The following is a 72,089-nucleotide window of genomic DNA, read 5'->3' as shown; positions in this document are numbered from 1 at the left end:
TTAGTTCGAATGTATTGGTTAAACCAATCATTCATCACGCTATAGAATGCTTGTCTAGCTTCATCATTCGGATTACTAGCATTAGGTTGAGAGTCTGCCGGCACTGTCCCTGTGCGGGAGCAGGCGCTACACTCTCAAGATCATCAGCTACCTCTCGGTCACGATCGGGATCCATTACTATAAATAAACACATTTACAATTGTCAGAAATCACCACACTATCAAGTAATCACATAAAATGGCATGTATAGCTAGACCCAAAACATTACGGTAGTCCTAGAATCGACTAAACCGTAGCTCTAATACCAATAAAATGTAACACCCCGAACCCGAGACCGACACCGGAGTCGGACACGAGATGTTAACAAACTTTGAAAAAAATTTTCCAGACACTGCCCAGTCTGAGTACTAGTCGCTTCAAAAATCATATCTTGAGTTTCACAACTCGAAATTCAGTTTTGTGATTTTTCCCTGAAACTAAACTCATGTCCCCACCTATGTATTTTTTTCTAGAATTTTTGGTCAGGCCAATTAGTACAGTTTATTAGTCAAAGTCTCCCATGTTACAGGGGTCGACTACACTGACCTTTTCCCATTACGACTTGGATATCTCTCTGCACAGAGCTTCAATACTGATGCCGTTTGTTTCTATGGAAACTAGACTCAGAGAGGAATCCATACATATATGGTATGACCCCTAATTATCTCTGGTCAATTTATAGTGAATTTCCAAAGGCGGAACAGGGAATCCAGAAACTGTTCTGGCCCTGTTCCACAAGAACCCGAATATCTCTTACTGTACTGTTCCTATGATTGTTTCGTTACTTCCATATGAAAGTAGATTCATCAAGGTTCGATTACATAATTTAATCACTATTTAATTCCACTCCTACGAATTCTTGTGATTTTTCCAATCCACACCACTGCTGCTATCAGCTTCTGTTTTCAAAGTAAACCTTACCTAATTTGGGGTTTCATGGACCAACTAGGGCCTTGTCAAACATAAGCCCACATATGATCATACTTAGCCATTCCAGTGGCTGATCATTTGCTCAACACTTCCATTCCAACTATAGTTACATCATGAAACCATTTATACATTCATAAACACGAATGGTCTAATGCCATACTCCACTTCTACAAGCCATTTTCGCATGGCTGTACACTTATACATTTCATAAAGTACTCGAAAGACAACAATGGGTAGTCCTATACATGCCATATCAAAATTCAACCAAAATAGTACCCAAAAGAGCCTTTGATAGTGTGGGCGACTTCGACGTCAAGATCCCGAGTCCGATAGCTGGAGAACCAAAAAATCTATAAAACAGAGGAGCAATGGAACGAAGTAAGCAATTTATGCTTAGTAAGTTTTGAGCAAGAAATTCCAGCATAAACAAAGAATAACAGACATTTAGCTAAATGGAATATTTCATAATACGCAATTTACCGATATCAAACTTGCTTCACAACATTAACAGCCCTTATGTACATACACAATAGACTAACTTAGCCGAAGGCCGGTAGCTCGTTTGTCAACTGAGCGAACATTTATTTGTAAGGGCTCGATTAAATTCAACACATACGTAACATATCCCCATATTGGGATGTTTTTCGAGTATTCGCTGGAATTTTACAGCAAGCTCATTCATTATCAAATCACGTACCTTCGGGATTTAACCGGATATAGCTCCTCGTTCAAATGCCTTCGGGACATAGCCCGGTTTTAGTAACTCACACAATGCCTTCGGGACATAACCCGGATTTAACAACTCGCACGAATGCCTTCGGGACTTAACCCGGATTTAATAACTCGCACGAATGCCTTTGGGACTTAACCCGGATTTAGTATCTCGCACAAAGGCCTTCGGATCTTAGTCCGGATATATTCACTTAGCACAAAGCCTTCGGGACTTAGCCCGGACAGCATTCAATTAATCATGCACATCTAACAATAATTCATGGCACATTCATATTTCATTTTCATTTGCGAAACTCAAACACAAGGCACATATCATCCTTGCACATTCGGCTCAATAGCCTCACATAGAGCATGATTTAATCACATCGTAATTTAAGCTCTCTTACTCAAGAACTTACCTCGGGTGTTGTCGAACGATTCCGCTAGCTATTCAACCACTTTTTCCTTCCCTTTATCGGATTTATTTCCCCTTTGCTCTTGAGCTTAATCAAACAAATAAATTGATTTCATCATTTAGGCATCAAAAAGATGAACACAAGGCACTTAGCCCATATTTATACATTTGACATTAAAGTCTCAAACATGCAAAAATCATGCATCAACACAACATATTAGCTAATTTCTTTCCCCTTGGCCGAATATGCATGTCTATTTTTGGGGTCGATTTCAACACTTAATACACACATATACACACTAGTAAAGCATCCTCCCCCTTTTCATCAATTTAACACATGCATTGCTCATTAACATGCAAAGTTACATTCGGCCTTAGCACACATCTTGCTAGCCGATTCTTCTCCATTTAGCAACCAATGCACATATGTGCTCACACAAAAATGCTAAAAAGGAGGTTCAAGAATCATCAAGCCATCATCACATGCATCATTAACAAGCTTCATATTTTGCATGCAATGGCATTAACACAACCTCCACCTAGGCCGAATCTTAACTCATCCTCAAGCCTCATCACCACAACATCAAACATCAACCAAGAATGATGCATCCATGGTCAAGTGCCATTTCCATCACATAGCAAGATTTAGACCATGGGCTAGGTAGAACTCAAGCTAACAACTAAAACATGCATGCATCTCATGGAACATCATCAAACATACCTTAGCCTAGCTACATGCATGGCCGAATCTCTTCACCTTTCTTCTTCTTTCCTCCTTAAAATTTTTGGCCAAGGATGAACCAAAGGATGAGAAATTTTTTTCTTTGTTTTTCTTTCTAATTTAGGCTAAATGAAGGTGAGAAAGGATGAACACAAATTTTTCTCCTTTCTTCTCTTTAGCTCACGGCAATGGGGGGCAACCACACATTTTTTTTCTTTTGTTTCCATTTCTTTATTACCCATACTCCTTATTTTATTCTTCCATTAACAAAACATGTTTCATGACATGTTTTGCCCATCATTCCTTGTCATGGCCGGCCACTACTCATTAGGGGGGGAATTTGACATGCAAGTCCCCCCTTTGTCCACATGCACTAATAGGTCCTCACACATTGACCTATCACATTTTAGAATTTTCTCACATAAGTCCTATTGACTAAATTCACATGAAATCAACCAAATTGAAGCTTGAAATTTTCACACATTCATAATTACATATTCTAGACAATAAGTATCACATTCAAACATTTCGGTGACTCGGTTTAGCGGTCCCGAAACCACTTCCCGACTAGGGTCAACTTTGGGCTGTCACAGGAGGAGGAGGAAAATAAATATATGTGAAATACATGGAAACTATGGTATATGAAATATTGATATAATGAAATAAATGATATGTGTTTATAGGAAAACAGAAAGAGAATGATATGTATCATGACATGTGTACATATATATATGACTAGTCTCAATGTAATGCTTGTTGGGTATGGAGTTGAATTGAAATGTTTTAGGCAAACATGTTATTTTGTGTATCTGAATTATGGTATTTTATAAAGATATGATCTAGTTTTAAATATGAATGCTTGATGATTAAGCTGAAGATATTTTGTAAGATGATAATCTTGGTATAAATGTATAAGTGGTACTATAATAAACAAAGTAAAATGAGTATGAGAGACACATGTATGATGATATACAAATGCTATGTTTTTGGTTTAATTGAGAATATTTAATCATTAAATGAATACCATGTTATATGCTTTTGCTTTTTTATAAGTGTGTAAGAGATTAAGGTTGACCAAAGCTTGGAAAATAGGCTAGGTATATTCCATACAAGCAGAGACACGACCATGTGTCTCAGCCGTGTATGGAACACGACTTGGGACACAGGCGTGTGGAGCCTTAAAGCATGAAATTTCCAAGATTTCTGTAAGTTCTCGATTTAGTCCTAAACCCTTTTTAAAGTATGTTTTGGGCTTCGTAGACTCAAATAAGGGACTATGTGTAAGTAAATGAATGTTTTAAAATTGAATGAAATTTTATGGCCCGTATTTTAGTTTAATGTTTGTATGTTTGTCCAGTAACGCCTTGTACCTTATCCCGGCCTCAGGTACGGGTATAGGGTGTTACACTTGGGCTCGATAGGGACACGGCCGTGTGGCATGCCCATGTATAGATGCTCAGGCCATGTCCAATTCTGACTTGGTTTAGTGTCGACAAAGACATGACACACGGGCGTGTGGTCTACCCGTGTGTAACACACGGGTATGTGGATCACCCGTATGGTAGTGCCTAGGCCGTGTGAAACACTAAATTAGGCCCAATTTGTCTATTTTTTGGCCCATTTCTTAGTCTTGTTTCCTTCCTATGCTCGCCTAAGTATAAAACATGAATTTAAGGGATTAGGAGCATCGAATTCAATGAAACTAAGGAAAATCATCCATAAATATGTTAAACATGGGGTAAAAAATATGTATATATTATGGTTTATCAGAAGTGCTAAGGATTTGTATTTATCTTTACCATAAGGCACTATTAAAAGCTTCGTGTGGCTAGGTCAGTTATTTTTGGAAAGATTCCGGACCTACAGAATAATCATGAGTACTCTAATGGGTTTAATGTTGGTCAAGTAGAAGGAATAAGAGTCTTTGTAGGAGTATATAATGCAATTTCATATGGCGACCTTAAATATAAAAACTTGGAAGATCAATGGGCCATTGATGCTTTCATCGTGGGGGTGTTGAGTGAGCATGTTCAGTATTTGTTCACAAGTAACAAACTACAAAACACAGCAGACCTTTATAAAAAAGCTCACAAGTTCATAGAAGTGGGGGAAATTAAAAGGTTAACCCATTCTTTTCACTGGGAAGATAATCAAGCTAGGAAGTGGCCGAATACTAGTGGGCAACCAAGGTATGCCTCGTAGAGTTTGCAGAGATATAGTGGGGGACCACACAAGAACTATTTGTAAGGTGGTTCTCCACTAAGCTTTCAAAGTCCCCAACATGAGTCCACGTGAAGGTATGTCTCCATAATTTAATTTGATATATCAAGATTGTTCCAATTGATTATTATAATTCCATATTTTTTAGTAAACATTATCCTCACACGTTATAGGTTAGAATGCGAAATGGTTAGTTAGCAAGGAGAAATGATGAACTAGTGAGGTGAAGTGGTGAATACTGAAAAGGTGTGTTAGTGAGGGGTGTTAACAAGTAGCGAGGAGAGTTAACGAAGCAGATAACATAGCTTAAATAAAACGATACGCTCTAGGAACCAATGGTCTAGTCTACCAATTAACAAACTTTGAACCACTTTGGGGTTTTTTCCCCTCTATTCGCCATTTCCTTGTTTGTTACATGGTCAACACTCGCCATCTTCCTGTCCGTTGGTTAGCTGCATTCAGTTCACCATCCCATTGTTAGCTGGACAATCAACTTGTTGTCTCTATGTTCGTACAACCTGCAAGGATACCTCTTCGATGAGAACCTATAAAGATATATGTTAGGTCAAAGAGAAAATACACCTACAAGATTTTTAAAATCTTACAATTCATTGATTTAAGATCATGGTTGGTCATTATAGCTCATGGATTTAAGATCACAGCTTTGTTTTACAATTCATCGATTTAAGATTGCAACTGATTCTCATAGTCTGCTGATTTAAGATCACGGATGATCATTATAGCTTGCAAATTTAAGCTTGCAGCTTTGCTTACCAGTACTTTGATTGAAGATCGTAACTTTGTTTTATAGTTTGCTGAATTAATATCACAATTGATTTCAATGGAACGTTGATTTATGATTGTGACTTTACTTTACAATTCACCAACTTAAGATCACAGTTGATTCTCACAATCCATTTATTTAAAATCATGGTTACTTCATAGTTCATATATCTAACATCGCAATCACTGCCTAAAACAAGCCTATTCAATCCACTTAAGCATGTAACAAAATATTTGCTTTTAATTTGGGCAGGTAATTTTAAGTTTTTTCGGGGACCACAAGAGCATAGCGTATTTAGCACGTATAAGCGTCTAAGAAGGGCGACTTTATAACCTTTCTTAGACCAGCTTAGGGAACAAATTGCCATCATTCTATGTTCCGTGACCTAGTTCGAGACCCGCCAAATGGACTCCACCATCCTCATGCCCACTAGATAAAGCTTCCCAGCTTCGTATTCACCTCAGAACACAACATGTCATTTGTCGTGTCTGCTAGATGTCCACAGTACGAATCTTAAAAGATGTTAAGGAAGAATTGTATCCTGGGATAAAGAAAATTTTTAAACTATCTTTTATTATTAAACTTCTTCAATTAAAATGTTTGTATCATGCTACTGATATGTACTGTAATGCTTTGCTCAAGGTCTTAAGGGCAGTAATTCCTAATAGAGATACTTTTCCTTTTTCATATTATGAGGCAAAAAAATACATAGCAAAATTAGACCTTGACTATGTCAATTAGATGTATGTTGCAATGATTGTGTAATTTATTAGGGTGAAAATGAAAATGCTCAAGAATGTCTTGTTTGTGCCTCATCTAGATGGAAGTCGATTGAGATAAGTAATCATATTCCTCATAAATTATAACGATACTTTCGTTTAAAATCACAGTTGTAAAGGTTTTATATGCCATATAAGATTGCATCTTCTATGTGATGGCATAAAGAGGTATAGGTAGATAATGACAGATTGAGTCATCCTGCTAATTCCATAGCTTGGAAGAAAAGCATCCTAATTCTCAAAATAAATATTATTTATTAAATTAATTTAAATGAATTATTTTTTCAATTAAATAATTTTCTCAACTCAATTTTAATTTTGTTAAAATCATGATAACTGTAACATCTCAAAGTAAGGCTTAGAAGTTTGAGCCCGACAAACTGTGTTTGCCAATAGGTTTGGCTAGCTAGTGTATGCTAGTAGGTCTGGTAAGTTGGTGTATGCCAGAAGGTCTGATGAGTTGGTGTTTACCAATAGGTTTGGCAAACTGGGGTCGCTAGTAGGTTTGGTAAACCGGGTCGCCAATCGGCTTGGCGAATTGGGGTCGCCAATGGGCCTAATGAGCTATGATCACTTTTTTGGGCCAAGAGTCAAAAGTAAGGGTAGAATAGGGTAATTATACCAAATTTAAAAGTCAACTTACTCTTCTCTTCATAAACTATTCAAACACATAACTATTTCCTACTAATGTGACTAGGGATTCCTAAGAACACTAAAACACTAAGTGCCTATAAATTAAGCCATTTCCATTAGCAATTTCATATTCTGTTAAACAATAAAGCTCTCACAAATTCTTTGTCAATTATTTTGTCATCAAGTTAATCGAGGCACTCTTCATTCGGCACTCTCCAAAGTGAAATTTATTGCAGCTTTTACACTTCAGCTTCTGGTTATCTACACTCCCCACACTTGTCACTATCGGGGAAGAAGACTTTTAGTTACGCCATTTGGAGCTTCTCGCTCTACCCGAATATCCTACCGATGAAATGGAGTGTTCATGTTGGCTCCTTGGTTTCTTTGTGGGAAATGAGAGTGACTTCCGTTGGATCTCTTTCTTAAGACTCAAGCTTTTCTCTTAGCTTGCTTCGTTTCATTATTGAGCTCCTCGGCCTTCTTGGCCTGATTACCTAATGCAATAAACTCTCGTATCTCAAGGATCCCAATTAATAGCTTTATTTCCTCATTCAGACCTTTCTCGAAGCGTTTACACATTTCTAACTCTGTTTGAACCCATTCAGTTGCATACTGACTTAGTCTCATGAATTCCCTTTCGTATATTGATACCGTCTTATTTCCTTGTTTGAGTTCTAGGAACTCATTTCGCTTTGAGTCTAAGAATCTTTGACTGATGTATTTCTTCTTAAACTCCGCTTGGAAAAATACTCAAGTAATGTTTTCCCTTGGTACCACTGAAGATACGGTCTTCCACCAGTGGTATGCAGTATCCTTTAGGAGAGACACAACACACTTTAAACACTCTTCAGGTGTGCGCGATAATTCGTCCAACACTCGTGTAATATTCTAGAGCCAGAACTCAGCTCGTTCAGCATCATCATCAATCTTAACCCTAAATTTTTTAGCCCCATACTTTCTAAGCTTGTCTACAGGGGCTTTACCAATTCTTACAGGTGTCATACCTCGTGGCACTTCCTCATCAGGTTGGTTAGGGGGCAAGGGAGGCCATGGTATGTTGGGGCGATTCCTCAAATAATCACCAGACCACTCATCCATCATGTTAAAGAAGGCAGCTCTAGCCTCTTCCCAGCCTTCAAACATAGGCCTTCTACTATTATAAATAGCTCGTTGTATGGAAGCTGGAGCATGGCTTTTGGCTCCCTCAGACTCATCTTGTGCTTGATTAGAAGACATTTAATATATTCAAAGACGATTAAATAGTTAGGAGATGTCACACTATCAATATTCATATAATGACATGTATAACTAAACTCGATGCACTCTACGGTAGTCCTAGAACCGACTAAACTGTAGCTCTGATACGACAAATGTAACACCCTTTACCCGTACCCGAGACCGAGACCAGGTACAAGGCGTTACCAGGCATGTACTTAAACATTTTTAGGAAATACAGGTTATAAAATTTCGTTCCAAGTTGAAACCAATCCGACTACAACTTGGTGTCCCTATTATGGGCCTACGAGACCCTAAACATACATTGAGAAAGGTCTGGGATTAAACCGAGAACTTAAGAAAGTTCCTGGAAAATTTTCTAGGTTAAGCCTTACACGCTCGTGTAGAGGCAATGCACACGCTCGTATGCTTTGGGACACGCCTGTGTGCTTTGGGACACGCCCGTGTCCCTGGCCTGTGTCCTTCACATGGCCTGGACACGTCTGTGTGGTCGCTCGTGTCCAAAAACTCGAGCATTCTATTTATGACATCAGCATGCATTTCAAGGCACACGGCCAAGACATACGCCCGTGTGCTAGGCTGTGCCCTCCACACGGTTGAGACACACGGTCGTCTCTCTACCCCTGCATTTACTAACATGCATTCTAACTTAAACATTTTAGGTGCAGGGGACACACAGATGATCTACACACCCATGGGGCTATCTGTGTGTCACACACGATGTGTGTCTACCAGTGTGGACCTTGTTGGGCTATTTTCCAAGCCTTATGTCACCCTCTAATGTTCCTACCCACTTATAGTTTTCATTAACACTTAACATAGTCTAATTATACTCTGAAATGACATTAATATACCTCATTGTATGTAAACTTCATCTCATCAGTTTTATACATGCTCTGTTATCCTCTTTATATTAAGGATTTCTATAACTGGTAACTTAATTAAGCTTGGCTCATTGTCTTAACTCATTGCCAAATTGTGGCCTAACCACCCTATGTGATTTGGTCATATTACATGTGATTAATTGTAACACACCATTTTTAATCATCACAAGAACATTGAACATAATCATGCACAATTTGGTAGGTCGTAACCTACACCAAAATGAGCTAATTCCCAAGATCATATACAAGTGAATAAGTATACTTTTATAAGCCTTCATATTGGCTAATCAAATGACACATATAACAAAATAACAAAATCCCTATACATGCTATTGAACAAAACAAAAGTATCTATATACCAAAGCTAGATAAGATGATAGTGTGTTGATTCTCCAATAGTCTCCCAACCTCTAAGAGTCCTTGAGCTCTGTAAGACAGGGAAAAGAGAGGGGTAAGCATTTTCATGCTTAGTAAGCCCAAATAACTGGAAAGTAAATTTACCGATTAATTAGCATACATCCATATTAGGCAATAAAACCAACAAGCGTGAAATAGTTTCCCTATCACATGCACTCAATCAACAAGTTGGTCCCATAACAATACACCATGTAATTTGTCTTAGATGAGCTCATCATCTAACATTTTCATTTTCATATCTCATGTTAATCCTGTTGAGTCTCTTGGAAATATCTATGGATTATCCATTTACCGTCATTTCGTAAGAGCGATCGTCTCAAGTACGCACTCCTGCGAACCTCACATCTTACGGTGGGATTACCAGTCCAGGCTAAATCCCCTGTAATATCAACTCATAGGGTGATGTTGGGATCACCAGTCCAGGATAAAACCCTTGTAGCGACAAACACCCATAATGAGCTCAGATCTGAATTATCAGTCTAGGCTAAATTCAGACCCTAGTCGGATTACTCTTCCGGGCTAAATCCATTATGCACACATTTTCTTTAAGAGGCTCGATCACTCAAGGAACACCTTTCCGGGCTAGATCCTTTCTATGTTTAAGATCAACAGATTACCCATCCGGGCTAAATCCTTTTTCTGATTTTTGGCTTATTTTCCCATTTTATTTCATTAATTAGCCAAATGACCAAAATGCCCTTAAGCCCTTTCTTTCAAATTTTATCCATACATGCCCATTTCTGTCCAAAAACATAGAAATTGGGAAAATTTATCTTTAAGGACTTCTAATTAATAATCTAAAGCAATTTCATGCAAATTGCTTCTAGAATCCAAGTTTTGCATTTTATTCAATTTGGTCCCTATTTTCCAATTGGACACCTTGCTCATAGAATTTCTTCATGAAACTTTAACACATGCATATTCTCATATTCTAAACCTCATAATAATCACAAAATAAATATTTTAACATCGGATTTGTGGTCCCAAAACCACTGTTCCGACTAGGCCCTATTTTGGGATGTTATAGGAAAAATTACCATTTTGCCCTTATACTTTTAATTCTTTGTAATTTAGTCCCTAGCTCATAAAAATGGAAATTTATGCAATTTTACTACAACCGACTATGGTAGAATATCAACTAGGTCCCTAGAATGCCCTATACTTTATTTATTTCACAATTTCACAATTTATAATTTTTTATTTTTCAATTTAGTCTTTATTTAACAATTTCACCAAAAATCCCTTTACAAAAGTTGTTTATCTAACAATAACCATTCATTTTCTATCACCAAACTTCAAAACACATGTACATGCATCAATAGCAAAACCCTAAGAGTTTAACAATTTCACAAATTAGTCCCTAGGCTAGCTAGATTAAGTTACAATGGTCACGAACATATAGAAGTCACAAAAAACGTAACAAAATGCATACCTAATTGAGCAAACAAGGATGACCGATTGTTAAGCTTCCATGGTTCTCTTTCTATTTGAACTTTTGGTTGAACAAAGGTTAAATATGATAACTTTAACTTTTTTATTTAATATTAACATTATTTACTAATTACTTAATTAACCTTTAAAATCATTGCTAATTACACAATTGCCAAGCCATTAAAATCCATTCTCAACACTAATGGTCTAATTACCATATAACGACTTCCACTTTAAATTTCTATTGTTATTTAATACCTTTAGGTATTAGAACTCAACTTTTGCACTTTACGCGCTTTAGTCCTTTTTATCAAATTGAACATGGAAACGGTAAAATTTCTTAACGAAATTTTTATACGGTATTACTATCATACTGTAGGTAATACAATAATCATAAAGTAATTTTTTTTACTTTAGATTTGTGGTCTCGAAACCACTATTCTGATTTTACTGAAAATGGGTTGTTACATAGGTTTCGTGTAAGTATGGTGAACCCAATTCGCAAGTTTTGTGACCTCACCAAAGATTTTATTTAACTTATGTTTTGTACATGTTTTTTGGTTATTCTTTCCTGCATATTCATTGAGTTCGTAAGAACTCACACACTCCTTCCTATTCACTGTAGATAGTTAGATCGCAAGGTAAGCAGTAGCAAGGCAAGTGATCCAAGCGAAGCATGAATATTGAAAAAGTGATACAAGAAAACTCTGGATAAAAGACAATGTGGTAATATTGTTTGGGCTTAGAATGTAATTCTGTTGACTTCGCAGATTTTTTGAGGACTTAGATACTCACATGCTTTCTTATGTTTTTATTTGCGAACCAACAATGCTTAGTAAACACATTTGAATTTTAAATATATAAATGTAAACCAAAGTTGATTGATGTTCTCTTAAATTTACAAGTTTACTCTTAAGTATTAATCTATAACATAGTGTTCACCATAAACAATAACATGAATTATTCAATCTGGCAAAACTATACGGAGTTCACCAAAGTTGCTATGAAGTGACAAAGTTACGAACTGTGTGAAATGTGAACCCCAATTATTGATGATATGCTAACTGCGAACCTTTAATGGATTTTGATATGTGCTATAAGAGAAACCCTGTGAACTGTCTTCGTAGTATCCAAACACATAGGGGTAGGTCGCAAGACTTACCTTGTTTAAAGAAATTTACCCATGGAAGTCTTAGATCGTGCAAGGTATGCAGGGGTACGAACCCCTATGTCAAATAGATGAACAGTTGTATCCTGTAAGGTACATTATTTTACAAAACTTAGGGTTCACATGTTCTTTATTTCTTTCTTTCGATAAATATTTCTGTCTTCAAGTAGTAAGCTAAATTCCTCCTTGTGAAATAGGTTAGTAAGAAATTATCACTGCATATCATGAAATAAGCAAAATGTGTTCGAAAGCTTGTATTTTCGTAAATCTTCACATGTTTCTATGTTTTAACTTGTGGTGTGTTGGAGTATAGGTTAGGTATTAATGGAGAGTCACCTAGGTGGCTAATGTTGTGTTCCATAGCTCGGGTACGGCAATTAGACTAAGTATGGGGTGTTACAATAACTTTACCGTAAAAAAATTTCAAAGAAAATATATTTAATTTCTATTCAACGGATTTCATAATTTCATAATAACAAATTAATTTCATTTCATTTTCAAACTTCAATAATAATTTGAAAAACTTAAATTAACTCTCAGGTCATTTCCATACTCAATGAGAAACCTTGTTCATTAGCGAATGTAACCCATTTCATTAACTTCATCATTTCTATCCATTTTTGTTCATTTGATTCAGCATGCAATTAATTTATGTTTCAATGTGCTAGAGGAGAGACCGATTGGACATATGTAATTAGGGTTCAAATGATTTATAATTAAATTCTAGCATTTCGCTTATTAATTATAAACTCATTTAGTCATGAAGTCATTCCACCACAATATCGTGACCGAGCTTTCCCCAGTTACATACCATTACGAAAGCTACTCGATCAATGCTCATGCAATAACCTTATCATGAGTGTGTTACGCTCATAGGATCTCTTTAATCTCTTTGGGATAAATCCGTTCTCCCAATATGATCATATTTTATCTCATGGTAACCATTACATCTTCCTTCATGAAATATCAATTACTATCAAATAGTAATGAAGTCATTTATCACAAAGACAAATCACCCGTGACCACATTTACTTTTCATCAATCATGTAATGTTAATGGGAGGATATCATTTACCCATGTCTTGGGCTATGAATTCCAATATTGTGAATGATGCTACAAATTGTGGAAGTCGTATACCCAACGCACCAACTTTCGATTCCTAATCTATTCAAACTCAAGCTTTTACTTACATCAAAGTATACGAGTCACGTATACATAGTCCATCATCCACTCAGGATTAAGGTATCCCACACTATGAATGTCATAAGTGAATAAATCCATAAACGGATTAAGGATCTATTCCACATGGGTTCTATCTGATATATTGTCAGTCCAATCAATCACATTTATGCCTATATTTTCTCGGATTCAACTGCTCCGATGCCCAAGACAAAGTATCTCCTCAATTGGACTTGGTTGACGACATATTAGTATTTCAATCGATTTTCTCATTTTCAATTAGACTAAGGACATGCTGTAACGCCCCAAAAATTTTAAGAATTTAATTGTGAGACTCTGCAGTAATTAATTTATGTATCTATGGTTCTGTGTTCTACGATTGAGTTAAGGTCTGGAGTTCGAGTCGCATCACTAAAAGTTTTTTTGTTTTTGAAATCAACCCATAAGCACATGTTACCCACTTAAGTTCGATTCAGTGTGAAATTGTGACAAGAATGGGCCTGTTGGTTCACTAGTTAAGCATCTGTCTGTATTCTGTCTGGTTTTGAGTTCGAATCCCATCGTATACATTAGGAAAATATTTTTGTCAAATGCTAGAAATCTGTTTGGAAGTTAGGAAATTAATTAACGATAGTTTTAATTTCCTTTCTTCTTTTTCTTTTTTTATTTTCTTTCTTTTGTCATTTCTAACTTTTTTCTTTTTTTCGTTTGATTATTGTGTTAATCAAAAGAGGTGAGGGAACACAGATTAACGAAAATTTCGTTGTTGGTCACTAGTCAGAAAGGGTTGTCAGTAAGTAACTATTAATGCGAGCATCTTCGCAATTTTCCTTCGCCTTGTAAATTGCTCGAAATGGAGTACTTTTGTGAGTCTTAAGAATCTCTTACTAACGGTGGTGTATTTACCTAGGAAGCGAGGCTGTTAACAACAATGAATAGCAACAAGACAATCTCTGTGATTATTGTTGAAGTTTCAGTAAATTTGGGTTGTTTGAAGGTTTCATGTTGAAAATTTCAATGTGGGTATTAAATGAGTAATCGAGAAGTTCTATTGATTAATTGGCTAAATTGTGTTATTGGATGCTTGTTTTAGGTTTCAAGAATCTTTAGAGTTATTGTCTCTTTGAAATATCTTCAGGTGCATACCAGAAACCTTAATTTTGCAAGTTTCGGGTAGTCAAAAATGATAAGTAGTCGATTCTACATGGCCAGGCACACGAGTGTGTGATTAGGCCGTGTGATCGACTGTGTAACTCACTATTTATTGAATTGGGGCCACACGGGCGGACACACGTGCGTGTGTCCAGGCTGTGTGTGGCCATATTTATTGCAGAGTCTACACGGCTAGGGACACGGACATGTGCCCAGGCCTTGAAACTCACTGTTTGTAGTATAAAAGCCACACGGCCAAGGACACGGGCATGTGTCAGGCCGCGTGAGTCACACGGGCAAGGGCACGAGCGTGTGTCCGGGCCATATATCTTACTATTTATGCTTAAAAACCACACAGCCAAGGTACACGGGCAGGATGTTAGGCCGAGAACTGTCCTTTTGAGGGCGAGACTGTACTTAATTTTGATATTGCCTTTCTTAATGTACGGATAATTGACTTTGATTATATGAGAACTGTCTGAGATGCTGAACTGATCTGTGAGTAACATAATTATATATGCACTATGATACCTACTCTATTATAGAGCTGTCTTGGTTAATTGTATAATAAGTTGGAAAGACTGAACAAATGTTACAGGTATTTGTATTTTGTATTGGCATGTGATGAGATGTCGTGAAGGGAGAAGGAGTCTGTTTCGAAATCGTGGCTATGCCATAATGAGTATTACTTTGATTCTGGCACTTGTCGCATATTAATCTAGTAGCTAAGCTGCGTTTCTATGAAAGTGTCAATGAACATTATAAAGGTGTGCAAGGATGGATGGGCATTCAATGTCCATAGTGGTGTGTTGGGATGGCTGAAGATGGTGTGTAGTGAACAGAAATAGGAATATTGCATTTAGTTCTGATCTGAACCATGTTTGAACTGAACTAAATATGTATACCTAAGTAACACAGTTGAACTAAATCTGGACAGAATATACTTCTATATCAAACCAAATCTCTAAATTTGGAATTTCTTTATAATCAAGCATTGTTGAATTAAATTCCTTTAACGCACTGAGTTCACAACTCACTCTGTTATTAATTGGATTTTAGGTGGTCCCCAATCTTAATCGGTCAGTGTCGTGAAAGCTCGATCAAACTTTTATCTTTCCTTTTAAGCATTACTATTAAGGATTGATGTTCTATGATATTATGGAATTTATGAAGATTATATGTTTAAATCATCATTGTGATGGACGTTATGTAATGACTTGTTCAGTTTGACTGTGTTATGAAAGTAGGAGTTTTAGTATGGATGACCTAACTCTCAAAATTCGGTCTAGACGTCTAGGCTAGGTTTAGGGTGTTACACATGTTTAGGTTCATCTACTAATATAAGTTGTCTTTTCGAATTTTGATCTGACCACATACTATCATTTAGTATCAATTAAACATTAGACAACCAGTGAGCTCATATTTGCTTCCGTTTTACTTTGCATGAAAAAAATTAAGGAAAATATAATAAGGGTATTAATGTGATTCATGAATAATTTTATCAAACTAATCTGTTAGAAAAAAAATACAAGTGTACATAGATGAAAACACTACATAAAGGGCACCAGATCGAATAGTCACCCACTTAACTTAGTGAAGTAGATGAGTCATGTTTCGCATTCTTATTTACCACATCCATTATTCTGTCAATCACTACAATCACTCTTATTATACTTTCTATTACTGTGTTTTGTCTTCATATGGTTTCTTTATGGTTTAGCTATATCTGCACTATCATAGTGTCATAGCTTTTTCCATACCTTACATTAGACCCTTCATTGTGAAGTTAGTAGTGTAACCCTACTTGACACTTATTCACACTATGGACTTGCCACCTAGGACAAAGATATAGCCTGATGTCAATTTCCTCGAATCCCAACATGTATAGAAGTAAGAATTGGTATATCCAATAGGTGTAAGGTCTCCTCCGGAATACACAAGCATATAATCACTTATTCTCTGTAAATAGTTGAGTATATGCTTAACTATTTGACAGTGTCTTAGATTGAGATTCGTCCAATATCGACTTACTAACCATACTGTGAAATAAATATATGGACATGTGCATAATATAGCATACATGAGACTTCTTATTGTAGAAGCATAAGGACATTTATCATGTTTTCTATTTCTTTCACTATCTTAGGACAGTCTTTCAAAGAAATATGAAATCTTGATGCAGAAGGTTGAGATCCCTTCTTGGAATCGACCATTGCATAACATGTCAGTATCTTGTATATGTATAAAACTTGTGAGAATTTTATCAATTTTTTTCTTTTGATCCCTAAGGATTTGAATACCCAGAACAAACTTAGTTTCTCCCAAGTCCTTCATGCTAAACTATTGAGTTAACCACAATTTAACCGATAATAATGTCCCTATATATTTTCCAATGAGTAGAATGTCATCAACATATAGAAAACCACCTTCTATCCTCAATATGTTTATAAACACAACGTTCATCTACATTTTTATCAAATACGAAAGTTTTTATCTCTTGATCAAATCTTTAATTCCTTAAGCAGGATGTTTGCTTAAGTCCATATATAGATCTAAGCAATTTGGAAAGTTTATGCTCATTTATTTTAGATATATATTCGGTGTGTTATATCATATAGGTGCTCTCTTCAAGATAGACATTAAAGAACGCTATCTTGATATCTATTTTCGACATCTTGTAATTGAGTGCCATTTTAATGGATAAAAATATACGGATTGAATTGAGCATGGCAACAGGAGAAAAGGTTTCTTCGTTATCAATACCTACTTTTTAAGTATAACCTTTTGCTACAAGTTTGGCCTTGTAAGTTTCCTCTTTTCCATCTACATTTCTTTTCTTCTTGTATATCCACTAACACTCTATGGGTTTTACCCCTTCTTCTAAGCATACAAGTTCCCACATTGAGTTGGATTGCATAGAATCCATCTTAAATTTCATAGATATTTCCTAGAGCTTGGGATCAACACTCTGCATCACTTCATCAAGTGTGAGTGGGTATTCATCTTCTTATTCGACAGACTTAGTGTTTAGAATACTTCCACCAAATTAGAAGAACTCAGGCCTACAAGAGATCCTCCCATTGTGATGAAGCTCCCTATGTTGCTAAGGTTTGCAAGTATACTATTAGGAGTTGGTTCTAGAACCATTTCAATAGGACTTTGTGTATTTCTTTAAAGTTCCTCGAGTACTTCTTTACTTTGAGTTTTAAATTTGTTCATGTAACTTTCTTCAAGGAAAGTATCATGAGTCGACACTATCATTGTTTGCTCTTTCAAGTTATAATATAAACCAACTTTTTTCCCTTAAGATATCCCAAAGACAAGCACAATTATGTCCATGAATCCAACTTCCTCACATCTTTATCCAATACATAGGTTGGGCTTCCCAAAATCCTTAAATGATTTTTACTTGGCTTTGTACTATGCCTCAAATCTTATGGAGTTTTAGATGCAATATTAGTTGGTATATCATTTAGAATATAACAAGCCATTTGTAAGGTGTATCCCCAAAAACATATTGACAACTACGAATAATTTAACATTGATCAAACCATGTCTAACAAAGTTCGATTCCTTCTCTCTACCATGCCATTTTGTTGTTAAGTTCCTAGCTCAATTAATTAGGATACTATCCTATTCTCTATGAGATACCCTCAAAACTCGTCAAATAAATATTCTCCACCTCGATTAGACTGAAGTGCCTTTATGGGTAAACCTAATTGATTCTCCACTTCCGCACGAAACTCTTTGCATTTATCAAAGGTTTTACTTTTGTGGTTGATAAACGCCAAATTATACATATCTATACCCCAAATACTTAGCATATTTATGGATGTTTATTACTAGATTTGTGGATTTTGGTGCTCTTAATCCGATTATATCATGTTTTGTACTCAAGAGAGCACCAAGAGTCGAAAAGAGCCAAAAACGAGCTAAAAAGGGACAAAAACAAACCAAATCGAGAAGATGACACGGCCTAAGCCTTGTTACATGGGCATCTCACACGCCCGTGGCCTTCGGGGGTGTCGAGCAAGGTTTTCACGATTCACACGGCCTGGCCATTGAGCCCACACGGTCGTGTGCAATTCAACGGATCGAACACGACCTGGTAATCACGTCACACGGCTGTGGCACATGGGCGTGTCCCTTTTTCAAAGAGTTGTATTTTACACGGAAAAGGGTACCTAGGGAGGAAGAAAGCCAATCCAAAGCCTATATAAACACCCTAAGTGTGACCTAGAAGGAGGCCGCTCTTTTCAGAACTTTTCTGGAATACAGAACCACATGCCAGGAATTCCTTGAAGAAAGCCAGACGATCCATCTCAAAAGCCGGAGCTATTCCAAGACTGAAGATCTCTTTTAGAATTCCTTCAGGGGTTTTAGAATTTTCTTTATGTTTTGTTATTTTCATACTCTTGAGATGTACTCTTATTTTATTATGAACTAAACCCCTTAGATACCTAAAGGGGATAAAACCTATTATGGATCTTGTTATTATTATCTGAACTGTATGATAAATACTTGATTTGTCCTTAATTAAGTGTTCTTAATGCTTGAGTTAATATTCCGAGTATTAATTCATGATTTGATGTGCTTATATAGAGGAGGAATAGACTCTGCCTAAGAGTAGATTTGGCATAATTAAGCGAAGTTGATCGAACGCCTAGAAATAGGGTTACGAGATTTTACCGGATTAGGGTGAAACCTAATATGGGAGTCCATAGAGTGATTTACTGCTTCCCTAGGGGTTTAAATTAAGAAAGAAATTTCAATTAATTCAACTGAGGGTTAGACGTTATTAGTCTCGAAAGGGATAATAACATAGGTTAGGGAGTCTCACGCATCAAGTTAAGTGAATAAATCGTCCGGTTCAGAGTCAGATAACAAGTGAAATCTAGGTGGATTCCTCCTTGGGTGTCGTCTTTATCAATTGCTTTTCTTCAAGTCTTTTTCCAAATTTTCTCTTTGCTTTAATTAAATCAGTTAATTAGTTTAAACAATTAGTTAATTAAAACAAACCCTTTTATTCTTAGGCTAGATAATAAAAAGATAGTTATTACTAGTACTTTTGGTTCCTTCGGGTATTATATCCCAGTCTTGCCATTACTATACTATTGTTCGATAGGTGCGCTTGCCTTTTTTTTGTGATAATAGTTAGTCTAGGTTTGTTCTTCATTATAAATATTTATTACTTGTTACGAATCACGCGATAAAGTTTTTGCCGCCGTTGCCGGGGAACTGAAATATTAGGAACACTAAATTTTTATTACTTTAGCCATTTATTTTTCTTGTAATTTTATTTTATTTTATTATTTATTAATTTATTTTTTCTCTCTCTTGGCAGGTTTTTGTAGTTTATGACTAGAAGAAACCCGTCAGAACCATTACTCTTTGACGAAGAAATAGATCATACAATTCGCAAAAATCAAAGAGAAATAAGGCATAGTTTACGATACATGGAGAACAAGCGAGAAGACGATACTCAACCCCCAACCAAAGAGATGGCAGAAAACCCAGGTGATCAACTCCCTCCTGCAATTGCAGCTAATCAAAATCCTGCTCCATGTACTATGTATGATTATGCTAAACCTTCTTTAATAGGATCTGAGTCTAGTATAGTTAGACCTGCTAATGCTGCGAATAATTTCGATAACACAATTCAGATGATACAGTAGTTTGTTCAGTTTGATGGTTTGCAGGATGAGGATCCCAACACGCACTTGGCAAATTTTCTTGAATTTTGCGATACATTCAAAATCAATGGCATTTTTGATGATGCCATTCGTCTTCGGTTATTTCCCTTTTCACTATGAAACAAAGCTAAACAGTGGTTGAACTCGTTACCACGAGGGTCTATCACTACTTGGGAACAAATAACCGAGAAATTTTTACTAAAATATTATTCGCCGGCTAAAACGGCTAAATTGTGTAATGATATCTCTTCTTTTGTGCATATGGATTTAGAAACACTTTATGATGCATGGGAGTGATACAAGGACTTACTGAGAATGTGTCCCCACCATGGGTTACCGCTTTGGCTGCAAGTTCAAACGTTCTACAATGGTGTGAATCCCTCGACAAGACAAATGATTGACGCAGCCGCCAGCAGAACCATCAATAATAAAACACCGGAAGATGCCTATGAATTCATAGAGGAGATGTCACTGAATAACTATCAGTGGCAAGTTATGAGGACAAAGCCAACGAAAACAGTCGGCGTCTATAACATCGATTCAGTTACCATGCTCTCAAATCAGGTAGAACTTCTCAATAAAAAGATTGATAGTTTTCTTGGTTTTACGCAGGTACATCCAGTAATGAGGTGTGACTCAAGCGGAGGAGGTGTGCATATAGAATATCAATCCTTCAATCCCACAACCGAAGAGGAACAAGTCAACTATATGGGTAATAATAACTTTAGATCTCAAAATAACCCATACAGTAATACTTATAATGCAAGTTGGAGGAACCACCCAAATTTTTCCTGAGGAGGTCAAGGAAATCCAAAGCCACAAAATCCTCAGGGTTTTCAACAGCCACCTTATCAATAGGAGAAAAAAACCAAACCTTGAAGAGATGCTTTCTAAATTCATCTCAGCGTGAGAAACCCGTTTCCAAAATACCAATATAGCACTTAAAAATCAACAAGCATCAATCCAAGGACTCGAAACTCAGATAGGCCAGCTGTCCAAACTAATCTCCGAACGACCACAAGGTAGCATACAAAGTAATACTGAACCTAATCCGAGGGAAAACCTCAATGCAATTAGCACTCAAGATACGGAAGGATTCATTACACCTGAGCCAGAAGTACAGCAAGACAACGCGATGAATAAAGGACGAGAAGGGGTAAACAATAATGATCCCAAACAGGTAAGTACAAATCATGAATCTCGTGTGCCATATCCTAAAGCGATGACGAAAGACAGAATAGAAGAACAATTTGGTAAGTTTGTCAAACTCTTAAAGAAATTACATATTAACTTACCCTTTATTGAAGTTCTTTCGCAGATGCCCAACTCAACAAAATTCTTAAAGGAACTTCTGAGCAATAAAAGGACATTAAACGCTACATCACATGTGGAACTCAATGCAGTCTGCTCAGCTATTCTAAAGAATGAGCTACCTAACAAATTGAAAGATCCAGGGAGTTTTACAATTCCTTGCTTAATTGGTAGTCTATCTATGAATAATGCTTTAGCTGATCTAGGGGCAAGTATAAATGTTATGCCATATAAAATGTTTAAACAACTAGGTCTCGGTAAACCCAAACAGACTAGGATGAGTATAGAATTGGCTGACAAAACAGTTAGATTTCCTAAGGGTATTATTGAAGACGTTCTCATTAAAATTGATAAATTTATTTACCCAGTAGACTTCGTTGTCTTAGATATGGATGAGGATAATAAGGTACCTCTAATTTTAGGACGACCATTTTTAGCAACTGCCATAACCATTATTAATATAGGCACAGGAGAGCTAACACTTCGTGTAGGTGACGACGCAGTAACACTCCAAGCACGCGACTCAGTCAAAACCTCTAAGACTCAAGATAATGCTATAAAAACTGTCGATGATAAAACTAATATTCAATCATCCTTGCAGGAACTTCCTCGAACAAAGACAACAGAGACAGTACGCTACTATCATGAAGAGAACAAAGACGTCCATGAAGAACGAAGACTACGGATAGAGGAGCTAGACGAATGGCGAGAACACAAACCGAGAACGCATGATAAATCGAAACTACGCAAAAACAAGCCCGATACCTCTTCTAATCAACTTTAGGTCGGCGATACAGTCTTACTAGATGCTGTTGATCCTTACATTGTCACTACCACACCAAATGAGGAAATCCCTCTTACGGTACTTAGTATTTTTCCATTCGGTACAGTGGAGGTGAGTAATCCCAAGTTTGGCACTTTTAAGGTAAACAATACCCGTTTAAAACCTTATTTTAAAATTGACAACAGGAATGAGGAGTATGAACTCCTCGAACCACCATAATCATTCAACGGAGAGGTAAGTCGAGCTTAGACTATAAATAAGCGCTTTTTAGGAGGCAACCTGAGCACTAACATATTTTGATTTCTTTATTTTTATTTTCTCACACTTCAAATCAATTAACTTAATCTTTGAATTGCAAAGTTTTTCAACACACACGGCCAGGCACACGGGCGTGCCTAAAGCCGTGGCCAAACAGGGGAAGAGACACGACAGTGCGATGCGGCTGTGTTGAAGCAGGACATGATTTCCCCAAAACACGGGGTGCGATAAATCCCCACGGTCGTGCAACATGGCCGTGGGTGAACTTGATAGGAACACACGGGCGTGCCAGGGACAAGGCTTGATTTTGTTTCTTCGACAAGGGCGTGCGACACGCCCGTGCCATTCAACCGTGTACAACAACACACAGGCGTGCTACCATAACACACGGGCGTGGGAGAAGCGAACAAAGCTAGGCACAGCTGTGTGACATGGCTGTGTGCTACACACGCCCAAGACACACGGGCGTGGGACAGTAGCCGGGCACGACCTAAATTGAAAAAATTTGAAAAACACGGGCTCACCCTAAAAGTACACGGGCGTGGCCCTAGGCTGTGTGACCCTCTCCTATATAAACAAACCATTGTTCATCTTCTTCCCCCTTTCAAAACCCTACCCGAAAACTCCTCCTCCCCATTCTTTAATCCTTATTCTGGCCACCATTCCCAAGATTCTCACTTCCCCAACCCTCAAACCACCATGAAATCCATTCCCCTTGAATTAATCCCCACTTTCTCCTCTCTATACCCTCCATTTTTCCTCCGCACGGCTATACCCCAGCATCACACGCCTGTGCTCAACATTAACATGCCCGTGCACCGCCATACATCAGCCTTTGGTTCAGTTTCTCAACTTTATTTTTCCAATTTGTATTGCTATATTAGTGTTCTACATGCTTTACATAGATATTGTAATATTTTGCCTTAGACAAGTAAAGAATTTGCCTTAGAATTTTCTATATTTGAATTATTTAAGCCACTAAATAGCATATACTAGTTTTAAGCCTCTTGCTTAACTACTGATGTATCTTGGATTCTATCAATGCTCATATATTTTCAGGTACATTATGTCGTCATCAAGAGGAAAGATGGCTGCGGTCCCATCCTCAAAGAGACGTAGGGGATCGGGTTCTTCCTCGGTGCTGCTACAGTCGAAGTTTGGCACCCGTTCCTTGAATTTCCACAAGTTTCGCAGGAGGAGCTATTTCAGATACTACGCGCACGACCCATCACCACAGGTCGCTGCATCGACTGGGCTGCCGTAGAGCAAGTCTAGCTCGCTGACGCCATCCGCGCCCTCTTGTCCACAGACTCATGGGAATAGTTGTTCCCTATTACTGAGCCCACTTATTTAGAGCTAACTTTAGAATTATGCTCTACCTTTCATTTACAGGTGGTGATGATGAACAATGACGACCCAGGCACCATTCACTTCCGATTAGGCGGTCTAGTTCGTTCGATGAGTGTCCTAGAGTTTGGAGTTGCTCTGGGACTTTACATCGATGAGTTTCTGGAGGAGGAAGACATGAATGCATTACCACGCAATATTCACATCTCCCCCTCCTTGTGCTGGAAGGCTTTGGCACCACTCTCTTCCACCTACGACCCCAGCCGCTCAAAGGCCTCAGCTCTTCCCCCTTCCCTATGATATCTCCATGCCATATTGGCATACACCTTAATCGGGAGGAGAGAGAGCACCAGCGTCATCACCACCCACTACGCCTACTATTTATGGTGCATGGCGAATGCACACGTGACCGACTTAGCATACTTCATTGCTTTCGCCATTTGCCATCAGACCGAGCAGCATAGGAAGGGAGTGATCTCCATTGGCCCCTACGTGATGCGCCTTTCCAGACACTTCGACCTCCTCAACACTGCGGCCCAGTCATCAGCACTTACCCTGATAGGTCAGATGTCCCCATAGGGCATTACGACTATGTTACACATGAGGATGATTGAGCACCGACGTGGGACCGATCCTCCTCATTACCATCTCTCGCATGCCATTGACGAGGAGGATCTTGAGGACATCCTTAATGATGTTCCCCCACAGCATGAGGAGCCTTCTACCGCGCCACCTAGGGAACGACCAGCTCATGCGGCTGCTTCATTGGCACACCTTTCTGACTGACTCGCCCATTTCGAACTGTATTGCACTACACAGTTCGAGATGATACACAAGCGAGATCAGCGATGGGACCAACAGATGGACGATATGCAGGCCATGATGTAGCAGCTGTGCCAATACTTCCACATCGCCACTCCAGCACCACTACCTGAGGGCCCCATCGACGAGGATCATTGACTCCTTCTATTTTTTTATTCTTAATTTTTTCTTTTTCTTTTGATTTTTATTTTCATTTCAATTTTATTATTTTATTTTGAAAGACATATCTATATTAGTAAATTTTACGTTTTCCATTTTTTGATATTTCTAACAAGTAATCCCACTACGCTCTCTTCCACACCAATTCTTAATAAACTCTTCATGATTCTACAGACTTCCAAGCAAAGCTGCTAGGAATATTTTTCGGAATGAGGAAATAAAAGGGAAACAATACCTCACGAGTGTCATGTTCAACGACCCAATTTCTTCATCTAGCCAAGAACAATGGCAGCCACCACTTTCCCCGAACACTCCATCCTCAGAATCAAGCTCCACATCCATATAACAGGGAGTTTCATCTCCTTTCCTCTTATGATTTTATTTATTTTGAATAATATATCTTTGTACATTAAGGGCAATGTACATCTTAAGTGTGGGGGGTGAACATGAAACCTAACTTTTTGCATTATTCTCAAATCCCTAAAGTTGGTCTTATGCTTAAGTGATTTTCTCATAATCTTGATCGAATAAATTCTGATTGATCTATAATTATTGTTGGTATGTCATGAATTAGACCATGGGAATTATGCATGATTATTTGATTATAGGACATTAGAGAATCGAGCATGATAAGTTGATATTTTGAGAACTAAAATTTTTTAGATTATTTTCCTAAATTGAGGTATTATCTTGAAATCTTAAGTATAGAGGAATGACATCAAAAACCCAAATTTTTGGTGAGATTTTTTAGCCTTTTGAGCATATAGCTTTCTTTCTTGCTCACTTCTTTTGTGGTTTGAGTGTGTCAACATTGAACTGTTATTCTAGAACTTACTTCGATTATACATATCGAGATCACACGTATGATTTGATATACTGAGATGATAAAGGCACTTAGGATTTAACCCATTTACTCCATAAAAAGCCTTCCCACACAATTAAACCCTTAGTGAAACCTCTTGAGCCTACTACCCCTTTTTCATTGATTAACCCTCATCATTAACCCATTAACCCATTATTGTTGAAATCCTCCTACTGAATTTGACCCTTTTTATCGAGATTGAATTTAATATTGTTACCTCGCTATGTTAACCATTTTTTGTTACTGAATCATGAAGTATGATTTCTATATTGTATCGACTTGATTTGTTCTTAAAAAAAAACTCAGTATTATATTGTAATTCTCAGCAAGCTAAAGTTTTCATGAACTTATGTAAAATAGTTCTAGATATTTGTTTGTGGTTTAGTAATTAAGTTTTTGATAGTGGGATAATATATTGAAATTATCTCGATTCTAACCTTTATCTCTTCAGCTTGTATCCATACCTGTATCCTAAACCCTGTTACAACCATGCAAAGACCTTTTGATTAGTGTATCATATCATTTACAAGTGGTGGAGATTTGATTTTCATGCAAGCCTATGGTAATAACTTTTCATGTTAGACAATCGAGTGTTTAATCTTGAACCTTAAACACTTTGAGTGATTTGAGTGAATCTTTAATGAGGATGTCATCTCTTGTATATTTAGGACTAAAGTTAATTACTTAGGGGAAGGAGATTACCTATGATTTTATTATCAAAATATTCGATTTAGATTGTTTGAGGCTTTTAATGCCCCTGTAGTTGAATTCTCACTGTATGATTTTCTGTGGAATAACTTGTAACATTATCAGTAATGATTATGTGATTGAGAAGAATGAATTCTAGCAGTAAATGAGAATTTTGCTCGAGGACAAGCAAATGCTTAAGTATGGGGGTATTTGATAAATGCCAAATTATACATATCTATACCCCAAATACTTAGCATATTTATGGATGTTTATTACTAAATTTGTGGATTTTGGTGCTCTTAATCCGGTTATTTCATGTTTTGTACTCAGAAGAGCACCAAGAGTCGAAATGAGCCAAAAACGAGCTAAAAAGGGACAAAAACAGACCAAATCAAGAAGATGACACGGCCTAAGCCTTGCCACATAGGCATCTCACACGCCTGTGGCCTTCAGGGGTGTCGACCAAGGTTTTTACGATTCACATGGCCTGGCCATTGAGCCCACACAGCCGTGTGCAATTCAACGGATCGAACACGACCTGGTAATCACATCACACGGCTATGGCACATGGGCGTGTCCCTTTTTCAAAGAGTTGTATTTTACACGGAAAAGGGTACTTAGGGAGGAAGAAAGCCAATCCAAAGCCTATATAAACACCCTAAGTGTGACCTAGAAGGAGGCCACTCTTTCCAGAACTTTTCTGGAATACAGAACCATACGCCAAGAATTACTTGAAGAAAGCCAGACGATCCATCTCAAAAGCCGGAGCTACTCCAAGACTGAATATCTCTCTCAGAATTCCTTCAGGGGTTTTAGAGTTTTCTTTATTTTTGTTATTTTCATACTCTTGAGATGTACTCTTATTTTATTATGAACTAAACCCCTTAGATACCTAAGGGGGATAAAACCTATGATGGATCTTGTTATTATTATCTGAACTGTATGATAAATACTTGATTTGTCCTTAATTATGTGTTCTTAATGCTTGAGTTAATATTCCGAGTATTAATTCATGATTTGATGTGCTTATGTAGAGGAGGAATAGACTATGCCTAAGAGTAGATTTGGCATAATTAAGCGAAGTTGATCGAACGCTTAGAAATAGGGTTACGAGATTTTACCGGATTAGGGTGAAACCTAATATGGGAGTCCATAGAGTGATTTACTTCTTCCCTAAGGGTTTTAATTAAGAAAGAAATTTCGATTAATTCAACTGAGGGTTAGACGTTAGTAGTCTCGAAAGGGATAATAACATAGGTTAGGGAGTCTCATGGATCAAGTCAAGTGAATAAATCGTCCGGTTCAGAGTCAGATAACAAGTGAAATCTAGGTGGATTCCTCCTTGGGTGTCGTCTTTATCAATTTCTTTTCTTCAAGTCTTTTTCCAAATTTTCTCTTTTTCTTTAATTAAATCAGTCAATTAGTTTAAACAATTAGTTAATTAAAACAAACCCTTTTCTTCTTAGGCTAGATAATAAAAAGATAGTTATTACTAGTACTTTTGGTTCCCTTGGGTATGATATCCCGATCTTGCCATTACTATACTATTGTTCGATAGTTGCGCTTTCCTTTTCATCGTGATAATAGTTAGTCTAGGTTTGATCTTCATTATAAATATTTATTACTTGTTACGAATCACGCGATCAGCGGTGCATTAGGTGCACATACCCATATCTTTAATAATCGTCGATAAAGGTTATGTAATAATCATAACCGCCTCTTCCAGTAACATTCATGGGGCCATATACGTTAGTGTCCACATGTTCTAAGAGTTTCATGACCCTCGTTCCTTTTGTATTAAAAGATTGCTTAGTTATGTTACCTTCCAAGCAATATTCACCTTGTGGAAGATCAACTTCTTAGGCAAACTTATTGTGCCATCTTTCGTAAGTCTAGTGATTCTTCCTTGGTTAATATGACGAAGTCTCCCATGCCAAAGGTACGCCTTATTAGAGTGAGAAGTTTTAAGTCTTTTATTCAAAATTTTAATTTCAAGCAGTGTATACATCTTTGGTTTGATAAAATAGAGATTCTTAGACTTCCATCCATTACAGATAAGATTACGGTTTCTAAATATTGCAACATTATTATTAAAATTCATGGTCAGCTATCTTTAAATAAACATGTAACAAAATTAAGTTTTTTTTGAAACTTGGTACAAAGGAAATATTTTTCAAAATAATCTTCCTAAAATTATCAAAATAAAGATGTACATCTCTCACTGCTTCAACTGCCAAACTTGTCCCATTTTTGGTCTGCAACAACAGGCTCTTATATTTAGGATCTTTTGTTTCCTCGAACCCTTACAGAGAAACACACATGATTAGTGGCTACAGAATCAATGACCCAGTGGTCTATTGAATCTTCCACTAAGCAAACTTTTAACATAAAAATTTCCATACTTTTGTTCTTATTGGATAAGTAATCCTTTCACTCTTTTCAGTTGACCTTGAAATGGCTTTCTTGTTGCAGAAGAAACATTTAGACTTAGATATGTCTTTAGGATTCTTGGTTCTCTTCCTTTCCACTTTAGGTGGCCTAAAGGACTTAGCCTTTTTTTTTTCTTTTAGTGTGATTTCCCTTCCCTCTAAAGGAAGAAGCAACTACTAAGTTTGCTTTTACTTTTCAGTCCGGTTGACCACCATTTAACACCACTTCATAGGATTGCAATTCCTTCATGAGTTGTGTAAGTGTTAGATTCTTGTTTCCAAGGTTATATATGACCCTAAAGTCACATGATATATGAGTCATCTTGGGATAATCTCATCGAGTGACATGTTGTGACTAGTTGTCCTATTAAAAAGAAAAATATCTTGTTATATGACAAGATAATACCTATAATGTGGAAAACCAACTACCATATGATTATAAGATAATTCTTCTTTCTTTTAGGAAATCATCTTAGTGAAATCCACAGACAATGTCTACCTTGGGGCAGGTGCATTTCATGCCATCATAAGATATCATTGATAGAAGTCGTAGGTCTTGTTTAAGGACATTCTCTAGCTCATTCTTTGAAAAATATGTAAGGTTTTTAATGTCTGACTTCAATCATGAATGAATAATAAATGCATGACAAATAAATGTGATTTTTCTTTCCTAAACTATATGGTATGCTTATCATACATATACATGAACATACTTTTGAAATCAATTTAAATATCTTCATGCTATCATATAAAGTCATAAAATTAAATGAATGACTAGCCAAAGTTTCTATGATTTCATCCTAGAAAAATAAAAAATAAAATTACAATGGTTAGCCTAAAGTATACTTTGGGTCTTTTGGTTGAAAGCCAAATATATTAATTTCTGGGGGTTTTCCCTAAAATCATTAATGACTTCAAAAACACCAAAAGGATTTGATGTTGAATTGCTATCACCACCACAAATTTCCATTATTGTCACATTTGACGTCACTGTCTTTGATGTCGGGCTGTCACTGTCACCACCGTTGAGCTACCACCGAGCTATCGTTGAACACTATTTTTTACCATTGTTGACCACCGTTGGACCATCAGTAGCCTCAACTATCAAACCAATCATTTATTAACATAAGTTATCTTTCTGTATGACGAACCGACCACGTAATCTACTTAGTATTAGTTAAACATTAGATAACTAGTGAGCAAATATTTGTTTCCATTTTGCTTTGCATGAAAAAACCATTAAAGACAATATATAAATGGTATTAATGTAATTCATGAATAATTTTATTAAACCAATCTATTAAAAAAAACAAGTGTACAAAGATGAAAATACTTCACTTAGGACACCAAATCCAACAAGATCAACTACTCCTTTGAATGCAAAGAATTGGAATGAAGTTTTTATTAAATTTAAGGAGCAAATGTGGAGGCACGAAGAGGTCAAATTAAAAAAATTAATTTATATTTATTAAAAAGTATAACATACTATGAATGATTATTAATTTGATAAATGTTTACAATGTAAGTTTGAATATCATGAAAATAAGGAAAGATTCAAAGACTATGTACTTGCGACCATGCAATGTTTGTACAAGGGTTGGAAAAATATGTTACACAAGTATTATCTACAATTTAGATCTGATTTGGAGCATTTAGAAAATATACTGCCAAACGTAGAATTGGAACAATGGAAGTATTATATTAAATATTTTGGATCAAAATAATTTCAAACTATATATGTAACAGTCTAGTTTTGACCCTAGTCAGAATAGTGGTTTCAGGACCACAAATTCGAGTTCGAAAAATATTTTAATATTATTTTCTGTGTCTGTGATATGTGAATTTATGTCTGTGAAATTTCTGTGATTTAATTTGTCTGTTTCTATGATTAATTATGAAAAAGGATTAAATCGTGTAAAGTGTAAAAGTTGTTTGTTGTTTGTTAAAAGTGCCTATTTGTTTTGTCTCATTAAAGGTAAGGTCCTTATGATGAAATAAATCCAATTATATGATACTGGAATATATGGTTTGGCATAATGGTTAATATGGTTATTTTTAAAGGGTGGTTAGGTAAATGGTTTATTAATGTATATTATAATAAAACCAAAGCATAAAATATTTCCATTATGCTTCATCTTTGCCGAAAATTAGAAGAAAAAGGAAGCCATTGAAGCTTCAAGGTATTCAGCCATTGCAAGAGCGAATAGGTTAGTCTATTTTGTTCAATTTTTGATGATTTTTACATTTCTGTGATCGTTGCTTAGTGTTCTTCAAAACCTATGTCTGAATTTCTGTTTCTGTTAAAGATTTCATGAAATGCCATTGTTGATATCATGAGATTTGTGATGTTTTTGGATGAATTATAAAGGCTTGGTAGATGATTTGTAAGTTTTGTCTTTGAATTTTGATGAAATAGAGCTATTTGGGCTAATTTGTGAAAATGAGGTTTTGAATGACTAAATTGTGAATTAAATATGTTATTTGGGCTGATATGGAAGCCATGTATATTCGTCCAAGCTATAGTCTTGGCGAATTTTACATATTTGTGATTTTGTGAAAAATAGATTAAAATTGTCAAAGTGTGAAAATGTAAGGGCTAAAATGAAAAGTACGCTAAATATGTGTTCATGGATTATTTTAAGTGAAATGAATGATTGAATGGTTGAATTTGAATTGTATTAGATCAAGAACAAAGAAAATCGAACTTAGATCGAGGGAAGTCCAAAATAGTTGAATAGTCGACTCGTTCCGTCCGAAATCCGTACGAGGTAAGTCCAATTAAAATTACGTGTTAAAGTATTAAATTATGCATATACAAATTTTAATTTGTATTGGATGGCCTTGAAAGCCTGATGAATACCTTTTGAGTAAATTCTGTTAATATGTTGGTATCCGAAAAGCTCTATATGCTTCTAAAGGAACATCAACATCTATCTGAGATATCATGTAAGACCGTGTCTGGGACATAGGCCTCGATTGATATTTATGTATAAGACCATGTCTGGGACATCGGCATCGTATCTGATTTCATGTAAGAACCTATCTGGGACAGAGGCATCGATATTGAATTACATGTAAGACCACGTCAGGGATGTCGGCATTGTACTTGTTTGTGAGTATCGGTATCGTATCTGAACTGTCTGATGATAGAGTACGAAATATGAGAATGATTATATGAAATGTATAACCTATATAGGTACATTTGTATTGTATTAAATTTTTTAATATAAAAGACTCTGTCTCTGTGAAATATGTATGGAATTTGGAAATGAGGCACGACATATAAGCAAACAAATGAGCATGGTTAAGTTTATGAATTATTCTATGAAATAGTTATGAATCTTTATGGTTGAATGGTACTTATAAGGTTTGGCTTACTAAGCTCCTTGTAGCTTACTCTGTGTGATTTCTGTCTGTTTTTCAGATATCGTAGCTACTAAAGGCTCGGGAATAGTCGAGGATCATCACCACACTTTCGAATTCATTTTGTTACTCTTGAAAATGTAAATTTTAAAGTATGGCATGCATAGGCTAGAATGTCTATGTAATTAAGTTTTGATTTGTATATATATGTTATGCCATGAGAGTTGGCTAGCCAATGATAAGTTTGTGCATAATTTTGGTGTATGTTTGTAATGTGCTATGTTCTAATGCGATTTGGCCATTTTGAACATAGAATTGGTTGAAAATTTTGGTATGATTGTTGTATATTATTGCTTGTAGAATTGAACCTAAAAAGGTATGGTAAAATTGGCTTCAACCAAGCCTACTTTGTACCACACGGTCAAAGGCCACGGGCGTGCTTTGTGGCCGTGTTTGTTTGGCAGTAACCTCTTAAAAATCACACGGCTTTAACACACGGGCGGGTCATATGGCTGTGGGCATAAGTTAGTAGCTAGCCAAGTATCACACGGCCATAGCACACGGGCGTGTCTATTGGCTGTGGGTGAAAGTCAGTATGCCTGCTCTATTTTGGCACGGTTGGACCATATGGGGGTGTCTGGTGGCCGTGTGTGTCACACGGCTTAGTCACACGGGCGTGTAACTTTAACAGTTTTGAAAGATTTGGTTAAGTTTTGAAAATTCTGAATGTGTTTGTTTTAGTCCAAACCTTTCTTAAAAGTACATTTTAGGTCTCGTAGACCATCTTAAGAGATGATTGCTTATGAAATGATGTTATATGATATCTGTGATTCTGAATTGGTTTGAAATGTTCTATTTGTCTAGTAATGCCCATTACCTATTCCGGTAACGGATACGGGATAGGGGTGTTATAATATTGTTTTTATATTTGATGAAATTTTTATTAATGATGAGTTTAACATTACAAATAAAATGTTAATGTTTTGTAGCTTATAAGTAAACGTAACTCAAGCAATGCACTCAATTGAAAATAGGCACATACAACTGTAATGTTTCATGTGCTAAAGCTGAGGAAATAATGGTAAGAATTCAATTTATAATCGAAATTAAGTTTTGATTTTCAAACTAATTCAAATCAATTGGTGTACGGTGGCTTTGTTTGTTCTTTGTGGCTTGTGATGTTAATTTTATTATTTTGTTTATTGGAGTTTGGTTGCTAATGATGTTTATTTTGTTTTATGAAATCATTTATCTGTGGTGTTTATGCTTTGTTGATTTGAAGTTGATGTAATTGGGCATTGTTTTTTTGCTCCCTTCAGTGTTCATCTCTTGTATTAGTTGAAATTCTTCAATGAAAATTATCATACTTTTTAAAAAAATCAAACTAATGCAAGAATTTAGCGCACTAATTTTTTTCTTAATTGTTAATTACACTTTCTTATAGGTTGATCTAATAACCAGAGAAAAACCTACTACTAACAAGATTTTGTTTTTTTCAACATGCTCGTAAAACTCAAGAAAGAATTTTGGATTGGGCAAATGTCCATTCGAAATAAATTAGGGTAAGGCATTGAGAAAGTTCCAATAAAGACTTGGGCTATTTTAATAGGTCTTCCAGTTTGATTAAAGGGAGTCGTCTTCTTCCCTCTTTTCTAAAATAATGAAATCTAAGGCTGGAGGAATCAAAAGTATTCATTAGACTCGGACATTCATTGCTTAGGGTTTTCCAAAATAATGAAATGATTGTAAAGGTTATTTGAATGGGCTTTAATGGTGACCTTCTAATTTAAAAGGCAGTGGTTGTTGTAGTGCTTGATTGAGTGTTGGATCTGAAGTCCATGTTGCTATCCAAAGTACTCAGGTTAGTCCCTAAGTCGAATCATGTATTTTGTATGTTGTCTATTCAGGATACTTTTATGAAAGATCATATGAACTGTGATCTAAAACAAATAGGGATGGTATAATGAATATTTGATATATTAATGTTCGATAGGATTTGTATGTATAGTTTGTATGAACCTGACAGGTATGGAGTATATGATGAGAAATTTGGAGTCGAAAGTATGACCATAAAAGAATGTTTGAGATGTATGTTAAGTTTGGTGCAAATGCATAAAAGGTCTGTTAAGTGAGTCTATTTTTGTTCATCATGATAGAGTCTAACGGGGTCCGTTGGGATTTAAATCACGATCTCTAAAAGGAAAGCCCATTGCCATGACACCATATCATGTAAGACCATAGCTGGTGGGCTATGGCATCATATGGAAAGAATTAAAGGAAGGTTATTACCTAATGGGGTTCTCTGCGTGACCCATGACGATGAGGGGCAAACCTCACAAAAAGTGAGTTTAAGCGAATCTGTAACACCCCTAACCCGTATCCGTCACTGAAGTAGGGTTACGAGGCATTACCGATCAATATACATCATATAGCATACATAACTCATACATTTATGCATTCATACTCAAATACCATTCAACACAATCACATTGTCCCTTATTAGGGCCTATGAAGCCTTATACATGCTTTAGAAATGGTTCGGGACTAAACCAATAATATACGAAAATTTTGGAATACTTAGAAATTTTTCAACCATACAGGGGTCACACGCTTGTGTGAACAGGCCGTGTGCCTCACACGGCTCTAGACATGCTCATGTCTCAAGCCGTGTGAAAACAGGGCATACATATTGACTTGGGTCACACGGCCAACCACACGCCCATGTGTCTAGCCCATGTGCCCTTCGAAGTGGCCACACGCGCCAATGTGCCAGGCCGTGCCAAAACTGTAGGGTATACTGACTTATGCAACATGGCCAAGCCACATGCCCGTGTGCTAGGCCGTTGCCAATTAGAGGGTATAATGACTTGTACCACACAGCCACGCCCGTGTGTGAGACCATACTGACTTCATTTAATTTCAACACTAGGGGACACACGGCCGTGTTACATGACCGTGTGTCACACACGGCTGAGACAGACGCCCGTGTCTCTACCTGTGTGGACAAAAATAGGCCATTTGCAAAGCCAATTTGCCACCCCAACTTCAATGTAACTACACAATGCAAAATGTAAAATTTCCATACAAAAAGGGCGACCAAATCAAACCCAATTCATGCACAACTCATATCACTATAATTCATCTATACCAAATCTGAAATCACTACCATTTGCCTAGCCAAATACATGCCATAACAGTACCAAACATTATGGTTCATTTACCTTAATTCAAATTGTAACACCCCTGACCCGTATCCGTCGCCGGAACAGGGTACGAGGTATTACCGAATCATAGTACATACCATTAAATAAAACCAAAACAAAAATATGGCATACAATTAGATCATGAATCATTATAACATATGCCTTTAATAATATTAGACAATTTCAAAGGCTTCGTACAAAATAATCGGTCAAATACTATACTTAATATTTTAAAACCTAGACAATTATGACACGTAACAAAATAACTAAGTCTACTATACATGCCATAATTCAAAATGTTTAGTTCAAATACCCAAAAATATTGATAGTGCAGGCAGATCTTCAACGATCCTTGACTCTTGTGCAAGCTGGACGACACTATAAGACAAAAGAGAGAAAAGAGGGTAAGCTTATAGCTTAGTAAGCAAGTATGTAAATAATGAATAAAGAATCTAATATGTTTACACAATAACTCAAGTGCATCTACTTTTAATTTCACCATTTACTCCACTTTGGTCAAGCTGTCTCTACTGCGTCATACTCACTAAATAAATCATAACTCGAGTTACAAAACTCGAAATTCAAATCCATAAAATTTTCCTAAAAATAGACTCATATTAATTTTTACTAATTTTTTTCTAGAATTTTTGGTCCAGCCAATTAGTACGGTTTTTAGTTAAATGTTTCCCTGTTATACAGCTTGATTGATCTGATCTCTGTTCACTACGAATTGAATTTCTCCCAATACACAATTCAAATAGACATGAAATCTATTTCATTTAAAACTAGACTCAATAAAGAATCTAGAAATATAAACTATATTTCTTAATTAGTTTTGTACAATTTTTAATTATTTTTCAAAGTTAGAACAGGGGATCACATAGTCATTCTGAGCAAGTCACACACAATTATAAATATCTCAAATTATAGAGTTCCTTTACTTTCTCTGTTTCTTTTACATGAAAATAGACTCATTAAGTTTTAAATTCATATCTCATTCAGCCTCTAATTAAATTCCTACTATTTTTGGTGATTTTTCAAATTCACGTCACTACAACTGTCCAAAACAGTATTATTGCTAATTCACTCTTTCACACTTTCTTTGTATTTACCTCATTTAGCCTACATATCACAATTCACTTTCACCACATTTCATACATCACAAGTGTAGGTTCATGATTACAATGTCACTATAAAATCATCCCGTTGAACAATTCGGATCGATCCTCAATACTTAGTGGTTTCAGCACATAGCTCCACCATCATATTTCATATAATTCGGCTCTCTTGTACACATGATGAACACTTAGTACCACCCATGTGACCTAGCCAATTTATCTCGTAGCTCTCTTGTCTACATGGTGTCCTTCACTTGGAATCACACATGCGACCTAGCTACATTTATCCTCTTCCGTAGCTCTCTTGTCTACATGGGATACATCCCGTATCACACATGTGACCTAGCTACTACATAGTATCTCGTAGCTCTCTTGTACACATGATGTGCACTTAGCACCATACATGTGACCTAGCTACATTTCATCTATATTCTTCAATCTTTCCGAAAGTTCAACTGGGATTTCTCTCACTATTACTTATTTCCATTCTTCCAATAGTCGATTTATGATTCAAAATCAACTAAAATATATAAAATAGGCTGAAATACAAAAATGTAAATGAAGTTAATGTATTATTTACATACAAACTTACCTCGGTGCAAAATATGGAAATTTTGCAATTTAGTCCAAAACCTTTTCCTTCCCCCGTTCGAGGTCGATTCCATGCCTTTCTTGACCTATAACAACACATTTAGCTCATTTAACACTCATACTATTTATTTCAATCCAAAAATCACATTACGTAAAAATTACATTTTTTCCCCCTAACTTTTACAAAATTATGATTTTGCCCCTAGGCTCAGAAATTTAATTTCATCCCTTATTCTTATGTTTTATGACATGCTGAACATTTTTCTCTCCTATAACAACATCAAATTCTCACTCTAACATGTACTTATGAGCATTAGGTATTTTTAGTGATTATACCGTTTTGCTCGTTTTCGCTAAAACTCGCTTAGAAAAGATCGTTCTCCTAACCTCAAACATTCATATTCTACCATCAAACATCAAAATACATGCATATTATTCATGGGTAAATTTTTAAACATAAACCCTAACTCGAAATAATGGTAGAAATATGTAAACCGAGCTACGAGGATTTTAAAAATGTAAAGAACATTAAAAACGGGGCTTGAATGCACTTACTATTGAGCTTGAAAGCTTGAAACAAACCCTAGCTATGGAGAACATGCAAGTTTCGGCCAAGTTAAATGAGGATGAACACATTTTTGTGTTATTTTTCCCATTTTATTTCATTTATTATGTAATTGACCAAAATGCCTTTACTACTAAACTTTCTAAAAATTCCATCCATGTCCAAATTTTTGTCCATATAAAGTATAATGGTCTAATTGCCATTTAAGGACCTCTAATTAAAACCCCCATTTCAATCAAGAACTTTATGAACTAGAACACACGCATTTTTCACCTATTTCAATTTAGTCTTAAATGTCAAATTAAACACCCAATCGATAAAATTTCGCAACGAAATTTTCACACGATTATGCAATCATAATATAAACACTAAAACTTAATCAAAATAATAAATTCTCAAATTCGTGGTTTCAAAACCACTGTTCCATTTTGACCCTAAATCGGGCTGTTACAACTCTCCCCCTTTAGGGATTTTCGTCTCTGAAAATCTTACCGGTAAAAAGGTTTGGGTACTGTTTTCTCATGGCTTCCTCCGGTTCCCACGTAACTTCTTCTACTCCATGTCTTTGCCATAACACTTTCACTAAAGTTATACTTTTCTTTCTCAACTGTTTTACTTCTCGAGCCAAAATCTTAATCGGTTCCTCATCATAGGTCAAGTCCGAACGAATCTCAATTTCTGTTGGAGAAATCACATGTGAAGGATCAGAATGATAACGTCACAACATTGATACATGAAACACGTTATGAATTCTTTCTAATTCTGCCGGTAATGCCAACTGATATGCCACTAGTCCAATCCTCTCAATAATCTCGTACGGCCCAATAAAATGCAGACTCAACTTGCCTTTTCGGCCAAATCTCAGAATCTTTTTCCATGGTGACACCTTCAAGAACACTTTATCACCCACCTGAAATTCAATCTCTTTCTTTTTTAAATCTGCATATGACTTTTGTCGATCTGAAGCAGCTTTCAAGCAATCCCGAATTACTTTTACTTTCTCTTCGGTTTCTTTAACTAGATCAACTCCGTGAATCTGTTTCTTACTAAGGTCGGTCCAATATAAAGGAGTCCGACACTTGCGACCATACAAGGCTTCGCATGGTGCCATCTGTATACTCAACTGAAAACTGTTATTGTAGGCAAATTCAACCAAAGGTAGATATTTCTCCCAACTGCCTTCAAATTCTAAAACACAACATCTAAGCATATCTTCGAGTACTTGGATTACTCTTTCCAACTGACCATCTGTTTGTGGATGAAACGCGGTACTAAAGTTCAATTTTGTGCCCAAAGCTTCTTGTAACTTTTTCCAGAATCTCGAGGTAAACCTTGGATCTCTATCTGATATTATAGACATAGGTACCCGTGCAACTTCACAATTTTAGCAATATATAATTCAGCTAATTTATCAAGTGAGTAATCGGTACGTACCGGTATAAAGTGAGCCGACTTTGTTAACCTATCAACTACTACCCAGACAGCATCCTTCTTTCTAGGAGTCAATGGTAAACCGGTTACAAAATCCATGGTTATCCTATCCCATTTCCACTCAGGCACCATTACCGGTTGGAGTAATCCTGAAGGCACTTGATGCTCAGCTTTTACTTGTTGACAGATCAAACACTTAGTTATAAATTTAGAAATGTCCCTTTTCATGCCTGGCCACCAATATAACTTCTTTAAATCATTATACATTTTTGTGCTACCAGGGTGAACTGACAAACAGCCACTATGAACCTCATGTAATATTTTCTGAATCAATTCATCATTTTTCGGTACACATATCCTGTCTCGAAACATCAAACAGTCATCTGGTCCAACTTGAAAATCTGAGTCGTAACCTGATTCGCACTGAGTTCTCTTGGTTCGCAATTCACTATCGTTCTTTTGAGCATCACAAATCAGCTGGAGAAATAACGGTTTAGCCCTCATCTCTGCTAAGATTGACCCATCATCAGACAATGTTAACCCCGTGTTCATGGCTCTCAAAGTAAAAAGAGATTTCCTGCTCAAGGCGTCAGCAACTATATTTGCTTTTCCCGGATGATAATCAATCACTAGCTCATAATCCTTCAATAATTCAAGCCATCTCCATTGTCGCAGATTCAAATCCTTTTGATTCATCAAATACTTCAAACTTTTGTGATCAGTAAAAATTCGGCATTTTTCACCATACAAATAATGTCGCCAGATCTTCAAGGTAAAGACAATAGCGGCCAATTCCAAATCATGTGTAGGATAGTTCTTCTTATGCGGCTTTAACTGTTTTGAGGCATAAGCTACCACTTTACCCTCTTGCATCAATACACATCCAAGGCCTGTCAATGATGCATCACTATAAATTACGAACTCCTTCCCTGGCTCGGGCTGTACTAAAATTGGTGATTCAGTCAATCGTGCTTTCAGCTTTTCAAAACTCTGCTGACATTTATCAGTCCATTCAAACTTAACATTCTTTTGCAGCAATTTAGTCATAGGAGAGGCAATCATCGAAAATCCCTCGACAAAACGTCTATAATACCCGGCTAAGCCTAAAAAGCTTCTAACCTCGGATACATTCTTTGGCGGTTTCCAGTCAACGATCGCGGAAATTTTGCTCAGATCCACCCGAATACCATCACCTGAGACTATATGCCCCAAAAATCCAACTTCACGAAGCTAGAACTCACTTTTACTAAACTTAGCAAATAGTTTCTTTTCTCTCAAGATCTGCAATATGGTTCTTAAGTGTTCGGCATGCTCAGACTCGTCCCGAGAATAAATTAGAATGTCATCTATGAACACTACTACAAACTTATCCAAATATGGCCGAAAGATTCGATTCATCAAGTCCATAAATATAGCTAGAGCATTTGTTAAGCCAAAAGGCATCACAAGAAACTCATAATGTCCATACCTTGTCCTAAAAGAAGTTTTCGGCACATCCGACTCCTTAACTCTATACTGGTAGTAACGGACCTCAAATCGATCTTTGAAAACACTGTTGCCCCATTTAACTGATCGAATAAATCATCAATCCTCGGTAACGGGTACTTGTTCTTTATAGTCACCTTATTGAGCTGACGGTAATCAATGCAAAGTCTCATTAAGCCATCCTTCTTCTTTACAAACAATACAGGAGCACCCTAGGGAGAGAAACTCGGTCTCACGAATCCCTTGTCTGTTAACTCTTGCAACTGAGCCTTCAATTCTTTTAATTTAGTTGGAGCCATTCTATATGGAGTAATCGAGATCGATACAGTCCCCGGCAACAAATCAATGGCAAACTCTATCTCTCTGTCTGGAGGCAACCTTGGAAATTCCTCTGGGAATACATCTGGAAATTCACCGACTATCAGCACTGATTCAAGCTTCAATTCAGACATCTCAGCATTCATTACATAGGCAAGATAAGCTTCACACCCTTTCCTCATGTATTTTTGAGTAGACATGCACGAAATCACCATAGGCAATTTATTTGATTCATCTGTTTCAACCCACAGAATTTCACCATTTTCACATTTCAACTCTAGTGTTTTCTGTTTACAATTTACCTTGGTATCATACAATGTCAACCAGTCTATTCCCAAGATAACGTCAAAATCATCAAATGGTAACAGCATCAGATTAGCTGGAAAACAATGACCTTGAATCATTAATGGGCAATTCTTGCAAACCTTATCAACTAGCACATATTGGCCTAAGGGGTTCGACACTTTAATCGTAAACTCAGTATATTCAACAGGCAACTTCTTATTAGTTATTAAATTCACACAAATATAGGAATGAGTAGACCTGGGATCAATCAATGCAATAACAATAGTATCATAGAGAGAAAATGTACCAATAATGACATCGGGAGATGATGCATCCTCTTGGGCATGTATGGCATAAGCTCTAGCAGGCGCTCTAGCTTCTGATCTCGTCGCTGAATCTTTCATTACAGTTTTACTGCTAGCTCCACTTCCAGTATTTCTCGGTGGTCTACCTCTGCTAGCGGTAGTACTCTGTCTAACACTCTGAAATTTTTCTTCTTTACCTTTTTCCGGACAGTCTCTGATAAAATGCTCACGAGAACCGCACCTGAAACAAGCTCGCTCGTTTCCCCAACACTCACCATAATGTTGCCTGCCACATTGTTAACATTCGGGCTTTCTAGGCCGCACATTACCCACACTTGCCACTAAAGTAGCTTGAGCTTTAGACCCCGAATATGCCCTGCCACGATCTCTGTGTGAATCCCCAGCTGAAACTGTCATTCGAGGGTTTGTCTCTTTGGACCTCTTTGATTGAGATTGAAATGACTTGCTTATCAGCCTCTTTCTGGCATCTCGAACCTCAATAGTAGCTTTTCTTCTTTTTTTGTTCAATTCTTCAGCTTTAAGAGCTCGGTCAACCAATGCTACAAATTCTTTCAGCTCCAAAATTCCCACAAGCACTTTAATGTCCTCATTTAGCCCATCCTCAAATCTCTTGTACATAATAGCTTCGGCGGACACTCATTTCTGGGCATACTTGCTGAGTCTTACAAATTCGCGTTCATACTCTACCACAAACATCTTGCCCTACTTCAATTCAAGGAACTCCTTCTGTTTTTTGATCAATAAATCGTTGACTTATGTATTTCTTTCTGAATTCTTCCTGGAAGAAATCCCAAGTAACCTTTTCTTTTGGCACCACTGCTACCAAAGTCTTCCAATGGTAGGCCGAATCTCTCAAAAGTGATACAGCACACTTTAAGCACTCCTTGGGTGTACATGAAAACTCATCAAATACACGGATAGAATTTTCAAGCCAGAACTCCGCCTTCTCGGGATCATCATCGATCTTTGCTCTAAACTCTTCAGCCCCTTGTTTTCGAATCTTGTCAACTGGAGGCTTGTTCATTCTTACCAAATCTATGCCTTAAGCAGCTACAGGAACCGTCTGAGGTATGGGAGGGGGTGGAGGAGGTTGAGCATTTAGGTTTGCTCGAATAAACTCAGTTTACCAATTGTTCATCATTTGGAGAAAGGCATCCCAAGCCTCATCTCCCTGTCTCAATGTCTCAGGTCTACTTTCTACAGGTGCGGTCCCTTGTACGGGAGCTGGCGCATTACTAGCAGCATCATCAGCCGCAGTTCCGTCAGGATCCATTACTATATTAAAATAAAACACAGTTTAGAATAATCAGGAGTCACCACACTATCACAGTATATTTATGGCATGTATAGCTAGACTTTTACACACACTTTATTAGTCCGAGAACCGACTAAACCATGCTCTGATACCACTAAATGTAATACCCCTTACCCGTATCCGTCGCCGGAACAGGGTACGAGGTATTACTGAATCATAGTACATACCATTAAATAAAACCAAAACAAAAATATGGCATACAATTAGATCATGAATCATTATAACATATGCCTTTAATAATATTAGCCAATTTCAAAGGCTTCGTACAAAATAATCGGTCAAATACTATACTTAATATTTTAAAACCTAGACAATTATGACATGTAACAAAATAACCAAGTCTACTATACATGCCACAATTCAAAATGTTTAGTTCAAATACCCAAAAATATTGATAGTGCAGGCAGATCTTCAACGATCCTTGACTCCTGTGCAAGCTGGACGACACTATAAGACAAAAGAGAGAAAAGAGGGTAAGCTTATAGCTTAGTAAGCAAGTATGTAAATAATGAATAAAGAATCTAATATGTTTACACAATAACTCAAGTGTATCTACTTTTAATTTCACCATTTACTCCTCTTTGGTCAAGCTGTCTCTACGCATCATACTCACTAAATAAATCATAACTCGAGTTACAAAACTTGAAATTCAAATCCGTAAAATTTTCCTAAAACTAGAATCATATTAATTTTTACTATTTTTTTCTAGAATTTTTGGTCCAGCAAATTAGTACATTTTATTAGTTAAAGTTTCCCCTGTTATATAGCTCGACTGATCTAACCTCTGTTCACTAAAAATTGAATTTCTCCCAATACACAATTCAAATAGCCATGAAATCTGTTTCATTTAAAACTAGACTCAATAAGGAATCTAGAAATATAAACTATATTTCTTAATTAGTTTTGTAAAATTTTTAATTATTTTTCAAATTTAGAATAGGGGATCACATAGTCATTCTGAGCAAGTCACACACAATTATAAATATCTCAAATTATAGAGTTCCTTTACTTTCTCTGTTTCTTTTACATGAAAATAGACTCATTAAGTTTTAAATTCATATCTCATTCAGCCTCTAATTAAATTCCTACTATTTTTGGTGATTTTTCAAATTCACGTCACTACAACTGTCCAAAACAGTATTATTGCTAATTCACTCTTTCACACTTTCTTTGTATTTACCTCATTTAGCCTACATATCACAATTCACTTTCACCACATTTCATACATCACAAGTGCAGGTTCATGATTACAATGTCACTATAAAATCATCCCGTTGAACAATTCGAATCAATCCTCAATACTTAGTGGTTTCAGCATACAACTCCACCATCATATTTCATATAATTCAGCTCTCTTGTACACATGGTGAACACTTAGTACCATCCATGTGACCTAGCCAACTTATCTCGTAGCTCTCTTGTCTACATGGTGTCCTTCACTTGGAATCACACATGCGACCTAGCTACATTTATCCTCTCCTGTAGCTCTCTTATCTACATGGGATACATCCCGTATCACACATGTGACCTAGCTACTACATAGTATCTCGTAGCTCTCTTGTACACATGATGTGCACTTAGCACCATACATGTGACCTAGCTACATTTCACCTATATTATTCAATCTTTCCAAAAGTTCAACCGGGATTTCTCTCACTATTACTTATTTCCATTCTTCCAATAGTCGATTTATGATTCAAAATCAACTAAAATATATAAAATAGGCTGAAATACAAAAATGTAAATGAAGTTAATGTATTATTTACATACAAACTTACCTCGGTGCAAAATATGGAAATTTTGCAATTTAGTCCAAAACCTTTTCCTTCTCCCGTTCGAGGTCGATTCCACGCCTTTCTTGATCTATAACAACACATTTAGCTCATTTAACACTCATACTATTTATTTCAATCCAAAAATCATATTATATAAAAATTACATTTTTGCCCCCTAACTTTTACAAAATTATGATTTTGCCCCTAGGCTCGAAAATTTAATTTCAGCCCTTATTCTTATGTTTTATGACATGCTGAACATTTTTCTCTTCTATAACAACATCAAATTCTCACTCTAACATGTACTTATGAGCATTAGGTATTTTTACCGATTATACCGTTTTGCTCGTTTTGCTCGTTTTAGCTAAAAATCGCTTAGAAAAGATCGTTCTCCTAACATTAAAACGCACATTCACTGAGCTTCAAGAAAAGATCAATGATTTTGAAACAAGCCACACAACAATTAAAGAGAGAATTCACACAAAAATCGTTAAAAATGTTCAAGCAGATCGAGTAGAACACTAAAAGCATATTTAGAGTGAAATCAGAAAACAACAAAAGAAATAAAACAAACGTTGATATATTTGCCTATAAGTTTTCCTACATTTCATTCAACAGAGTTACAATCTCTGATAAGATTATTTTTAGTTATATTTACAACTTCATAATAAAAAAATTAAAAATTTAATACTTTATTATAAAAAATAATATAAAATTTATTGTATAATTTGTCATTTGTAGGATTAAATTTAATTATGGACTAAGCTATTTGTATGTGCACATATTCAAATTTCAAACTTCGTTATTGTTTAGGTGATATAAACCTTTATTTTTATTGTCGTCAACTTTTATTAATATTTTGATTGGTAATGATTTTAGTAACGATTTATGTTAGTTATTTTTTTATTATGATACAATGTATATATGATGTTACAATTTTCAGACTTTAAATTTTATGGGTTCTTTCAATTTTAGTTGTGAAATTAATTTTTTATTACAATATTTCTTATAATTTTCTTTAATTTTGTTATATTATTATTTTAATTTAATTTCAACTAAATAATATTATTTCTAAATAAAAAACTAATATCTTTAAAGTTGTTGTTGTCGTCTAGTTTTATTACCAACTAAATTATATTTTAGTTCAAAATAAAATTAAACCACAATAATATCGTTACGTATAAACTTTTGAAACCAAATATTATGGTTTCTAAAATTAATTTTACATAATGACTAAATGTCATTGTGTAACATAAAGCGCATCTAATTATTACGTTGTTGCAAATTAATATTTCGCAGCTATATAAATATCGTTGTGTAAAAGTATTAACTTCATATTATTATCGCGTAATGTATTTGACAACCACATTTTATGGTTATTAAAATAAATTTTTGGCAATGACATATACACACAATCAATTAAAATATCATTGCAAAATAATATTTAGTAACCATATTGGAAATGACATTGAGTCATTGCATAATGTAATACGCAACCAAATAAAATGTCGCCACAAAATAATATTTGACAACCATTATATTATGGTTACATAAAAGATTTAATATCTAAATTTATATTGTAACGAATTTTATTTTACAACCAATATATTGTTATTACATAATAATCTTTGCAACTGAAATAATGTCATTAAGTTATAGATTTCGTAATAAATTTTATTGTAATTAAAACATTTTTACATACATAGATTAAGTCGTTGCTAAAAAAAATTATATTTGAAAATGAAAAAAGTCATTACAATGTATAAAACTAAAAACGATTTTTTAATTTGCAAAGTTGTTGTGTACATAAAGCTATACGCAACAATACCACAACGATTTTTTTGTTGTTATAATAAAATATTTAATAACGAATTTTAGCATTGGTAATATCCATTTTTCTTATAATGTGTTATTATTAATTAATTTGAAATCTTATGTTTTAATTATTTATTGTATGTTATATTTAAATGTACACATATATTTTAAATACATTATTCTCACATGTATATGTGTGTGATAGATGTACTAGTAATTAACAATAGTTTTAGAAATTTTGATACATAATAGTAAGAGTTTTTGTATACATGCTATGAATAAACTTGACCAAAGATTTTGCATTAATAAAAAATTATTTCATTTTGTTATTAGTCTTTGTATTATGCATAATGGTCAATTTTAGTCTTGTACTTTTCAATTAGTCAAATTTAGTTCTTATACTTTTAGAATTTTAATCTTAATCCAAATGGTAGTAATTAAATTTGTTTGGTTAAATTCTACTGTTAGTCATATACCATGCGTAAATTTATAGATTATAGATTTAGTCATATACTCTTCGAATTTTAAAATTTCAGTCTAGATACAAATGACAGACATTAAATTAATTAACTAGGTGTTTTATGAGTAACATGTAAAATAGTAAGTTGATAAAGCATTATACGTTTCATAAAATGTTTGCTGTATAAGATTTTAGAAAATAACAAAACTTAATTTAACAATTATTGTCGAAGAATGAAATTTTAAAATAGAAAAAATATATAGACTAAAATAATCATATTAAAATATAAAACCTAAATCGAGATTTAATAACAAAATTTAATAACAACAGCTACCTAACTTATTTAAATCAGACCCAACCCCATTTTTATTTTCATTTTTCATAAAATAACCCAACTCAGATTTAATAACAATAAAAATAAAATAAAATAGCATCAAGTCGTGACTTATTCAACCTATATACGGCACTGCTCTATTTCTCTATCTACAACAAAATCCTTTTCACTATTGCTAGAACACGCGTTTTGTAAAAGGAAAAGATCACACATGGGATTATGATTTGCTCTATCTGGCTAGCTCACTCGCTTTGCTCTGCAAAGAGCGATGTAATTCTCAGCAAAACCATGTATCCCTATGCATAGCCAGCCATTAATTACTCTATAATATTTTAAAGAAACTAGTGTGTTCTTTCCATACATGAATCCACCCACCTGATAACAAAATATTAATTTTTAATACAAGTTCAATAATAATGTGGTGGAGCAAAAAAAGGTTAAAAATTAGTGCAGTATGAAAGGTGATTGTTGATACAAACCAGTGTGAGTTGAATTACGGTCCAAAAATCAATCTCCCAAAAATTGGAAGTGGAAAGCAAATTGAGAGAAACAAACGTGAATTTTACTGTAGTCGCCGTACCTAGTTACTTTTATATCATTCTTCCTTACTTCATCATGGAGTTGAAAATTATAAACAAATCAAATATTTCAACTCTTATTCCTCAATTACTAAAATCCGAAATTAACGAAGATTAAAGCTTTGCATTAATTTGATTAAATCTATTTTATTTTGAATTTTATTTATTACTTTTGCAACAGTTTAACCTCTCTTTTTCTTTATTTTCGCAAGTTTGACCATTGCCCGCAACAATTTTGGCCCAAAGTTATTTTAATTTTGATTAATCCAATGTTTTTACACTTTGCTTCTCTGTCTACTGATTTTAATCTATTTTTAAGAATAGGATTTTAATTTTGGTGGATTCAACATCCATCAAGCACTAATTAAATTTAATTTCTCTTAATGAACCCACTTGAGTACAACCTAGAAATTGAAAAGACAATTCTTGCTCTAAGGAAAGAAGCTATCCAATAGAATCATCTTCTTCGCCTCCTAAAAAGGTAACAAGAAAAATATTGAATTAACCGAGGCAACTGAAACAGAACCCATGGTTGTCTATAATCGGACACTGAGACAATTGTTGACGCACCTGTAGATCAATTGCCAGTTTACATCGCTTTTTAGATGTAGAGGCGTCGTTTGAATTAAGCTGGGGTGTAATTCACCTACTTTTCCACTCTCCACGGTTTGTAGTATGAGGATCCACGTAAACAACTTAAGGAGTTCTACATAATTTGTTCAAGCATAAAACTGTAAGGAGTGACAGTGAAATAGATAAAGCTTTCAACTTTTCCTTTTTTATTTAGCCGAATCAGCTAAAGAATGGTTAGTTTACTTGCCACTTGGATCAATTACTCCATAGACAGATGTGACAAGTTTATTTCTTGACAAGTTTTATGAGATCCAAAAGAAGATTTGCAGCATTAGACAAAAGAATTTCGAACCATTGTATGATTATTAGAAGAGGTTCAGCATGGCAGTACAGAACAATCCTTTGTTCAATATTTTTACAAAGGTTTGCTTATTATAGACAGGAAGATGATTGATGCCAGAAGTGAGAGAGCATTCATCAATATGACTTCTAAAGTTGCGCGAGATTTAATATATACAATGGCTGCATACTCTCAAAAATTTATCTAACACTCTAAACTTGACTCGAAAGTCCGATCAAATTCGAAGCGTCACTTTAATTATCGGAGCAACCCGTTCGATCAATTTTTTATTTAATATGCATTAAAACATAAAAATTAAACATACAAATAATAAATCATTTAAAAAAATCATGCTTATAAAAATAAATATTAAAATATTAAAATCAATTAACACAACTTAGTCAAATAACCCAACAATTAACCAATATAAAAGTGACCCACTATTTTTATGGGCCAAAGCATGTCAAAGCTAAAACTAAGTGATAACGTATTTACAAAATATGGATTGTAGAGACTTTTCAACAATGTTGCTCTATCACCAACTCTTTAGTCCAACTACTACTTAGGTACGAAATTAAAAACCAAAATATTTAGCTTTTCACAGCTAAATGGTGTTCTACTAAAGTCTAACAAAATATCATAAAATTAGACTAAATTGCAAGCACTCAAACATTTGAGAAAGGTAGTTACAATCTTGGGACATTACAATTTAGTACCAAGATAAAACCTTCGAGAAAGGTTCATGAGGTAAGTGTTCCTTGAAGAGTACAATTGAGAAAATTGCTAATATATTCAACATTTGGCCATTGGAGATGAATCACAAGCTAGGTCCCTGACATCTATGCTATTCCTAACCATTAAAGGATGTTGGGATCTAGTGCTTTTAGTGTAGCATTTTCATCTAAGTATACTTGTAATTTTCGAACAAAATGGTTTAATAAAATATTCATTGATTACATTAATAATCTTTGCACAGAAAGCAAAATAGAAGCAAATATTGGCACAGTAGTTATCTAACATTTAACTAATACTAAGCGATATTATGTGGTCGGATCGTAATACAAAAAGACAACTTGTATTAGTAGATGAACCTAAACATGTCATTATTCTAATAAAAAATGAGCAAACTAGTTGAAAGAATAATATGTTATCTATTAAGTCCAATTAAGGATATGCTTTGTCTTCAGTATCAAAGTAGACGACTCCCAAAAGATAGAGACATAGATGTAACTGACTAGACTAACATCATATCGAACGAGGCCCAAGTAGAATAGATCCTAGATCTGTATATGGATTTATTCACTTGTGACGTGCATAGTGTGGCATACCTTAATCCTTAGTGGATAATGGACTATGTATGAGTGACTCGTATACTTTGATGTAAGTAAAAGCTAGAGTTTGAATAAATAAGGAATTGAAAGCTAGTGCATTGGGTATACGATTTCTGCAATATGTAGCATCATTTACAATAGTGAAATTTATAACCCAACTAATGGGTAAATGATACCCTCTTATTGGCATTACATGATAGATGAAAAAAAAAATGGCTACGAGTCATTTGTCTTTCTAATAAATGACTTGATTGCTATTTGATAGCAATTGACTTTTCATGAAGGAAGATGTAATGGTTACCATGAGATAAAATAGAATCGTATTGGGAAAATAGATTTATCCCAAAGAGATTAAATATATCTTATAAGGGTAACATACTCATGACAATGTCATCGGATGTATGCTTATTATGCAGCTTTCATAATGGTATGTTTAAATCTAATTAATTTAATTTTTCTTGCATACATCATATGTTAATTGAAACTCTTGGATTGATTGGAATATGAATTGGCTAATTGTTAAACTTGCATTGATTGTGTTCATTTGGTTATTGCTAATGTTATATTGACTTGAATCATGAAAGTACCACTGAGCTTTATTACTTAGCTTATGATTTGTTCATTCTGTGCCCAGGTATCAGTAGATCCCGAAGTCTCGAGAGGTGAACCAATATTTGAATAATTGATCCTCAACTAAAAAATATTTGTACTGTTATTTACGTTTCAATAAATGGCTTGTACCTGGAATTAAACCTGTTTAAAGTTGTAAATGGTCAACTAGGTATTTTGGTTAGTGAATGTTAGATAAATTTGACTTATGAATTGTTTAGATCATGTATATAAGTGTTTTAAAGTTTTAAGGAGTTGAAATACATATTGGGTCCTTAGACTATTGCCGTTGTATAATTTGGCAAGTTGAATAAAATGAAGTAAACTTTGTGGGAGTCTGCCTTCAAAGTCGCGACACTTAACCACTATTTTGAAAGTCATCACATTACACTCTTATAGTCACGACACCAAGCCCCCTTCCGTTGATGTTGTGATATCAGCCCGAAACATTTTGAAACTTTACATTTTAGTCCTCAAATAGTCTTGGGGCATCATAGGAGCTTTCATAAGCTCATATAACCTCAATAAGAATATATAGCATGTTATAGTGATGTATTATCTGGATTAACTTGTATAAATTATTGAATGGATCAAAATTTTATTTGTAGTTCCTCCAGCAATAAATGTGACATCCCGCAGCTTAAATTTGGTGATCGAATTGGGTGTGGTTGATACAAAAAAACTATGTTAATTGGCTTGTTTGAAAATTCTAAAATTTTTATGGTAAAAATTCCATTAAGTACACTTTCAAAAATAAGAAGATCTTAATTTCAATTTTTTGGGCCAAGATATAAATAAGTTAGTGACTAATAATCAAGTAGACAACCTAGTTAAAAGTATCTGTATAATTAGTAAAAGAATAATTAATATTACATATATGCATGTTATACTAAAAACCAAATATTCTTATATATATACATGTACATATAGAATGTGGAATGAAGAGGAGGAAGAGATAAATAACAAATGAGTTGTAGTGCTAAGAAGTAGATATAAGTGATGGAATTGCTAATATGTAAGAAAAGTTTAAATGAAATTTTTGGGGAATAGAGTAATTTTTATATAATGAATTAAAGAAGTATTTGTTGATAAATTGAAGTATTATATGGATTTAAATCTATTGTTATGTGTATTGGATTATGTGGTACTGATCTTAACACAAATATAAAGAAGTTTTGACTTGTTTAGCATAAGAGCCTTCAAGATAGCGACACTAGCCACAAATGGTCTATAAAGCCTTAAATGACTTTAAAATGTATAAAATATGAGAATAACTTGAATAATAATTTTGGTTCTTAAATAAAGTATTTTTCCTGAAATAAAACATTCATTGCTTAGGTTTAGGTATTAGCTAGGGTAAAGAGGTGTTAGTCTCATAATCTCAATGATGTAAAGCTCAAGAATTTTCTCTATTGATTAGTCAACTCTCATAGGTATAAAATGATCTAACTTGGTCAACATATCAACAATAACCTATATTGAATCATTTTTCCTCAATTTCAAAAGTAGTCCCAGTACAAAATCTATAGTGACATGCTCTCATTTCCACTCAAGAATTGAAATGGGTTGCAAGATTCCTAAAGGAACTTGGTGTTCTACTTTGATTTTTTGGCGTGCTAAACACTTGGATATAAACTCAATTATGTCTATTTCCATGCCCAACCACTAGTAGTGTGGTTTAAAATCATTATACATCTTGTTGCTTTTAGGATGCATCGCATAGACGTTGTTATGCATTTCATTGAGAATGACTCGCTTCAACTCAACATCTTTGGGAAAACATATCTCTCTTGGAAGAACAAACTCCCATAACCACATATAGTAAACTCATTCAGTTGACCACTTTCCACTTTAATTCTTTTTCACTTTAGTTCTTTTTACTTCCAACTTGGCATCCACTTTTTGAGCTTCCTAAACTTGTTAATGAAATGTCGATTTGATCCTTAACTCCATTAGATTGCATCATCCCTTTCTATAGCCATAGAAACATTCATACATTTAGAAGCTACTAGTGATTTTTGAACCAGTGTATCAACTATGACGTTTGTTTTCCCTAGGTGATAATAAAATATCTAGCTATAGTTCTTTAGTAATCCAGTCCATCTCCTTTGTCTCAAGTTTAGCTCATTCTGGGTGAACAAATATTTCAATCCTTTTTGGTCCGTGAAAATATAGCATCGTCTCCGTACAGATAAGGCCTCTATATTTTAAGGTGAAGACCATTGAGTCTAGTTAATAGGGATTATAAGTATGAATTTGATAAATGTTATTGAATTGAAGTATGAAATGATTTCATATGTCCATATATGTAAAACACGAATGTGGAAAGCATGTGAAAGATCATGCGCTTCAAATATTACAAGCCCTGAAGGTCAGTACAAAAAAGAAACAAATCAAAAGTGTTAATAAAAAGTGGATAGGTAGAATACAATGAAATGAAATAGAGATTTTATGTTATAGTAATGTATGAGATAATATGTGTATATATACTTGATCAAATGGGAACTTTGCGTAAATTATGGTACTTGGTATAAATGGTATATGAATTGATTGAATGTAAAACTTGAATTGATTATGTGTATTTGTATATACTTAGCTAAATAGAATCATGTATATATTTTATGTTTGGTATGAATATTGTATGAATTGATATGTGCACATAAACTTGTTGAAATGATATGGTGCATTATACTAGTACTTGATATATGAATAACAATTGAATTGGTTGGTTATAGAAAATGTATTACTTGTGTTCAAATGGTATTTGTCACGTTATTAATGGTTTGAATCATGTAAGTACCGCTGAGCTTTATTGCTCGGTGTATATTTTGTTATTTTATGCATAGGTTATAGTAGATTTCGAAGTCCCAAAGCGTAGTACAACATCCAATCAACAGATCTTGACTCAACAATGTTTGTATAGTCCCTTTTCGTTTAAATATATGGCATGTACCTAAGTTTTGAGCCAGTTTTGTGTTATAAATGGTTAAATTGAAAGTTTGAATAATTATGTTCATTTGAATGATGTATATATGGTTGGCCATTATGTATGAAATTGGCATAGTAATTTAAATGGTTGTGAATTGGAAATATAGCTCATGCTGAATTGACAATTATATGAATTAGATGAAAATGTTGTTGAAATGGTTATGTATGAGACTTTGGAAATATGCTTATATATTCAACAGGTTGAATATGGAATTGGCCAAATTGTTAGGCCATTATGAATTGGTACCACTTGGATCTTTTGAAAATAAATAATGTAACACCCTGATTTTGGGCCTAGTTGGAACCATTAATCTGAGGTCAGAGAAATTATTGTTTTTATTATTTTATGTGTTATAGCATGATTATATGAGTGTATGAAAAATTTGGTGAATTAATTTTAGCGATTTCGTGCTTAATTGCAAAAAAAGGACTAAATCGCAAAAATTACAAAAGATTTGTTCTACAAGCTAATGTTGTTAAATAGCTATGGAACACTAAATTAGAGGTCCTTAGTGAGTAAATAGACCAATAAAAATTAGTGGCTGAACATGGAGACAAAGAAATTGAAAAGTCAAAGTTTGGTGGGCATTAGGTGACTTATTTCGTAATAAAATAAAACAAAAAGGAAAAAGGTTGTCATCTTTTCATCTTTCTTCTTCATCCACCAAAAATGGCAGCAAGCATGGGGGGTTTGAGAGCCCAAACTTTTAGCCACTTAGTTCTCTTGCAAGTAAGTGTTTTTTAAGGTCTTTCTTGACAATTTTTGTATCTTTGTAACCTTTGTAGCTTAAGCTAACTAATGGATGGACTAGTTTAAAAAATTGTTCAGAGTCTAGGGTTTTGCCATGTTAATACTCATGTTTTTTGTTGAATTTTTATGAAAGAAAATGAATCTTGGTTGTTTAATTTACAACTTTTGTGAAAGGATTTTTCATGAAACCACCTAAAATAGACCTTTTTTGTAAAGGTTATAAAATAGGTGATAAATGTGTGGAATAATTGAAATTGAGAGTTGCTATAAGCTTAAATTAGTTTCAGCTAGGCTTGTTTAATGAGGAAAATCGATGAAAATCATTTTACGGGCCTAAGTGAAAAATCGTAATTTTTTGAAAGCTTAAGGGCAAAACTGTAAATTTGCCAAAGTATGCTTTATGGGCAGCTAGTAATAATTATAAAAATTTGGCTAAGCTTGGGTTGTGTTTAGTTTCATGAATTTGCACTTTTATGTGATAGGGACTAAATTGTAAGAATGTGAAACATTAGGGGCAAAAGTGTAAAGTTGTCCTAATGTGAATTTTCGGACTAAATTGTATAAATTAATGACTAAATAAGTAAAAGTTATTATTATATAGATTGGGGAGAGACGAGATTTGGACAGAGAACGAGGGAAAACAAAATATTGGGTTAGTCGACTCAATTCGTTGTTTCAGCGAACGAGATAAGTTCATATGGTTAGTTGATAGTGATCAATTATTAAATTAGAAATGATATAATGTATTATTATTACGTACAGTTGTTATCGAATCATGATAATTGAGATTGAATTCAAAGATCAATCTAAGAAAAATGTAGGGTCGAGTACAATCGGCCTCGATATGTGTCAGTGTAAGACCATGTCTGGGACATGGCATCGGCACCGGTTTATGAGAGCCGGTGTAAGGCCATGTCTGGTACATGGCATTGACCTCGATATGTGTCAGTGTAAGACCATGTCTAGGACATGGCATTGGTATCGGTTTATAAGAGCTAGTGTAAGACTATGCCTGGGACATGGCATCGGCCTCAATATGCGAGCCAGTGTAAGACCATGTTTGGAACATGGCATCAGCATTGTTATATGTGTTAGTGTAAGACCATGTCTGGGACATGGCATCGACACCGATGTATGAAAGCCAGTGTAAGACCATGTTTGGAACATGGCATCGACACTTTACCCTTTTGTATGAGGCTTATCGGGTATCCTTTAGTATTCCAACTGGTTCAACAGGTGATTTAAAGATTGTGCCATAATTGAGAAAAGTTATGATGATGTTACAAGTGGTACAAGTATTTGTGCAAAAATCATGAGAAATGATTTCGGTTTACGATGCACCTTGGGTAAGGATGCAAATAAGTAAGTCATGCCCATGAGAATGATTTTGTGATGACCTTATGGTTATGGGTCTATGCTTATGATGTATAAATATGTATTTTTACCATAATGGTTGATAAACCGTAATTTATACATATTTTTACCCCTTGTTTAACGCATTTTATGGATGATTTCCTATTAGAATTGGTGAATTCGATGCTCCTAATGCTTTAATTTCATGTTTTATACTTAGGAGAGCATAGGAGAGAGAAAGGAACGAGAAACGGGTCAAAACCAGAGAAAATGGGCCAAAGTACGAAATCAACACGGCCTGGACCTCCTCACATGGGCAGACCACACGACCATGTCAATTTGGCAGGCTCGAGCACGGCCTGAAGTAATCGCACACAGGCTTGTTACACAGGCATGGCCCTGCCGAGCCCAAGTTGAGTCCAATTCAGAAAAGGCTAATTTTGAGGTCTCTTAGGCATTCCAAAGCCTATAAATACACCCTAAAGGAGGAAGAAAGGGGAGACACAGAATAGGGAGTAAAGAATTACTCCAAGAAAGCCGATTGATCCATCTCAGAAGCCGAATTCACCATTAAGACTGAAGATCTCTCCTCAATTTCCTCTTCAGAAGTTTTGGGGTTTTTTTTTATGTTTTGTATTCTTTATTATTCTGAGATGTTTTCTTATTTAGTTATGAACTAAAACCCCTAAATACCTAAGGGGAATGAAACCTAAGACGAATCTTGTTATTATTTTCTGAATTGTATGATAAATATTTAACTTGTTCTTAATTATGTGTTCTTAATTCTTGTTTCGATATCCCAGGATACTGATTCAAGATAAGCTCTTATTCAGAGGAGGAATAGACCCTGTCTAAGAGTACATTTGTCATAATTAAGCGGAGTTGATTGCATGCCTAGACAAGGGTGACAAGATTTTGCCGGATTAAGGTGAAACCTAATAAGGGGATCCATAGATCGAGTTAATGCAACCCTAGGGTGTTAATTAGAGAAAGGTATCAATGATTCAATCTAGGGATTAGACGTTACTAGTCTTGAATAGGGATAATAACATAACTTAGGGATCTCTGCGGAACAAGTTAAATGAATAAATTATCCGATTCGGAGCCAGAATAACAAGTACAGTCTAAGTGGATTTTCCTTAGGTATTGTCTTAATTCAATCGATTTTCCCAAAAGTAATTCCCCAATTTCATTCTCTGTGAATTCTTAGTTTAGATAATTAGTTAGTTAAAACAAAAACCTCTTTATTCTTAGGCTAGATAATAAAAAGAGAGTCATTACTAGTACTTTTAGTCCCTTTGGGTTCGACAATCCGGTCTTGCTAAAACTATACTACTGTTCGATAGGTACACTTGCCTACATCGCGATAATAGTTAGTTTCAAGAACGATTAATTATAAATATTTAAAACCTATCACGAAATCACGTGATCAAGTTTTTGGCGCCGTTACCGAGGAACTAAAATATTAGGAACACTCAATTTTTATTACTTTAGCCATTTATTTTTCTTGCAATCTAATTTTATTTTTAATTTTATTCCAATTTACTAATTTTCTTTTTCTTTCTTCTGATAGGTTTTTATAGTTTATGACTAGAAGAAACCCGTCAGGACCACTACTTTTTGATGAAGAAATCGATTGCACAGTTCGCAGAAACCAAAGAGAAATAAGGCGAAGCCTAAGATACACAGAGAACGAGCCAGAAGATGATACTCAACCCCCAACTGAAGAGATGGCTGAAAACCAAGACAATCAGCTACCTCTTGCAATTGTGGCTAATCAAAATCCTGTTCCACTCACTATGTATGATTATGCTAAACCTTCTTTAACAGGAACTGAATCAAGCATAGTTAGACCTACTGTAGCTGCCAATACTTTTGAACTGAAACCTAACACAATTCAAATGATACAAAAGTTTGTTCAATTTGATGGTTTGCAGGACGAAGATCCCAACACTCACTTAGCAAACTTTTTGGAACTATGCGGTACATTCAAAATTAATGGTGTTTCTGATAATGCCATTCGTCTTTGGTTATTCCCTTTTTTCATTAAGAAACAAAGCTAAATAGTGGTTGAACTCATTACCACGAGGATCAATCACTACTTGGGAACAAATGACTGAAAAATTTCTATTAAAATATTTTCCGTTGGCTAAAACGGCCAAATTACGTAATGATATCTCTTCTTTTGTGTAGATGGATTTAGAAACAGTCTACGATGCATGGGAGAGATACAAGGACCTTTTGAGAAGGTGCCCTCACCATGGGTTACTGCTTTGGCTTCAGGTTCAAACATTCCATAATGGCCTGAATCATTCGACTCGGCAAATGGTTGACGCTGCTGCTGGTGGAACCTTCAATAATAAAACACCTAAAGATGCTTATGAGTTTATAGAGGAGATGTCACTGAATAACTATCAGTGGCAAGTCATGAGGACAAAGCCAACAAAAACAACCAGTGTTTATAATGTCGATTCGGTCACCATGCTCTCTAATCAGGTAGAACTCTTGAATAAGAAAATTGATGGTTTTCTTAGTTCTTCACAGGTTCACCCAGTAATGCAGTACGAAGCAAGTGAAGGTGGAATAAGCCATTCGGAATACCAACCTTATGGCCACAACACCGATAACGAGCAATTAAATTACATGGGTAATAATCCTCGACCTCAAAACAATCCATATAGTAACACTTATAATGCAGGTTGGAGGAACCACCCAAATTTCTAATGGGGAGGCCAAGGAAACCAGAGACCACCTCCAGGCTACCAACAACCACCCACCAACAGGAAAAGAAACCAAACCTTGAAGAGATGCTCACAAAGTTTATCTCGATGTTAGAAATCTGTTTCCAGAACATCGAGACAACACTTAAAAATCAAAAAATGTAGATCCAAGGGCTCGAAACTTAGATAGGCCAGCTTTCCAAACTAATCTCCGAATGACCACAAGGGAGCTTGCCAAGTAATATTGAACTTAACCCAAGGGAACAGCTCAATGCAATTAATGTTCAAGATGAAGAAGGATTTGTTGAGCCTGAGCAAGAACCGATGCAAGAAGCTATGGTGAGCAAAGATCAAGGTGAGGTAGATCACAATAAAAACAAATCGTGTGCTATATCCCAACGCGACAAGAAGAGACCGCTCAGATGAACAATTTGGTAAATTCCTTAAACTCTTAAAAAATTACATATTAACTTACCATTTATTGAAGCTCTATCACAGATGCCAAACGCAATGAAATTTTTAAAGGAGTTTTTAGCAAATAAGCGGAAGATAGACGAGGCATCGCATGTGGAGCTAAACGCAATTTGCTCAGCTCGGGAAACCCAAACAGACTAGGATGAGCATTCAATTAACAGATAAAACTATAAGATTTTCTAGGGGTATTATTGAAGATGTGCTAGTTAAAATCGATAAATTTATATTTCCCGTTGGCTTCATTTTTCTAGACATAGAGGAGGATAGCAACACTCCTTTAATTCTAGGAAGGCCCTTTTTAGCAACTGCTAAAACAATTATTGATTTTGGCACAGGTGAACTCACACTCCGTGTGGGAGACGAAATAATCACCCTTCAAGCTTGCAATTCTAATAACACAATAGAAATTGAAGGTGATCGTCTAAACCATTCTACTAAAACTAACAATATGGTGCAACCTTCTTTGCAGGAAATGAGTCTGAAGGAAGTACATGAACCATTCTCAAGCAATAGTAGAGGACCCATTCATGAAGATCGAAGGCTACAAATTGAGGAGCTGGATGAATGGTGGACGCATAAACTGAGAACACCTGACAAACCGAATCTACGACAGAACAAGCTCAATCCCTTTCCAAATCAACTTAAAGTCGGAGATAGAGTCTTATTAGATGCCACAGATCCCCACATTGTCGCTACCACATCGAATGAAGAAATCCCTCTTACAGTACTCAACATTTTCCCATTCGGTACGGTCGAGGTGAGTCATCCCAGGTTCGGCACTTATAAGGTAAACAACACTCGTTTAAAACCTTATTTTGATGAGATTAATAGCAGCAATGAGGAGTATAAACTCCTCAAACCACCATGATCATTCAACGGAGAGGTAAGTCGAGCTTAGACTATAAATAGGCGCTTCTCGGGAGGCAACCCGAGCACTAACTGTATTATCTTCTTTAAAATTTAGTCTTCAACATCTAACTTACTAATGGAGTGCTTGAATACAGGTTTTCCACAAGGACACGACCAAGAGCACAGGCGTGCTTAGGGCCGTGTGAAAACAGGACAACAATTTTTCCCAAACACGGGCTACGATAAAATTCCACGACCGTGTGACATGGTCGTGATCGGACCTGCCAAAATAACAGGGGGTAAGACACGCCCGTGTGGAAGAACCGTGGGTGAACCTGTTAAAATAGCACAGGCGTGTGACACGCTCGTGTCTAGCACCTATGTTCGAACCTGTTAGATTGAAACGGGCTTGGGTCTGAATACACGGGCGTGGGAAAAGCAAACAATGTCAGACACAGCCGTGCGACACGGCCGTGTGCACCCACACGCCCAAGGAACTCGAGCGTGTACTAAATGTCAGACGTGCCCAAATTCAAAATTTGCGAATCACACGGGCTGAAATTGGGGAACACGGGCATGTTACCTGGCCGTGCCCTAAAATCTATAAATACCCTGCACTATTCATTGTCTTCCCTACTCAAAAACCCTAACCCTAGCCGTTGTAATTCCACACGGCCTCCTTTCCACGCCAGTACGCTGCCTCCAACTCTATTTTTTACTTCCATTCTCCTCTTTCTAGCGTTTGTTCACTCTTTTCTCATTTATTCTTACTAATTTCTAGGGCTATTTATCATAATATTATGATATTTTTCATGTTCATTTCTCATTTTTATCATAGAAATGGTATATCTGGAATAGTTATTATCTTTCTCATGTTAATATTCTTACTCATTATATGATTTCTCTACTTTATTTGATTAGTTAGAAGTAAATATTCATGATTAGAACAATATATATACTCATGCCTTTAGTGTTAACATTTTTGATCAGTCACGCATATTGCATTCCGTGAAATTCGTTTCCATTTTTTATGTCATACAATTGATTGCTTTGATTAACTTGTTGGTCTTAGTAGTTGCTGAAATTATGATTGTTATCTACTTTAATCATTCCTCAAAATGAATTAATGCTTTTTGATTGCAGGTACCATGTCGTCTTCACGAGGAAAGAAAACCGACGTACCTCCTTCAAAGAAGAGGAATGGAGCATCATCTTCCGCGAGTCCAACCACGGAAATTCATCACCCCCTCCTGCAGTTCCCTCGAGGGCCTCAAGAAGAGCTTTCCCAAATATGTCGAGCCCGAGCTTTAATTGCGGGCTGCTGTATTAACTGGGCTACCATATAACAAGTTCAGTTGGTTGATGCAATTCGGGCCCTCCTAACCATCGACCCTTGGGAGCTATTCTTTGGGATCATCGACCCAACATACCTTGAGCTCACGATGGAACTATGCTCAACATTCCATCTTCAAACCGTAATGATGAATTACGATGATCTCGGCACGGTCCCTTTTCACCTAGGTAGATTAATATGCCAGCTCAACATCCTAGAGTTCGATACGGCGCTAGGCTTATCTACGGAGGAGTTCAAGGAGGAGAATGAACTATATGCTCTCACTCGCCACATACTTTTCTCTCCCTCGAAGTGCTGACACACTTTGGCCCCTAGTGTAACCTCCTACTATCCTAGCTACTCCAAGGCATTAGTTCTCCCACCATCCTTGAGGTAACTACATGCCATTTTGGCTCACACGATTACAGGGAGGTGAGAGAGCACTAGCGTCGTCAACACTCACGACGCCTACTTCTTATGGTGTATGTCGCACGGTCACATCATCGACCTTGCCTATTTCATCACCCTCGCGATTCAGCACCAGACAGAGTGGCATAGGAATGGGGTGTAACACCCCGAACCCGAAACCGACACCGGAGTCGAACACGAGGTGTTAACTGACTTTAACCCCTTATAAAATTTATTTTCCAGACACTGCCCAATCTGTGTACTAGTCGTTTTAAAAATCATATCTTGAGTTTCGTAACTCGAAAATCAGTTTCGTAATTTTTCCCAGAAACTAGACTCATGTGCCCATCTATGTAATTTTTTTCTAGTATTTTTGGTCGGGCCAATTAGTACAGTTTATTAGTCAAAGTCTCCCAAGTTGCAGGGGTCGACTACACTGACCTTTGCCCATTACGACTTGGATATCTCCCTCCACGGGGCTTCAATACTGATGCCGTTTGTTTCTATGAAAACTAGACTCAGAGAGGAATCTGTACATATATGGTACGACCCCTCATTATCTCTGGTTAATTTATAATGAATTTCCAAAGTCGGACCAGGGAATCCAGAAACCGTTCTGGCCCTGTCCCACAAAAATCTGATTATCACTTAATATACTGCCCATATGATCTTTTCGTTACTTCCTCATGAAAACAGACTCATCGAGCTTCGATTACATAATTTATTCATCAATTAATTCCACTCCTACTATTTTTAGTGATTTTTCAATCTCATGACACTGCTGCTGCCAGCATCTGTTACGAAAGTAACTAGGTCCATTTCATGCCTACCCTTGATCCAACTCAATCGAACATTCGTGCCATTTTCGCATGGCTTAAAGTTTACATGCCAAAGTTCAAACACAACGTAATAGCTTATACATGCCAAAATGTTCTTCTAAGCCAACTAAGAAGAAAGTACCAAAACTTGCTATCCGGTGTGATGACTTCGATGACGGCCTGACCCCGCAAAAATAGATGAGTCCAAGCAACCTATAATGGGTGACAAGGAAACACCGAGTGAGTTTATAACTCAGTAAGTCATAAGCAATGCACTACCATCCATCAATAACATTATCACAAGAGGAAACAAAATGGAACGAGACAATTTACTCCATCCATACCGAACCATACCATAGTTCCTCCAACCTATCGATTCAATTTCATATCAATTCATGCATTCACATTCCATATACTCATCAATAGGACATTGAAGCATTTTCATAAATCAATTTATTTTCGTTACAATCAACGACTAAACGGCCTTCCACCCATCCTACGATAAATTTTATGTACGTGACTTCAAGTATATTTGTCACATAGGTTCAAACTTACCGAGCTCAACACCAAGTATAAGCATAGCACCTATTAGCCATGTACTCAAGACACTTACCCGATCCGCTGTCCGCGATCGACTCAATAGTGTCGCACACATAGTGTCCATAATGATTCACGAATGTATATTGAGTCCGCACACTCAGTGCTATATAATCAACTCGCACACTTAGTGCTACGTTATCAAATCGCACACTTAGTGCTACATAGTCAAACTCGCACACTTAGTGCCGCATGGTCAATTCGCACACTTAGTGCATCATATTCATTTCGCACACTTAGTGCAACATAGTCAAATCGCACACTTAGTGCTGTACAATTTAATCCCGCGCACTTAGCGCCAAATCTCATGGTCATAAATGGTTATACCCGCACGTTTAGTGCCGAGATCAACAACTCAGTACATCTTACCTCTTTTCTTTTCATTCAACAATTTCATCATCACATACGTACATGCATATATATATATGTATATTTATTCATTCCATTCAGCATCAATACATAAACATTATGACCATTTGAAATAATACCAACTACATGCTTAATGACTTACCTCGTGTTGGGTAAGACGGTTCCAACTCGGCTACTCGATAACCTTTTCTTTGCCTTTGCTCGATTCACCTCCTTTAACTCCTTGAGCTAAATCAATAATTTAACTAGTTTAACCATCTTGCTAAACATTCATTCTTCAATTGCACATGCATATGTATGTTTGTATATTCGGCAATGACAATGGTAACTTAGCAACCCTTAATTTAACTTATAATTGTTCGTAACACACTTAAAGCATCCACTCCATTCCATCATTTTAAAGCACATACATTACTCAATATTATCCAAATTCACATTCGGCATTTCCACAAACACACATGCCGATTTCATTCACTCATCTCTAATGTTAATTAAGAAATGCCGAATGTCACCAACTAAATGGCATACACACACACCCACATGTATAAAAGTCATCCACACCACCTAAAGCTCATTCGGCCTTCACCCTTACTAGTTTTCCCATTCTTTTGTCAGTTATATATACATAGTCCTAAGGTAGTATCACGAATGGGCTTACATATATATGTATATATATATATTGCCGAATATGTATATCTATATATATTCATCAACTATACTATTACCTATAATTTATCTAATCACACAATTTTATCTCATGAATACTTGACCCATTTCTCACAAAAATGAAACAACAACTAAAATGAACATCCCATTTTTACCCCATATGGCCGATTACTTCATTAGTTACCAAGCTAACAATTCAACAATTTCAACCTCATTACAACCTCTACCTATCCAATATAACATGAACACAATCCTCCACCCCTAAATTAGATTCGGCAATCACTTAACCCCTTTAACCTCAACTTTCAAGTTAAAAGCAATTAACCACTCACCATATCCTACATTACTATCCATTTTAATGACATTAACACATCTACTAAGAGTTTTAAGCTTCTTGGCCGAATTTCAACCTCAAAATCCTAAGTCTAATCTATAGGATGAGTAGAATTTGAACTAACCATCTCAAACATGCATAGATTTTCAAGAATCATTCAATACATACCTCATTCTAGCCATCTTCCAAGCCAAAATCCAACAACCAAATCTCCCTTCCTTCTCCTCACTCACGGCAATAGCCAAAGAAAAAAAAGATGAACACTCCCTCTTCCCTCCTTATTTTATTCATCTCTTCCTTTTTAATTCCTTTCTTTAATTTATTTTAATTTACTTACCAATATTAAATAATAAACAACATAAACTTGGAGGAATGGAGTCATGCTTGGCCGACCACTTATCAAGAATTGGGCACTTTGACATGCAAGTCCCCTTTTTCTTCCACATGCACTAATAGGTCCTCATGCATTGACCTATCACATTTTAAAATTTTCTCATATAAGTCCTATTGACTAAATTCACATGCAATCGACTAAATCGAAGCTTGAAATTTTCACACATTCATGATTACATATTCTAGACAATAAACATCACATTCAAACCTTTCGGTGACTCGGTTTAGCGGTCCCGAAACCACTTCCCGACTAGGGTCAATTTTGGGCTGTCATAACTCTCCCTCACTTAAGAAATTTTCGTCCTCGAAAATCTTACCGGTAAATAGGTTTGGATATCGTTCTTTCATCGAGCTCTCGGGTTCCCAGGTTGCTTCCTCGATCCCGTGTTTGAGCCACAACACCTTAACCAACGGAACCCTTTTATTTCGCAACTCTTTCACTTCACGAGCTAGGATACGAATCGGTTCTTCTTCATAGCTCAAGTCAGATTGAATTTCAACTTCTGAGGGATTAATCACATGTGACGGATCGGATCTATAACGTCGAAGCATTGAAACATGAAAGACATCGTGAATCTTTTCAAGTTCATGGGGTAAAATCAATCGATACGCAACTGGACCGACTCGTTCGGATATTTCGTATGGCCCAATGAATCTCGGGCTCAACTTGCCTTTACGGCCAAATCTGAGTACCTTCTTCCAAGGTGACACTTTAAGAAACACTTTATCTCCCACCTGATATTCAATGTCCTTTCGTTTCAAGTCCGCATACGATTTCTGACGATCTGTGGCTGCCTTCAGACTTTCACAGATTACCTTTACTTTCTGTTCGGCATCTTTAATCAAATCAACTCCGAAAATTTTACTTTCACCAAGCTCGGTCCAAAACAATGGCGTACGGCATTTACGACCGTACAAAGCCTCATAAGGTGCCATCTTAATACTTGATTGAAAACTATTGTTGTAAGCGAATTCAATCAAAGGTACATACCGTTCCCATGAACCACTAAACTCAAGGATGCAGCATCTCAGCATATCCTCGAGTATCTGAATTATCCGCTCGGATTGACCATCGGTTTGGGGGTGAAAAGCGGTGCTAAAATGCAGCTTGGTACCCAAAGCTTCTTGCAATTTCTTCCAAAATCGTGAGGTGAATCTCGGATCTCTATCCGACACGATAGAAATAGGTACTCCATGTAATCTCACAATCTGAGAGACATACAGTTCGGCTAGTTTATCCAATGAAAGATCCGTACGCACGGGGATAAAGTGAGCCGACTTAGTCAGCCTATCAACAACAACCCAAATCGCATCCTTCTTACTTGCGGACAATGGCAGTCCGGACACAAAGTCCATTGTGACTCGGTCCCATTTCCACTCGGGTATCATGATCGGCTGAAGTAACCCTGAAGGCACTTGATGTTCCGCTTTCACTTGTTGACATATTAAACATCTCGAAACAAAGTCGGAGATGTCTCGTTTCATACCATGCCACCAATACCGACGTTTCAAGTCGTTGTACATTTTCGTGCTCCCCGGGTGGATTGACATTCGGCTACAATGGGCTTCGTTCAGAATCATCGGAATGAGTTCCGAATTCCTTGGAACACACAAACGACTTCTAAACCTCAAACAACCATCATCATCAATCTGAAACTCCGATTCCTTGTTCGGAACACACTCAGCTCGTTTTGCAACCAATTCATCATCGACTTTCTGAGCTTCACGAATTTGATGAGTCAATAATGGTTTGGCTTTTAATTCAGCTACTAACACATTGTCAGGTAGAACAGACAAGTGTACATTCATCGCTCGCAAAGCAAACAGTGATTTCCGGCTTAAGGCGTCCGCAACCACATTAGCCTTTCCCGGGTGGTAATCAATGACAAGCTCGTAATCTTTCAACAACTCAAGCCAACGTCTTTGTCGCAGATTCAAGTCTCGTTGAGTCATCAAATATTTGAGACTTTTGTGATCCGAAAACACATGGCACTTCTCACCAAACAAATAATGTTGCCATATTTTCAATGCAAACACAATGGCGGCTAGTTCGAGATCATGGGTCGGATAATTTCTCTTGTGTGGCTTCAATTGTCTCGACGCATAGGCCATAACTCGACCTTCTTGCATCAATACGCAACCCAACCCAAGTAGGGATGCGTCACTATAAATGGCAAACTCTTTACCCGATTCGGGTTGCATCAAAATTGGAGCTTCAGTCAAATGAGTTTTCAGTTGATCGAAGCTTTTCTGACATTTCTCCGTCCATTCGAACTTAACATCCTTTTGAAGTAGCTTCGTCATTGGTGTGGCTATCATCGAGAACCTTTGACAAATCGTCGATAATAACGGCGAGCCCTAGAAAGCTCCGGACTTCGGTAACATTTCTCGGAGGCTTCCAGTTAAGTATGGCTGAAATTTTGCTCGGGTCAACTCGAATACCCGATGCGGATACCACATGACCCAAGAAGCTAACCTCTCTTAACCAGAACTCACACTTACTGAACTTAGCATATAACTGCTTATCCCGCAAAATTTGCAACACTAGCCTCAAATGCTCAGCATGTTCGGTCTCATCTCTTGAATAGACCAAGATGTCATCAATAAACACAACTACGAACCGATCCAAATATGGCCTAAAGATCCGATTCATCAAATCCATAAACACCGTAGGGGCATTAGTGAGCCCAAACGGCATCACTAAGAACTCGTAGTGACCGTACCTCGTTCTGAAAGCAGTTTTGGGTACGTCCGAATCTCGAATCGCAACTGATAATAACCGATCTCAAATCTATCTTTGAAAACAGCGATGCTCCCTTTAATTGATCGAACAGATGATCAATACGCGGTAACGGATACTTATTCTTTATCGTCACTTTATTCAGTTGACGATAGTCAATGCACAACCTCATGGTTCCGTCCTTCTTTTTCACGAACAATACTGGTGCACCCAAGGTGAGAAACTCGGTCGAGCGAAACTCTATCCGTCAATTCTTGCAACTGAGCTTTCAACTCTTTTAACTCGGTTAGTGCCATACGATACGGAGCGATCGAAATTGGCGTAGTTCCAGGTACAAGCTCAATGCCAAACTCTACCTCCCGAACAGGTGGCAAACCCGGTAACTCTTCAGGAAAAACATCCAGGTATTCACAAACCACCGGCACCGATTCGGGTTTCTTTCTAACTCCTTGTCATCAAGTACATACGCGAGGTATGCTTCGCACCCTTTCCTTACATATTTCTGGGCCAACATTGCTGATATTACAGCTGGCAACCCCTTAAGTTCGCAGACTCAACTCGGATTATTTCGTTATTTGCGCACCTCAAATCGATAGTCTTGCTTTTGCAATTCACAACCGCATCATGCGCGGTTAACCAATCCAAACCAAGAATAACATCAAACTCGTCGAACGGCAAAAGCATCAAATCGGCCGGAAAACAGGATTCTCGGATTATTAGAGGGCATCTCTTACACACTTTATCAACAAGTACGCATTGACCAAAGGGTTTGATACTCGAATTACGAGCTCAGTAGACTCAACAGGTAGAGTCTTACTGGTTGCTAAGGTTTCGCATACATATGAATGAGTAGAACCAGGGTCAATCAATGCAATCACATTAGTATCAAAGAGAGTGAAGGTACCAGTGATGACGTCGGGGAGGATGCCTCCTCTCGTGCGCGAATGGCATATGCTCTAGCAGGAGTACGGTTCTCGGCTCGATCGGCCGTATCAGAGGCCCCCTCTGACTACCACCCTGCTCTAATATTCTCGGTGGTCTACCTCTAGATGTCACTCCACTAGGTTTGCACCTTGAATCTTATTCTTCTCATCCAGCTCCGTGCAATCTCTAATGAAGTGGTCCTTCGAACCGCATCCGTAACAGGCCCTGCTAGTAGACTTGCCCAACATTCACCTAGGTGTCGTCTTCCACATTGGGGACATTCAGGTTTCTCGTGACGATTATTGCCCACACTAGCTACCGAAGCAGCTTGGGAGCCCATCGATGGTCTTGCCCTGATGGAAATTCCCGCAGTCGCCCTCGACTTATTAATGTCCTCCCTGAACTTCTTTACAGCTGAGAACGGAGCTTTACCCGTCGATCTTTTACGATAATCTCTAGCTTCAATTCATCCTTCCTCTTCTCCTTTCCAATTCTTCCGCCTTGCAGGCTCGTTCGACTAGTGTTACGAATTCTTTTATTTCCAAAATACCCATTAGTAGCTTTAAATCTTCATTCAATCCTTCCTCGATCTTTTGCACATAGCAACCTCATCAGCTACACACTCCCGGGCATACCTACTGAGTCTTACGAATTCATGTTCGTATCAGATACAGGCATACGGCCTTGCTTGAGTTCCAAGAACTCCTTACGCTTCTGATCAATGAACCGTTGGCTAATAAATTTCTTCAGAATTCCGTTTGAAAGAAGTCCCAAGTTACTCGCTCGTTCGGGACTATGGAAATCAAGGTCCTCCACCAATAGTAGGCTGAGTCTCGCAACAAAGATACAGCACATTTTAGACATTCGTCGGGTGTGCATGACAATTCATCGAACACCCGAATGGTGTTATCAAGCCAGAACTCGGCCCTTTCGGCATCATCAGTTACTATGGCCTTGAACTCCTCGGCCCCACGCTTCCTAATCAAGTCTACAGGTGGCTTACTCAGCCTCACAGGATCAGCGACTGATGGAATTACAGGCTCTTGGGGTGGATTATTCAAATTTGGGAATTGTTGGACAGCCGGGTTGGTTCGGGCATATTGCGCGACCCACTCATTCATCATGGTAAAGAAGGCTTGTTTAGCCCCTCACCTTGATTATTCGCAGATGACTGAGGTTCAACAGGCGGCGTCCCTTGTGCAGGAGCAGCCGCTACGCTCTCAACGTCATCCGCTAGGGTTCTTTCTCACCGGGGTCATTTACTAATCAAAACAAAAACATCTCAACCGTCAGAAGTCATCAACATTTAAACATTAACATTCGGCATGTATAGCTAGACTCATACGCGCTATGGTAGTCCTAGAACCGACTAAACTATAGCTCTGATACCAATCAAATGTAACACCCCGAACCCGAAACCGACACCGGAGTCGAACACGAGGTGTTAACTGACTTTAACCCTTATAAAATTTATTTTCCAGACACTGCCCAATCTGTGTACTAGTCGTTTTAAAAATCATATTTTGAGTTTCGTAACTCGAAATCAGTTTCGTAATTTTTCCAGAAACTAAACTCATGTGCCATCTATGTAATTTTTTCTAGAATTTTTGGTTGGGCCAATTAGTAAGTTTATTAGTCAAAGTCTCCAAGTTGCAGGGTCGACTACACTGACCTTTGCCCATTACGACTTGGATATCTCCTGCACGGGGCTTCAATACTGATGCCGTTTGTTTCTTTGAAAACTAGACTCAGAGAGGAATCTGTACATATATGGTACGACCCCTCATTATCTCTGGTAATTTATAATGAATTTCCAAAGTCGGACTAGGGAATCCAGAAACCGTTCTGGCCTGTCCCACAAAAATCTGATTATCACTTAATATACTGCCATATGATCTTTTCGTTACTTCCTCATGAAAACAGACTCATCGAGCTTCGATTACATAATTTATTCATCAATTAATTCCACTCCTACTATTTTTAGTGATTTTTCAATCTCATGACACTGCTGCTGCCAGCATCTGTTACGAAAGTAACTAGGTCCATTTCATGCCTACCCTTGATCCAACTCAATCGAACATTCGTGCCATTTTCGCATGGCTTAAAGTTTACATGCCAAAGTTCAAACACAACGTAATAGCTTATACATGCCAAATGTTCTTCTAAGCCAACTAAGAAGAAAGTACCAAAACTTGCTATCCGGTGTGATGACTTCGATGACGGCCTGACCCGCAAAAATAGATGAGTCCAAGCAACCTATAATGGGTAACAAGGAAACACCGAGTGAGTTTATAACTCAGTAAGTCATAAGCAATGCACTACCATCCATCAATAACATTATCACAAGAGGAAACAAAATGGAACGAGACAATTTACTCCATCCATACCGAACCATACCATAGTTCCTCCAACCTATCGATTCAATTTCATATCAATTCATGCATTCACATTCCATATACTCATCAATAGGACATTAAGCATTTTCATAAATCAATTTATTTTCGTTACAATCACGACTAACGGCCTTTCACCCATCCTACGATAAATTTTATGTACGTGACTTCAAGTATATTTGTCACATAGGTTCAAACTTACCGAGCTCAACACCAAGTATAAGCATAGCACTATTAGCCATGTACTCAGACATTACCGATCGCTGTCCGCGATCGACTCAATAGTGTCGCACACATAGTGTCCATAATGATTCACGAATGTATATTGAGTTCGCACACTCAGTGCTATATAATCAACTCGCAACTTAGTGCTACGTAATCAAATCGCACACTTAGTGCTACATAGTCAACTCGCACACTTAGTGCGCATGGTCAATTCGCACACTTAGTGATCAATTCATTCGCACACTAGTGCAACATAGTCAAATCGCACACTTAGTGCTGTACAATTTAATCCCGCGCACTTAGCGCCAATTCATGTCATAAATGGTTATACCCGCACGTTTAGTGCGAGATCAACAACTCAGTACATCTTACCTCTTTTCTTTTCATTCAACAATTTCAACATCACATACGTACATGCATATATATATATATATGTATATTATCATTCATTCAGCATCAATACATAACATTATGACCATTTGAAATAATACCAACTACATGCTTAATGACTTACTCGTGTTGGGTAAGAGGTTCAACTCGGCTACTCGATAATCTTTTCTTTGCCTTTGCTCGATTCACCTCTTTAACTCCTTGAGCTAAATCAATAATTTAACTAGTTTACCATCTTGCTAAACATTCATTCTTCAATTGCACATGCATATGTATGTTTGTATATTCGGCAATGACAATGGTAACTTAGCAACCTTATTTAACTTATAATTGTTCGTAACACATTTAAAGCATCCATCCATTCCATCATTTTAAAGACATACATTACTCAATATTATCCAATTCACATTCGGCATTTCCACAACACACATGCCGATTTCATTCACTCATCTCTATGTTAATTAAAATGCCGAATGTCACCAACTAATGGCATAC

General features: G+C 36.4%; 2 non-coding genes across 2 annotated transcripts; both read right to left on the bottom strand.

Annotated features, from left to right (window-relative positions):
* Positions 1–20,620: 20,620 nt before the first annotated feature.
* Positions 20,621–20,727, bottom strand: LOC121205878 (small nucleolar RNA R71). The gene has a single exon (XR_005900951.1). It is a non-coding gene; the product is annotated as a small nucleolar RNA R71 (small nucleolar RNA).
* Positions 20,728–58,121: 37,394 nt separating this feature from the next.
* Positions 58,122–58,228, bottom strand: LOC121205942 (small nucleolar RNA R71). Its single transcript, XR_005901016.1, has one exon. It is a non-coding gene; the product is annotated as a small nucleolar RNA R71 (small nucleolar RNA).
* Between the last annotated feature and the right edge of the window lie 13,861 nt (positions 58,229–72,089).

The sequence above is a fragment of the Gossypium hirsutum genome, chromosome A08 (assembly GCF_007990345.1).
Source record: "Gossypium hirsutum isolate 1008001.06 chromosome A08, Gossypium_hirsutum_v2.1, whole genome shotgun sequence".
Taxonomy (NCBI): domain Eukaryota; kingdom Viridiplantae; phylum Streptophyta; class Magnoliopsida; order Malvales; family Malvaceae; genus Gossypium; species Gossypium hirsutum.
This window is presented reverse-complemented; position numbering and strand designations above follow the sequence as displayed.